This window comes from Talpa occidentalis, unplaced genomic scaffold, assembly GCF_014898055.3.
Source record: "Talpa occidentalis isolate TD23 unplaced genomic scaffold, MPIMG_talOcc4v2.1 talOcc4.17, whole genome shotgun sequence".
NCBI classification, from domain to species: domain Eukaryota; kingdom Metazoa; phylum Chordata; class Mammalia; order Eulipotyphla; family Talpidae; genus Talpa; species Talpa occidentalis.
Genome location: NW_023601754.1, coordinates 42271242 through 42342060, shown reverse-complemented (window position 1 = coordinate 42342060; position 70819 = coordinate 42271242). Strand labels below are relative to the sequence as shown.

The 70819-nt window shown below is 51.3% G+C and overlaps 2 protein-coding genes across 2 annotated transcripts; both read left to right on the top strand.

Moving 5' to 3' along the window:
• Window positions 1–26574: 26574 nt before the first annotated feature.
• On the top strand, window positions 26575–31672 carry LOC119248646 (carcinoembryonic antigen-related cell adhesion molecule 21-like). The gene is made up of 5 exons (XM_037515520.1): window positions 26575–26638; window positions 27496–27855; window positions 30314–30592; window positions 31372–31559; window positions 31652–31672. The coding sequence occupies exons 1-5, from the start codon at window positions 26575–26577 to the stop codon at window positions 31670–31672; spliced, it is 912 nt and encodes a 303-aa protein (XP_037371417.1).
• Window positions 31673–34812: 3140 nt separating this feature from the next.
• LOC119249356 (carcinoembryonic antigen-related cell adhesion molecule 8-like) lies at window positions 34813–68863 on the top strand. The gene is made up of 15 exons (XM_054697205.1): window positions 34813–34876; window positions 35737–36096; window positions 38329–38607; window positions 38991–39245; window positions 51676–51954; window positions 52338–52592; window positions 55274–55385; window positions 56322–56374; window positions 56658–56689; window positions 57047–57088; window positions 58361–58836; window positions 63720–64756; window positions 65326–65716; window positions 66181–66298; window positions 67674–68863. The coding sequence occupies exons 1-11, from the start codon at window positions 34813–34815 to the stop codon at window positions 58661–58663; spliced, it is 2034 nt and encodes a 677-aa protein (XP_054553180.1). The 3' UTR covers window positions 58664–58836; window positions 63720–64756; window positions 65326–65716; window positions 66181–66298; window positions 67674–68863.
• The last annotated feature ends 1956 nt before the right edge of the window (window positions 68864–70819 follow it).

The window sequence follows — 70819 nt, the reverse complement described above, 5'->3', positions numbered from 1 at the left end:
TACAATCATCCAAAGTTAAATAGAAGAAGAAGTAGAACACCTAAACAGACCAATTACAAGCAGTGAAATTGAAATGGTAATCAAAACCCACCCAAAAAACAAAAGCCCAGGACCAGATGGATTTACAAATGAATTATACCAAACATTCAGAAATGGATTAGTGCCTATCCTTCACAAACTCTTTCAAAAAATTGAGAAGGAAGGGATAATACCAAACACATTCTATAAAGCCACCATTACACTATACCCAAACCAAACAAGGACAATACAAAAAAAAAAAAAAACTACAGGCCAATCTCTCTAATGAACACTGATACAAAAATCCTCAACGAAATTTTAGCTATCAGAATCTAGCAATGTATCCATAAAATAATTCACCATGACCAAGTAGGATTCATTCCAGGGACACAAGGATGGTTCAACATCTGAAAATAAATCAGTGTTATCCAACACATCAACAAAAAGAAATATAAAAACTATATGATAATATCAATAGATGCTGAGAAAGCTTTCGACAAAGTACAACAACCATTTATGATAAAGGCCCTTGAAATTCTCAGGATGCAAGGAACATACCTCAACATTATAAAGGCCTCATAGCCAATATCATTCTCAATGGTGAAAAGTTAAAAGCATTTCCATTAAGATCTGGAATACAACAAGGATGTCCACTCTCACCACTGCTTTCAGTATAATACTGGAAGTCCTAGCCAGAGCAATAAGACAAGAGAAAGACATACAAGGAATCCAAATAGGGAAGAAAGAAGTGAAACTATCACTATTTGCAGATGACATGACAGTATACATAGAGAACCCCAAAAACTCTATAGAAAAACTAATCAAACTAATCAATCAGATTAGTAAAGTAGCAGGATACAAGATCAACATGCAAAAATCAGTAGGCTTCCTATACACAAACAATAAATCTGAAGAAGAAATCAAGAAAACCATCCCTTTTATTATTGAAACAAAAAAAAATCAAATATGTGGGAATGAACCTAACAAAAGAGGTAAAGGACCTATACAAAGAAAACTATAAAACACTGTTAAAAGAAATAGAAGAAGACACAAAGAAATGGAAAGACATCCCCTGCTCATGGATTGGAAGAATTAACATTATCAAAATGGCCATCGTACCAAAAGCTATTTACAGATTCAATAAAAATTTCAATGACATTCTTCAAAGAAATAGAACAATTATTGATGAAATTCATATGGAGCCACCAAAAACCCCAAATAGCCAAAGCTCTCCTGAAAAAAAAAAGGGGGAATGGAGGTATCACACTCTCGGACTTCAAACTATACTACAAAGCCATAATAACCAAAACTGCATGGTATCAGAACAAGACCAGACACACAGATCAATGGAACTGATTAGAAAATCCAGAAATAAACCCACAGATTTACAGTCAACTAATCTTTGACAAAGGAGCAAAGACTATGCAATGGAGCAAAGAAAGTTTGTTAAATAAATGGTGCTGGGAAAACTGGGTCACTACATGCAAAAGAATGAAGCTTGATTACTACCTCACACCATGCACAAACACCCATTCAAAGTGGATTAAAGAACTAGACATAAGACCTGAAACCATAAAATATACAGAAGGAAATATAGGCGAAACACTACATGACATACACCTCAGAATATCTTTAAAGACACATTACTCAAAGCAGTGATAACAAAGGCAAAGATAAACATCTGGGACTACATCAAATGAAAGAGCTTCTGTACAGCAAGAGACAGTAACCAAAACAAAGAGACACAGCACCAACTGGGAGAAAATTTTTGCACACAACACTAATGATAAAGGACTGATCACAAAAATCTACAAAGTGCTGATGAGACTCAACAAAAACAAAGTAAATAATCCAGTCAAAAAATGGGAAAAAGAGCTAATAAGGAACTTCTCCAAAGAGGAAATGCAAATGGCCAACAGGCATATGAAAAAATGTTCAGCATCACTTGTAATCAGGAAAATGCAAATCAAAACTACAGTGAGATACCATCTTACACCATTGAGAATGTCATATATTTAAAAAAAAAAAACTAGCAACAACAAATGTTGGTGAGGATGTGGAGAAAAAGGAACTCTCCTGTACTGCTTTGGGAGTGCAGACTGGTCCGAACACTGTGGAAAGCTGTGTGGAGATTCCTCAACCTGCTAAAGACAGAGCTTCCATATGATCCAGCAATTCCACTCCTAGGTATTTACCCAAAGGACACAGAAACATTAATTCAAAAGGGCACTATATGTTTATATGCTATATGTTTATAGCAGCACTATGTTTATAGCAGCACTATTTACAATAGCTAAGCTATGTAAACAACCCAAATGCCCAAAGATAGATGACTGGATCAAGAAGATGTGGTACATATACAGAATGGAATATTATTCAGCAATCAAAAAAGATAAACTCGTGCCATTTGCAGCAACATGGATGGAGCTGGAAGGGATCATGCTCAGCAAAATAAGCAAAAAAGAAAAAGAAAAATACTGGATGGGCTCACTCATAGCACGAATTGAGAAAAACTAAATAAGGGACCAGGAAAAAGACTAATTATAATAAAGTAAAAATCAAAATCAACAAGCAACTATAAACCAGAGACACAATATGGGAAGGAGGAAGAGGTATTAGGGTCAAAATAAGGGAGGTGGGAATTGTATGGGGACTATAACCAAGATGAAAATGCATACACTGTGCAAAAATGAAAAATGATGTAAAAAATATATGAAATTTTTTAAAAATTAAAAAAATAAAAAGTTTCTTCGAAGATAAAAAAAAAATATTCAGGGGCCTCCCCGGTGGCACAGCGGTTGAGCGCTGTGTTGCGAAGCTGCCCGCAGCCTCTGCAGTGGCGGTTGTATCCTCCAGGCAAGGGTCCGACATGGCGTGCAGACCTCTCCTGCCGCCCACTGCTCCCCTCAGCAGTGTACTTCATTGGTCTGCCTGTTCTGTTCCCCGCACTGTTTCTGGTGAATTCTCTCACCCTCCCACGCTTCTGACTATACCCAGTGCTTGTATAAAATAAATAAATAAATAAATCTTTTAGAAATAATATTCAACTCATAAAAATGCCATTGTGTCCTTTTGGCTCAAAGGAAAAGAAACATTTCACAGTTTATTTCCAGTTGGGAGGAGTTAAGAAAAGGTGTTTTGCAGACTGTTTATTTCAAACTTCAGAAATAAATGAAAGCAGGGATTTTTTTTTTAAATTGAGGGGCCATTTAGCTAATCCTCAGCTTCTCCCAGGTCTTGGCCATGGGCACAGTGCCTGGTCAGCCTGCTGAGCTGGGCTAGACTCCAGAGAGGGAAACAGCCACCACTCCTAGTTATAAGCAGTAAAAATATCACAGTGACAGCAAATAATAACTTCATAATGTTTCAATTGACAAATATACTCATCAAAAATACTCAAACCCTGAATATTGAGATTTGTGTGAACATACTGTGAATCCTTCTAGGAAGCACAGAACCTTCAAAAGAACAGGGGGGGCTGGTGGTGCAAGGGGTTAAATACTGGACTGTGAAGCTATCTGCAGCCACTACAGCATGAGTTCAATCCCCTGCCAGGGAGGTGAACCACATGGTGCAGCAGACCTCTCTTGGCTCACCCGCTGCTCCCCTCAGCTGAGTATTTCATTCAGTCTGCCTGTTCTGTTCCCCACTCTGTCTCTGGTGAATCCTCTTACCACCACCTCCCCAACCCCACACCTCTGGCCTGTACCCCAGCTCTTGTATGCATAAATAAGTAAATCTTAAAAAGAGAGAGAGAGAGAGACAAAAGAAAAAAGCTATCTCTTAGACTTGAAGTCTGAAACAGCTATGCCCAATCATGTGTCTGTGGGTAAAACCAGTCTTTTCACCTCCATCAATAACCAGGAGCCACATAAAGATTTAGCAGTGGGTATCCAGCCTTTGCCCCTCCTTCTAAAGTGCCATCTTTAAAAAGGAAGAGATTCTATGCACATAGAAAACACTATGTGTTTTCAACATATCCTAAAATCAAAACAACTAATAACCAGAAGGCTCTTGTTGAGAATAATTCCATTTTAATGGCAATGACTCACCATTCCCAACTATATAAACTCAACTGAAACTTGTGTTTACTGGAACAACTTTCACAGAGTAAAATCTGTTGGTCTGCTTCCAGGATTTGAATCCTCATTCTGATTTACCTAATGTTGGGAGAGACCTCGCACAGTGAGCAGAAGGGCCTTGACCTGAGTCCCTAAGGCATGTGAAAACACATGCATCTTGGAGGAAAACCTCTGAGTGACAGGACCTGGTGTTGAGTGCCTGGAAAGTGACCTGCGTGGAGTCAGGCCTCTACATCTCCACAGTCTTAGAGTAACAAAAATTATGAGCGAACTTCCCAAGCTCTAGCTAGGGGGTAATAAGAGTATGTGCATGAGAACTAACCACCTGCCACTTTACTAAACTGATTGATGAGTTGAATTAGTTTTTCTGTGGAGTTTTTGGGGTTCTCTATGTATATTATCATATCATCTGCAAATAGTGATAGTTTGACTTCTTCTTTTCCTATTTTGATTCCTTATATGTCTTTCTCTTGTCTTATTGCTCTGGCTAGGATTTCCAGTATTATATTGAAAAGCAGTGGTGAAAGTGGACATCCTTGTCTTGTTCCAGATCTTAATGGAATTGCTTTCAGCTTTTCGCCATTGAGAATGATACTGGCTGTTGGCTTGTCATATATGGCCTTTATGATGTTGAGGTATGTTCCTTGTATCCCAAGAATTTCAAAGGCTTTTATCATGAATGGGTGTTGTACTTTGTCAAAAGCTTTCTCAGCATCTATTGATATTATCATATGGTTTTTATATTTCTTTTTGTTGATGTGTTGGATAACGTTGATTGATTTTCGGATGTTAAACCATCCTTGTGTCCCTGGAATGAATCCTACTTGGTCGTGGTGAAGTATCTTATGCATACATTGTTGGATTCTGATAGCTAAAATTTTATTGAGGATTTTTGCATCAGTGTTCATTAGGGAGATTGGCCTGTAGTTTTCCTTTTTTGTGTTGTCCTTGTTCGGTTTTGGTATTAGTGTAATGTTGGCTTCATAGAACGTGTTTGGTATTGTCCCTTCCTTCTCAATTTTTTGGAAGAGTTTGTGAAGGATAGGCACTAATTCGTCTCTGAATGTTTGGTAGAATTCATTTGTAAATCCATCAGGTCCTGGGCTTTTGTTTTTGGGGAGGTTTTTGATTACCATTTCAATTTCGCTGCTTGTAATTGGTCTGTTTAGGTGTTCTATTTCTTCTTTATGTAGCTTTGGGTGATTGTAGAGTTGTAGGAATTTGCCAGTCCCAGCAACACAGTGTCACAATGCATATGACAAATTAGAAAACAGACAGTAGGGAGTAGAAGAACCACACGCAACCTAACAACTCCTCAGGAAAAAAGCACACCACAAAAAGAAAACCACCCCCCAGATTGCAACGACAGTAACTTGGAAGAACTTCTGAGCCTTCCAGAAAGAGAATTTAAAATTGCCATGATTAAAAAAAATGACAGAACTTATAAAGGAAAACAATGATCAGAAGAAGGAAATTGAGTCCCTAAAGAGGGAAAACAATGGTCAGAAGAATGAAATTGAGTCCCTAAAGAGGGAAGTAACAGAAACGCAGGAGATCAAAGAATTAATGGAAGAACTAAAGAACTCTGGGAAAAGCAATGAAAGCAGAATAGATGAAATGGAAGAACGAATAAGTACTCTTGAAGACACAGAAATAAAAAGAACCAAAACAGAAAAGGAAAGAGAAGTACGAAGGAAAAAGAATGAAGAAAGACTTCGGGAACTATCTGACTCCATGAGGAGAGGAAATATAAGAGTTATAGGAATTCCAGAAGGAGAGGAGAGAGATGTAGGAACAGAGAAAATATTCCAGGAGATAACTGAAGAGAACTTCCCAAATGTGAAGAAGGAGCTGAAAATTGATATACAAGAAGCAAGAAGAACACCAAACTTCCATGACGAAAGGAAAAATACAGCAAGACACATAATAGTAAAGCTCCCAAGAATCCAGGACAAGGAAAAAATAATGAAGCTGACAAGAGGGAAGAAACAGATAACATTCAAAGGAAAACCAATCAGGCTGACATCAGACTTCTCCGAAGAAACACTACGGGCAAGGAGAGAGTGGAGGGACATAGTCAACAGACTCCAAGAAAACAGATGCCAACCAAGAATACTCTATCAGTTTCTTTTTAAATTTAGAATTAATCTAGCTATTTTTAAAAGATTTATTTATTTATTTATACAAGCACTGGGTACAGTCAGAAGTGCGGGAGCATGAGAGAATTCACCAGAGACAGAGAGGGGAACAGAACAGGCAGACTGACGAAATACACTGCTGAGGGGAGCAGCGGGCAGCAGGAGTGGTCTGCACATCATGTGAGACCCTCACCCGGCGGCCCGATATCGAACCAGCGCTGCAGAGGCTGCAGGCAGCTTCACAACCCAGCGCTCAACCACTGCACCACTGAGGAGGCCCTAATCTAGCTATTTAAAAGACATCCACTGGCATACTCAGTGCGCAAGTGAAAAAGATACTTTTTTTGGTTGTTTTTTTTTTTAATTTTTAAATTTTTTAAATTAGTTTTTAAAAAATTTTTACATCATTGTTCATTTTTAAACATTTGCTTCTCCCCCCTTCAGGTGTAATCCCCAGACTTTCCTTCACCAATGCACTCGTGCACCATCACCTCAGTCCCCTGTGCTCCTTCCTCCCTCCCTCTGATCCTTCTCCCTCCTCCTCCCCTGCAGTATGTCTCTGATTTATAATTGTATGTTTTTGCTTTGTTGTGTTTTGTTCTGTTATTATTTGTGCACACTGAATGTCTTATTTTGTTCCCCTATATTCCTGCTATAAGTGAAATCACAAGGGAGATTTGTGTTAGCTCTTTCAATTTCTATGATAGTACTTGGCTTAGTCAAGTCTTGGTCTTGGTAAACTATATTCTAAAAATGTGCCAATATCTTCAAGGTTATCCGATCTATTGGCATATAGTTGTTCACAGTTCACATTGCTAACTTAAAATCCTGTTCTCTCTCACAGAGATTGGATAACCTTGAAGAAATTGACACATTTTTAGAATATAGTTTACGAAGACAAAGACTTGACAAAGCCAAGCACTATCATAGAAATTGAAACAGCTAACACAAATCTCCCTTGAAGCAAAAGCCAGACAGCTTTACAAATGAATTCTATCAAACCTCTAGAGAAAATGCATGGCCATCTTGCTCAAATTATTTCTGAAACTCCTGGGGAAAAAAAAGATGTAGCACATCTTATGAGGACAAAATTACCCTAATGTTAAAACCATACAAAGATAGTACAATAACAATGAACACCAATGTGCCCGACAGATATTAGTGCAAATTTTTTTGACAAAATACTAGCGAATCAAATTCAAATATACACTCAAGGACTCCATGTCATGATACAATGGGATTTACCCAAGGGATCAAGAATGATTTAATGTACAACGATGGTGTAATAAATCAATGTAACACATGACACCAACTAAGGAAAAGATTAAAATGATGTAATCATAATAGAGCAGAGAAAGAATTTGATGACATTCTGCAACCGTTTGTTATAAAAACTCCAAAAAAGATGAGAGCAGAAGAAACTTACTTCAGTATAATAATGGCCAGATTATACAACCTTATAGTCAATACAATACTGGGTAATGAAAAACTGAAAGCTTCCATTTAAGGTCAAGAACAAAGCAAGGATGCCCACTATCACCACTTGTATTCATTGTAGTATTAGAAGTTTGAGCTAGAGAGCAATCTCACATCAACAAGAAATTAAAGGAATCCACATTGGAAAAAAAGTGAAACATCATTATTTACAGATGATACGACACTATCTGAGAACACTCAAGACTCCACCAAAAGATACTAGAAGCAAGAAGTGAATTCATTCGAGTGGCAGGTTACAAATTACACTCAAATATCTCTTATATTCTTTTTTTTTTAGAAATTTATTTATTTATTTTATTTATTTAATAGAGGCATGTTTTATTATTTATTTGTTTGTTTTTTTGTTTATACATGCACTGGGTACAGTCAGAACCGCGGGAGGGTGAGAGAATTCACCAGAGCCATAGCGGGGAGCAGAGCAGGCAGAAGGACCGAAGTACACTGCTGAGGGGAGCAGCGGGCGGCAGGAGAGGTCTGCGCGCCATGCGGGACCCTCCTCTGGTGGCCGGGGAGCAGCCGGGGATCGAACCGGCACTGCAGAGGCTGCGGGCAGCTTCGCAACCCAGCGCTCAACCGCTGCGCCACTGGGGAGGCCCATCTCTTATATTCTTGAATGTTGTTGGTATTGGCAGTGGGAATGAAAGCTGATGCAGCCATTTGAAAAGGCTGGTGGACTAATCTTTAAAAAAAAAATTGAAATGGGAATACAAGCTGATCCAGAAAGCCCACCTTTGGGTGATCTATCCAAAGAGCACAAAATCATCAACTCAAAAATTGGATGCTCCACAACATTTTGTGCAGTGTTACTGACAACCACTAGGATTTGGAAACGACCTAACTGCCAATGGACAGAAAGGAAAGTTGAAATATTACCATTTACAGCAAAATGGAAGGCACTCGAAGGGATTATGTGAAGCAAAGTAAATGAGAAAGATAAAAACAAATATTGGATGACTTCACATATATGAGTAACATAAAGAAGGGGTTGCACGACCAGTCTAGGAGCTCGCAATGGCCCACACACAAATGTTGGAGGTTGACAACCCCCTGCACAACCTCACCCACCCAGCCCTGCACCATGAGTGAAACCAGGAAGACAAAGGGTGGGCTCAGCAGCCAAGGATGTAGATGCACAAACAGGAGAAGAAACCAGCAGCAAACAGAGATACTGCAATCTCCAAGGCTAGTGATCACCAGCCCATCCACAGCGTAATGGTCCTTGAGAAGCATGCCCATCAGCACCAACCCCACCAGACCGCCAGTCCCTGACCACCAGTAGGAGCACACTGAAGAGATGCCCACCATAACAGTGGCCCTGTGACCCTGCACATAGAACAAATTCAGAAGCAAAAGCAAACAAGGGAAATTCTCCAAAGAGGAAATGCAAATGGCTAACAGGCATATGAAAAAATGCTCAGCATCACTTGTAATCAGGGATGTGCAAATCAAAACTACAATGAGATTCCATCTTACACCATTGAGAATGGCACATATTAAAAAAAAACTAGCAACAACAAATGTTGGCGAGGATGTGGAGAAAAAGGAACTCTCCTGCACTGCTGGTGGGAGTGCAAACTGGTCCAACCACTATGGAGAGCTGTGTGGAGATTTCTGGACCTACTAAACATAGAGCTTCCATATGATCCAGCAATTCCACTCCTAGGTATTTACCCAAAGGACAAAGAAACATTAATTCCAAAGGGCACCTGCACCCCTATGTTTATAGCAGCACCATTTACAATAGCTAAGCTTTGGAAACAACCCAAATGCCCAAAGATAGATGACTGGATCAAGAAGATGTGGTACATATACACAAAGGAATATTACTCAGCAATCAAAAAGATAAACTTGTGCCATTTGCAGCAACATGGATGGAGCTGGAAGGGATCATGCTCAGCAAAACAAGCCAGAAAGAAAAAGAAAAATACCAGATTGTCTCGTTCATAGCAGGAATTAAGAAAACCTAAATAAGGGACCAGGAAAAAGACTAATTATAATAAAGTAAAAATCGAAGTCAACAAGCAAGTATAAACCAGAGACACAATACAGGAGGGGAGGGAAGGAGGGATTGGGGTCAAAATAAGAGGGGTGGGAATTGTATGGGGAATATAACTAAGATAAAAATGCATACATTGTGCAAAAATGAAAAATGATATAAAAATATATTAAATACATAAGCAAACAATAGGTAGAAGGAAAAATACAGCCAAGCAAGACCTGTGAGGAATGACACACCCCCAAAAAGAAAATCAGCCCAGACTCAAAAACATCGACATGGAAGAACATCTTTGCCTCACAGAAAAGAATTCAGAACACCATTATTAAGAAACATAAAGAAGCAGCAAAGGAAAAGAATGATATGAGAAATATAATGAACTGACTCAAGAAACAAACAGCCGATAAATCAAGAATCAAATAACTATAAACTAGCCGGCACTGATAGCAAAGTAGGTTTCTGATTGAGAGGGAGGAGGCAGCAGGAGAAAGTGTCAGAGGGGTGTAAGGATGGTGGTTCAAAATGAAACAACACACATTTAATCTCTAACAATCAGCAATACTGAAATCTCCACTCGGTCTCACAGAGTGAAAATCAGAGCATGAGCAGGGTCCTGCTCCCTCCTCAGGCTCTTGGAGACCATTGGATTCCTTGCTTTTCCAGTTCTTAGAGACTAACTACATTCCTTGGTTCCAAATCCCTCATCACTAAGCCCTTTCTCTCCAGCCCATCCTCTCATCCTTCTTCCACTTCTTTGTCAGATCTCTCAGTCCACTGCCTTTACAGGGACACTGATTCTATGTGGATCCTACCTGGAATCTGGACTCATCTTTCCACACCAGGATCCTTAACTTTCTAGCAGGTGCAAAGACCCCTTGGTCATAAGAAGTAACTCTCACAGGTTACAGGGAATGGGCAGGGGATAACACTAGAAATCCTTTCTCATCCCATCACAGTATCAAAACGACTTGCCGTTTTTTCAAGCTTCATATTTAAAACCTTTGGCAAACACCATTCCTCTCCTGTGTACAGGACAGTGGTTAAGTGTTGCCCGTTGTGACTGGGCCACTGTAATCTTCACTTCCCCACTGTTAGATGGTGCCTCTCATTTGCATTTCTGTTGTCATCATAACTGAGGATCCTATTGGCTGGAAGTTGGCCATAGGACTATCATGACCACACTCAACCTCGCGATAATTCTGAAGCTTCAAAAGACACTCGTCTGTGATTGCTTATTTCATTCCACCATTTAGCAAGTGCAGCCACACTTCTGTCTTTCCATCGACTGCCTTCTTCTAACATGGATCAGGCCATGGATTTTACAAAAGTCGTCGTGGCTACATTCTTGCGGAAAAAGATAAAGGGCCTCCTAGCATCTCTACTGAAGACCTGTGGAATAGAAACATCGTTTCTCAAGAACCCAATATGTGATTATCTTATCAAGACGATGGTGAAATTTGTACTGAACAAGGTACAGTCAATTGCAAGCAACCTGTTGAAACGTTTAGTGAACACCTTTGTACCATTTAAGAAGAAGCGACCTAGCCAATCAGCAACAGTGACTATGGTTTAATAGACTTATAAATCCAGCTGCAAATCTGCATTCACCACGGTAAAATTATTCTTATTATTATTAATTGAAGGAGCTTTGGTTTACTTTGTTGTTTTTAGACCGCTTCACAATTTTTTTATAAGACTACGTGATTTGGACAACAGAGACTGAAGCTTTAGTACTAATTATAAATATCGGAACCTTAAAACAGATTCAGGAGGTCGCATAGACTCCTGTCTGTTTTCTGGGCTGAGGACTCTTCTGTGATTTCATCAAGCACTGGTTCAAAATTTCGACTCTCAGCTGTAGCTTTCATCATCTCCCAAGCCACAACCCTGACAGAGAACATGAACCCACGGAACAAATGGTTCACAGCAGTTCTGTGATGTCTTCCTTTTTAGAGGTGAGTCTCCGGCCTGGGCCCTGCATTGGGACTGGGGGGGTCTGCAGCAAACCTATGACTAGTGCGAGGGCATCTCCATGGGGCAGGAGGGCCGAGGAGCAGTACCGGGTGGAGTTCAGGGGGTGGGAAGGTTTCAGAGGAGAAATTCTGGAGTTGAGTTCTGAGGAGGCTTGAAAACATCCTGCTTGGAGTGAGAGAACAGCAGGGCCGAAAAGAACAAAGGTGGATGCCTGAACAGGATGTGAAATACTGGACGGACAATGTCCGGAGGAGTGAAAAAGACAAGAGGAGTTAAAATGGTGGCAGGTGAAGTAAAAAAGTCATGAGGAGTTAAAATGGCAGGCAGAAGGAGTAAAAGGGGCGGGTGTAAAAAAGAAGAAGTAGAGGGCCTCCCTGGTGGCGCAGCGGTTGAGCATTGGGCTGTAAAGCTGCCTGCAGCCTCTGCTGCACCAGTTCGATCCCCGGCCACCAGTGAGGGTCCCACATGGCACACAGACATCTTCTGGAGCACCTGCTGCTCCCCTCAGCAGTGTATTTCATCAGTTCTGCTCTGCTCCTCGCTCTGGCTCTGGTGAATTCTCTCACCCTCCTGCGCTTCTGCCTGTACCCAGTGCTTGCATACATAGATAGATAGATAGATAGATAGATAGATAGATAGATAGATAGATAGATAGATAGATAGATAGATAGATAGATAGATCTTTTTTTAAAAAAAAAAAGCAGAAGTAGAAAGGACAGCAGGCGCTAAACTGGTGGCTTAGGAGAAAGAGGTGCCTTTTAAGGTTGAGAAAGAATGAGTGGGCCAGGTGTGGTCGCTTGGAGGATGAAGTGTCCAAAGACAAACAATGGTGGACACAGGGGAGGTGAAACTCTGGGCCACCAGGAACCCCTGAACTGTAGGACAGAATTACACAGGAAAGGGTGTGGTCTTGAATCAGCCTCTGTGCTGCCCTGAAGGCACTCTTAGGCTACTGTTTAAACAGCCAAAGATATGATTGAGGCCCCTTCCACAGAGAGAAAAGGATCTCAGCAAGCAGCTCCGGCCCTGACAGAGAGATCCCTTGCCTCACTTCATGCCATGAGCCCCCACTCATCCAGGGCAGGGCCCTGCTCTCACCAGCCTGCCATTAACTTCCCACCTTCCACCCTAGGACAGCTTTCACCACCTTGCAAACAACCCCCACCCCTGTGTCTAGATTCTTCCCACCTCCCCACACTCAGTTTTCTCCCTGGCAACCCATCGCGTTTTCCAGATTGTTCTGGGTGTCACACGCTCCAATGGCTTCCTGGTCTTTATTTTCCCCAGTTCCTCTCTATCCCTCCAGTAGACCTGACTCCTTTTCAGCCTTCTCTGGTTCCTATTTATTAATAGTTTCACCTACCCTGGAATCCCAGCGTCTTGCTCATTGGCCGCTCACCGAAGGAGGTCTCGGATCGCAGACATCAACACCCGCTGCAGCACAAAGGGAAATGCTCAATGCCACACCCAGCATCCACATATGCCTTTGAGAGCTAACAAAATGTCTGATCGTTTCTGAAGAGGAGACTGGCTGTTATCGTCTCATCGTGTTTCACAAGTTCAACGCTACTTGCTCTCATTGGCCACCGTTCCCTATTTTCGGTGAAATAACCGTCCCATGGTCACTTCCTTTCCTTAGGTTTCCAAACATCGTTTGTTCCTCATTAGAACTTGTCATGTGCTCAGTCAAGTGGCCGCTTCCATGGGATCCTAACAACCTCCTCCACTCTCTGCTTTTCTAGCCCCGTTGGGATTTTAATCTCCACCATATTCATTGTGCTTTGTTCCAGGCACCCCTGATACTGCTGCGGCCTAGAGATTGATGTCTCTGTGTCCCTCAACCTAATTCCCTTAACACACTGTAAGGAAAATGAGTCCATTATGCAATGATAAAAATGCCAACAAAGGCATGTAGGAAAGCATCTTAAGGTCAGCGAGCCTCTTAAAGTCACCTGTGCCTGAATGTGGGTGCTTTACTGAGAGGATATAGGTCGTGCCAAAATAGATGCTCGGCCCAACACGTATTTTTTAGAGCTACGGAGACAACTGGAAGAGGGCAGCAATTCACTCCCATAAGAAGTCGGGCTGCCTTGAAGGGAAAACCTGGGGATTCTGGGCCCAAGGCATGTGCCCTGCCCGTGGAGAACATTTGCTGCCTGCTCTGGGCAAGAGGGAGGCCCTCTTCACTTTCCAATAGAAGAGGGAATGTCCACAGGCCCAGGTGAGGACCAGAGTGTGGACTCCCAGTCCCCTTGTTCTTGGGATATTGTCTTCGTGCCCAGAGTTCCTGCTGGTGAAGCTAAAACAGAGTCAGGCAGAGTCATACCAGGACAAAAGTCTTGGTGTGAGGAACATACTGAAAAACCAGTATCTGCTGAAAACAGCAGGCAGACATTATGGCCAGATTAGCGTAGCCAGCTAGACTACCTTGACAGTTAAGTGTAAACAGGAACTAGAGATAGGATGCGTTGATCATTGGGAACAATGGAGCCCCCCAGGCAACAGCCCCTATTCACTCGACCCTAGGACATTTATGCACCCGAATCCATATCCCCATCACACACATTCTTCCACACAACTGCCCATTTTTCCTGAACCTGATTCCCAATACCTGTGAGACTGCCCTGGGAACAGGGCTGCACTCCCTGAGGAGCAGCCCCTCTAGGTGTCCCGCTCTTGCTCACTTGCACTCTCGCTCCGCCCCCTCTCTCTCTCCTCGGACTTTGATTATCGTTCCTGTGTCCCATGACACTCCAAACACTGCCGCCTCACAGGCCGCCTGCTCTCCACTGGCCCCCAAACAACATTTAAAGGGTTTGGCCTTAGTCCATTTGGGGCAGAGTGTACTCTGTTGTACGAGGAGCCAGAGACGTATCAGGGGTCTGCTTGTTACATTGACGGCTGTGGAGGCCAGAGTGTCAAAGTGACAGCAGTGAGAGCACCCCTGGGTATTAGGGGATAACCCTCAAAGGGATATAAATTGAACGTATCGCCAATCCAGGAGTATATCCTGGAGGTGGATCTACTACGTGGCTTGTGGCTGGCGACCATAGCCAGAGAATTTAGCCTTACGGGACATGTGGTGATGAAAGTGGTGGGCAGACATGCTGACCATTCTCCCACACAACTGCCAGTCCCGAGACGAGTGACCAATATACTACACAGTATCAGCTGGCAGCTGACCACAGAGATTACGGGCACGGCAGCAGAGCCGGGGAAAATGGGCATTGTGGGTGCTGCCCAGAGTCCCTATGATTTGTCCGTGTGGCCAGTGAAGGAGTCTGAGGGCTCTGGCGTGTGATGGTGGATGACCCGGAGCTGAATAAAGCGCATCCCCCTGATACCGGAATTGTCAGGCCTAGCCTCTCAGCCAGGAACGGATCCCAGGCTGCAGGGCAGCGCTGAGCCCCAGCCATTAGACCCCCACGGGTTGGTGTCTCACGAAGCCGCAGCAGGAACTTCGCAGACGCTCAGGCAAGCAAGCGAGAAGAGGCAGTTTGTTTAGAGAAAGAAAAAGTTTATTGAGGAGAAAAAGAACAGAAATAAAGTGGGACTCCCAGGCCAGGGAACCAGGCCTGGGAGGGGCAAGAAAACCAAAGTGGAGTCGTGTCTCAGGGAATATAGACCTTTTTTCCCTCATTATTCTAAAGCTCCACCAGTCTCTTTGTGATTGGTTAGTTCTCGGCTGTCTCACTTAATTTGCTACTGAGTGGGGGATCTTCACATTCCTTATCTAACAGCTTTGTCTTTCCCCATTTGTTGCATCTTTAAAGTTTGGCCCAGTCCTCTGGATGGACATCCCTGCATTGAGTTAAACAGCTGCCCTTCTAATGTGCCCATAAATTAAACCACTCTCCATTTCTCCAATCTCCGCCTCCCTTTACCACCTGAAGGAAACCAGGACTAGCATTAACAATGTTGTCCTGGGTCCTGGGATGTTTGTTTTTCCTAGTGGAATGGGTTACTTTCCCTTGGTTGTCCTTATCTCTGAAGCCTCCCTAAATTCTTCAGAGGTCCCCTCCTGCACTGTCCCTAAAACTGCATAATTTCTAGCTTGCCCTGTGTCTCACCCCCTTACATGCAGCAGTGCCTCGGTGGCAGACCTGATGGATCATCTCAGACACGAGCTGGGCACATTTCACTTTGCCACTGATCGCGCTGACACTTTCTTCCATTGTTACAGCAGCAGAGTCAAGACCAGTTTGCCTCATGTGGGAAGGCCACAGTGGACACTCCCTGTGCTTCCCCAGGGACACCTGCACGGCCCTACTCCATGTCATGGGCCAGTGGCAGCAATGTGGCCTGTTGGGAGAAGCCATCCTTGATCTCTTGCACCAGTACTTGATGAAGTTTTGTGAACCAGTGAATGCAGATTTGGAAAGAGCTGCCCCTCTCCACTGGACACACCTGAGAACACGTGGGCGGGGCTTAGGTGCATCCTGTTAGAGTTTGTATGGCTTTTGCGGGTTATGGGGACAGTGTCCTACACTCCTCGCCTAGGGAACTTGCGGAAGATTGACGCGTAGATTGTACGGCGAAAACACCCTGATGGGGTGGAGTGTAAGGAAAATGAGATAATCAGCTTCTTTTCACCTTCCACACAGCAGAAAGCCCATACCTTGAAATGCCATGTTTCCCACCATTCCCACTTAGCAAACAACTGTGGGCCTGGCATTGGCAACCATGTGTCGGGCATGTGGCCATGGGCACTTGACAGTGCAAAGAGGGACAGACAGGGAGTTCTGCTTTGCCTCTCTCCATGTTGGAGTCTCTCTTGCTCTGCCTGCCTGTGTATACAGTCCCCTGCATCAGCATTAAAGACTGTAAAATCACCCAAAGGCTCCAAATTCTCTTATTATCTACAATACCGAGAATGAACCTACCCGGCCTGGGGCAGTTGCATGACACATGGGGGAGAGGATGTCCTGAGCAACTCCATACAGGCTTCGTGGACTCCACCCCCACGGCACTGGGAACTACAAATCCCATGATCACCAAAGGGAAGGTTGCGAGGACCTGAGGGTGGAGTTAAGCTGTCGGTTTGAGTATTTAACTGGCCATCTGGCCGGGGGTTGTCCTCTTGGCCACGCGGCGTGCTAGGTTTTTCGCAACTTGGCGGGTCATTGGGATTCCAGGTCAGCAGAACGAGTAGGACGCATTTACAAACTTATCTTCCTCTTTTTCTCCCTAAGTTATTCATTTCCCCATTCCCCCTTCCCTTGTAAATGAACCTTTTATCAACCTCTTGTGTGTGTCTGCAGTTTAGCATAAGTCCCCTTGAAGTGCGCGGGTGAGGACCCACAGTCAGGCAACCCATTTTACATTGGGGTTGCTCTGCAACAATACACAACATGTGTATATGTATACACTTAGGCAATATACTTGCCTGTACATGAGGGTGAATACGTGTGTTCACATGCAAATATGCACATGCATATATGTGTAAAATAATAATGCTGCATATATACACACGTGCACACATACACTCACACCAATATGCAAGTCACGCAGATACACACACCAGTTTATACACACACAGACACCCCCACCCACAGATAACATATACACACAAACACATATTGGGGCAGACAGACATGCGCACACACTCAGCCCAAAGGTCTGCATCCCAAGCCTTGGTTTCTGGGCTCTGACATTGCCCACAAGTGGCCCTTCCTGTAGCGCTTCCATCTGGGAGGGCCAGAGGCTCCTCCTTCCCTTGGTGGCCGTGCGCACCAGCCTTTACAGCCTCCAGTCTCACCTCTGCCTAGACCCTCACTCACACTTCACTTCAACCTTTACTTTGCAAAGTGTTTGAGCTCATTTCCCACAGTAGCTGATGTTTTGGGGGGTGCTTTTTGTTAACTCCTACAATCGTGTCCCACAAGTGGCTCTTTCACCAGCAGATGCCCTAAATTGAGCCTTAATCCTTCCCCAGGTGCTACCCCGGGCCCCAGAGCAGGCAGCAGCAGGGACAGCCTGGCCCTCTGGAGGCCAAAGCGAGGCTGATTGGAGTGGCAGTGTGAGCCCCAGACCAGGGTCAGGCAGCAGTAGGTCCAGCCTTGTAGCTCCCTTGTTCTCAGTGCCAGATACACCCCCACGTCCATAAGAGCACCTCGAGTCCTTTCTTGTGCTCTGCTTCTAGGAAGCTGACTTGAGACTGTCCACACCAGCAGGTCTAGGAAGCGAGTCTCAAGGTAACTTCTGGCCTAGACGGGTCAGCACAGAGTGACAGTTAGCATCTCACACAGCTCAAACCTGTCACTTTTTTCTCCTGTGCTGACTGGAATGGACTCGGGTGCAGAGCTGGGGCACTCTCCCTGATTGTGAAATGTGGGGAGGTTGATGTGTTGACATCGTAGTGTCCATGGCTGGGCCTGAGCTGCACCAGACAAGGGACGGGCATTGTGTGAAACAGGCCGTCTTCTCTCTGCCCAGGGCCACAGCCTCTCCTCCCTGCACACAGGCGGCACGTGGAAGTCCAGGGATGGGGAAATCCTTCCCTGACCTGCTCTCCTGGCCCTGCCTTGTGGATCCAGAGTCAGCAGGACCAGAATCCTCTGACATGTGGGGGCCATCCCCATGCCACATGTTGCCTTGTGGATGAAGTGTGCCTCACCTGGGCCTATGGAGAGGACCCGGTCATTCTTTAAGTGCTGTAGAGTAAGGTAAAAAGTATCAGGCTTTTCTGCCCTCCTGCCATCAGGATAGATGATGGAACCCTGCGGTCCTGAATGCATGCCTGATGGCGGGCACCTGGAGTAGGGTGTGGGCGTAGGTAGATGGGATTCACCTGGGCTAAGACTGGGCTTTTAAGGGTGGCGTCACGGGGATGCCAGCAGAAGAGAAGCAGGAGAAGCAGAGAAGCAGAGAAGCAGAGAAACAGAACACGAGAGCCCAGGAAGAGTGAAGACTTGCTGGGAGTTAGGAGGCCTGCCAGCCTCCCGGCCCCCCAGCACCCCTGCCTGCCTTGTACCTGGTAAATCCCAATAAAAGCCTGCAAAAGCCACCGAGGGCTCCAGGACTCTGACTCCTCCCTTACCCTGTCTGCTGGGATCATAGAAAACCAGCTCAGTGGCCTTCCTGCACTACAAATGCCTAGGACTGCCTGGTGGCACTGGTCCTGTCCCATGGCCTGTTTCACACAACCCAACCCTGTTGGGTTGCTGCCCTAGTGCTCAGAGCTTTGGATGGGTTGAGTTCAGGAAGAGAGGAAGGCCCTCCTCTTTGTGGGGCAGATGCCCCATAGGCCTGATGCTGGTCATGTGGGGCTGACAGATGGCAGCTTCCTGCTACCTCTGCAGGGCTACGCTAGAGCTTGTAGTGATCATGATGGCTTTAGGCATGGTCCTATTTTTAGCCATGGACAATGCTGGGGGTGCTCTGCCAGCCCTCCCATGGTCAACAGAGTTTGTACTCAGGTTGTCCTTATGCCTTACCCACACCAGAAACCAAGTGGCCACCATGAGGTTTCTTGTGGTGGGGCCACCCCACCCTTGGTGAGAAAGTCGTCTTGACTGATCTTGAGAGCAGGCCTCTGGGGTTGAGAATCCCACAGCCAGTGCTCCTTCACTGCGTTTAACAGCTACCAGTAACAGAGGCACCCACACCGTCCTTGCAGTGAGGGTTCTGCCAGCACACAGCAGCCCCAAGATGATCCAGGACCCATGAGTGGTCTCATCAGCATGGCTGGCCCTGGGCCACAAGGTCTGAACAGGTCCCAGCCCCTTCCTGTGTGTCCACAGCTGACCCTTCTTCCAGATCCGAAAGCCTCCCACCTAACTGGGCAGATGACATTTGTTTTCTATTGTGCTTAAATAAAATCACAGTGGAGAGTTTCTGTCCCAAATGATCCTTTTGTCCTTTTTAATAACTTATTGGAAAATTTTGATACCGTGAAGCCATCATGCAGATTAAAGAAAAAAGCAATAAAAATAAACGAGGTCCAGAGTCTAAAAAAAGTTCTCCCACTCAGGGACAATACAGACCCACCTAAGTGACAACTCTCTTGCTTTTTTTCTCAAATGATGTTGATTGAGGGAAAGTAGGTTTCATCTTTCATTCTTCCACACCAGGATCTTTCACTTTCTAGCATGTGTAGAAACCCCTTGATCATAAGAAGTAACTCTCACAGGTCACAGGCATTGGGCTGTGGGTAGCACTAGGAATCCTTTCTCATCCCATCTCAGTATCAAAACAACTTGCAATTTGTTCAAGCTTCATATCTAAAATATTTGGCAAACACTATTCCTCTCCCGCGTACAGGACGTGGTTAAGTGTTGCCCTTTGTGACTGGGCCATGTATGCTTCACTCCCTACTGTAAGTTGGTGCCTCCCATTTGCATTTGTGTTTTCCTCATGACTGAGTATCTTATTGGCTGGAAGTTGGTGATAGGACTACTGCTACCACCCTCAAAATTGTGAGAATTCTTAAGTTAAAAATGCACTCTCCGTCAATGTTGTCAGAACTCAGAGAACGGCTGAGCTAAAAGCAACATAATCCATGATTCCATCCTTCCACTGACTCCCTTCTCTATTTAGCATGGAGCAGGCCAATGAAATTGCAAAAGATTTTGTGGCTGAACTCCTGTCTAATACAATCATGGGTTCCTAGCAAAGACATTGGAGACCTATGGCATGGAATCTACATTTCTCGAGAACACAATATGTGCACGTCTTATCAAGATGATGGTGACATTGCTACTTGACATGATAGTGCGATTTGCACCCAGTTGTATATGAACTTCTTTTCAGAAGATGCTACCTAGCCAACAAGCACAGGAGAGTGTGGCTTAATGGACTTATAAATCCAGCTCCACAATGCATTCGCCCAGGTAAAATCTTTTTATTATTATTAATTGAGGGAAAACTGATTTACACTGTTGTAATTTTTTTTAGATGTCAAAAAATATTTTCATAAGACTATGTGACTTGGACAACAAATACTGAAGCTTTATTACTACTAATAAATATCCTGCACCTTAAAACAGCTTCAGGAGGCTGCATAAAAACCTCCCTGCTTTCTGGACTGCAGATTCTTCTGTGGTTTCATCAAGCACTGGTCCAAATTTTGTAGCTTCCATCATCTATCAAGCCCACAATCCTGACAAAGAAGAGGAGACATGAACCCACGGGGCAAGTGGTCTCACTGCAATTCTGGAATGACTTCCTTTGTTGGGGTGAGTGTCTGGCCTGGGCTCTGAGTGGGGATAGGTGGGGTCTGCCGCAAACCTATGACCAGTGCAAGAGCATGTCCATGGGGCAGGAGGGCCGAGGAGTGGTCGTGGATGGAGTTCAGGGGATGGGAAGGCTTCGGAGGAGAAATTTGGAGTTGAGCACTGAAGAGGCTTGAAAACATCCTCCTCGGTGTCAGGGAACAAAGGCAGGGCCAAGCAGTACAGATGTGGGTGGCTGAACAGGATGTGAAATCATGGAATGAAAATGGCTGGAGAGTGAAAAAGGCAGGAGTCGTCAAATGGCGGATGGGGAAGTAAAAAAGTCACGAGGAGTTAAAATGGCAGGCGGGGGCACTAAAAGGGGCCAGAGTAAAAAGGCGGAAGTAAAAAGGGCAGCAGGCGTTAAGCCGCTGGTTTAGGAGAAAGGGCGCCTTTTAAGGTGGAGAAAGAATGAGTGGGCCTGCAGGGTCGATGAAAGAAGGCACCAAAACACGAACTATAGTGGACATGGGGGAGGGGAAAATGGGGGCCACTAGGAACCCCTGGACTATAGGACGGACTTACACAGGAAAGGGTGTGGACTTGAATCAGCCTCTGTACTGTCCTAAAGGGAAGTTAGGTTTATTGTTTAAACAGCCAAAGACATGATTGAGGCCTCTTACTGCAGAAAGAAGTGGAACTGAGCAAGCAGCTCCGGCCCCTGCAGGGAGATCCCTCACCTAGCCTCCCCATGAGCCTCCACTCCTCCAGGGCAGGGCCTTGCTAACTCCAGACTGCCATTAACTTCCCACCTCCCACCCTAGGACAGCTTTCACCACCTTGCAAGCAACCCCCACCCGTGTCTAGATTCTTCCCACTTCCCCACAGTCAGCATTCTTCCTGGCAGCCCATCTCCTTTCCTGGCCACTAGTTGTGTTCCAGATTGTTCTGGGCGTCACACGCTCCAATGGCTTCCTGGCCCTTAATTTCCCCAATTGCTCTTCATCCCTCCAGACCTGGCTCTTTTTCAGCCTTCTCTGGCCCCCATTTATTGTTTCACCTGTCCTCAAACCCCAGCATCTTGCTGATTTGCAGCACAGCTGAAGGAGGCCTTAGATCTCAGAGATCAAAACCCCTACAGCACAAAGTGAAATGCTCAGTGCCAGACCCGGCACACCTATGTGCATCTGAGAGCTAACAAAATGTCTGATCTGGGCCTCCCCGGTGGCGCAGCGGGTTGAGCACCGCTCTGTGAAGTAGTCCTCAGCCTCTGCAGCACGGGTTTGATTCCTGACCAGCCAGGGAGAAACCCACACGGCATGGGAGCCCTCTCCTGCCTCACCCGCTGCTCCCCTCAGCAGTGTCTTCCATCTGTCTGACTGTTCTGCTCCCCGCTCTCTCTCTCTGGTGAATTCTCTCACCCTCCCATGCCTCTGACTGTACCCCAGTACTTGTATAAATAAAAATAAATCTTTAAAAAAAAAAAAAAAGCCTGATCTGAAGCATGTACTGGAAATCCTGGCCTCTTCTGAGTTTCAAAAGCTGTTAAGCAATGAAAAGTTTGCCCAGCTTACTCTCAATGGCCACCCTCCCCCAATTTGGGGTGCAATAACCACCCATTAGTCACTTCCTTTCCTTATGTTCCCTCTTACAACATCTTCTGTGCGTCATTATAATTTGTCACATGCTCAGTCAAGTGACCTGCCTCCATGGGGTCCTGACAACCTCCTCTACTCTCTGCTTTTCTAGCCCCATTGGGATTTTAATCTCCACCATATTCATTGTGCTTTGTTCCAGGCACCCCTGATACTGCTGCGGCCTAGAGATTGATGTCTGTGTGTCCCTCAGCCGAAGTCCCTTAACACACTGTAAAGAAAATGAGTCCATGAGGCAGGGTCACCCCACTCCTATGGCATGGTTAATAGCTGTCGTACAGACAGTATGGGCCAAACAGAAGGTGTGCCAGAAACGTGAATAAATGGCAACGTGTGCTGAGCTTGAGCAGGAACTTTGTCAACTGTGGAGGCAAATGCCACATTTAATGTAAACACTTATGGCCCTGATAATGAGTGTTTTACTGCTGGGATGAAGGAGCTGGTATTGCAGAATGCCCCTACATCCTCATTTGGCCCCTCATGACCATACTGGCACCCTGTGTGGGACGCCGGAAATAATGAGGTCACCAGAACGGTAGCCAGCTTGGGGGAGGCTGAGAGCCTGTGCTTTCAGAAGGGAATTTGGGCAGCTGTTAAGCAATGAAAAGGTTGCCAGCAAAGGCAGGTAGGTAAGCCTCTTAAGGTCAGTGAGCCTGTTGAAGTCACCCGTGCCCGAATGTGGGTGCCTTAGTGACAGGAGGTGTAGATTGCCCCAGATAGATGGTTGCCCCAATGCATATTTGTTAAAGATACGGAGACAACTGGGAGAGGACAGCAATTCACTCCCATAAGAAGACAATCAGGAAATTAAAATAATTATAATAAAATCAGGGCCTCCCTGGTGGCGCAAGGGGTTAAGCACTGCATTATGAAGCAATCTGCAGCCTCTGCAGCACAAGTTCGATCCCTTGCCTGCCAGGGAGCAACCCACATGGCATAGCAGACCTCTCCTGTCTCCCCGCTCCTCCCCTAAGCAGTGTATTTCAGTTGATCTGCCTGTTCTGTTCCCCACTCTGTCTCTGGTGAATCTGCTCACCCCCCCCCACCCCGCCTGCATCTCTGGCCTATACCCCAGCTCTTGTATGCATAAATAAATAAATCTTAAAAAAAAAGTTTAAGAAAAAAACTAAATAAAATAAATAAATTAAAAACATTAACAGGCAACTATGAATCAGAGACACTCTGCAGGGGACGCTGCTACTGTGGCACCTAGACCTGGGGCCGCTGATTTATACTGACAGCTTCTGGTGCTCTGGTCCCTCTGCTGCTGACTCCATCACTGGGCTCCCGCACAAGGTCGCGTCCACCTTTGGGACACAAAGCATCCCTTAGGCTCCTCCCTATCCTCCTCCCCTCATCTTTCCTCCTGGTTCCCCTTCTTGGTGCTGCTGCAGGTGTAGAGCAGGGAATGAAAAGGCAAAGTCCTCTCCTTTATTCTCCAGTGGGAGTGACACCCACACATCACGACTTTAATAAGTGGTTTCCATCCAGTGCAGGGACATGTGGATGGGCCCCAGAGGTGGCGGCCTGGGCCCCCAGCACTGACTGTTCATGCAGGTCATTTACTTCTAGAGTCAACAGGGATTCATCCTCCGTTTGCCTTCACTCCCCAGACCAGATAGTCTCCCTCTGAGCCATGGATCCTGAGAGGAAAGGATCTGAACCAATGGCTGCTATTGGGGCCCAAGGGTCCAAGAAAGCCCTGGGGGAGGAGAGGATGTCTGTGAGTGCAGAGAGAACTCAGTACTGATTGGCCACTCACAGTCTGTGTGATCCAGATTCAATGACTGTATCTCCCTGTGTCTCAGTTTCCCTGAACACAACCAGGTAAGTGGAAATGGCATCTGACTCACCGTGCGGTCTGTGAACTAACCCAGACAGCCTCAAGTAGCAGATCTACCCTGTGGACAGGGGAACTGCCCCAAAAAGGCATCTGTTGTCATTTGCACTCACAGGGGACACTCCCCAAGCTGATCCCTGCTAGAATGGGGAACTATAAGAGTATAGTGTGAGCCTGTCCTCCCTGGGACCCTGCCCGTCCTCTGGAGTCTTCTAAGTCCCCAGGCAATCAGCACCCAGCTGGGAGTCCCCAGAAGACACCTGTCCCCTTCCGGGGCTCCCTCTGCATGGGATGCAGTTGGAAGCCTGGGCGCTACAGTGACCAGAGCCCTGATGTTTCCTCAGGGTAGAGGTCAGACCCATCTCTGCCCAGAATTCAGGGCCAACTCCACTCTTTGGTGCCTGGTCAGCAGCCCTGCTAGCCCTGACCTTAGGTACATTTTGTCTTGTGCCCTCCAGGGGGCGACATGGAGACAAACATGCAGGTCTCCTCATGGCCTCCAGGGGGCGACATGGAGATGCGCGCACGCTTGTGTGCACCCCCCCCACACACACACACTCACAGACACACACACTCGCAGTGTTAGCACAGGAGCTGGCTCTGAGAAGGTGGAGAAAAAGCCTGATTTCTTGTCAGCTCTTCCAGACCCTCAGGGACCCCCATCTCCCACGTACATACTCTGGCTCCCACTCCCATCCCCCTAGGGAACGAGAAGCGCCGTGAACTATAAGGGGTCCCCACCCTGTCAGTCACCACCCATGGGGAATGCAGGTGACCACAGGCAGAGCACAGAGGCCCCCAGGACAGCGGGGAGAACATGGACAGGCTCCAAGTCACAGCTCAGCCATTGGACACGGAGAGGGAGGGTCTCCCTGAGACCTTCCCCAGGACCAGGGAGCCAGGCCCTGGCCTCTCCTCCTCTCTGTCCTTTCTTCCCAGGACATGAGGAAACCTCCCCCTTCGCACCAGGAGCTGCAGCTCCTGAGACCCCCAGTCCTGGGTCTCCGTGCCTGGGAGCGGAGACCAGGCTGGTGACGCTGGAGCTAGAGGGGCCCCTCCCCAGGCCTCACTCAGCCACGTGGTTCTCACCCCAGGGCCTTCTCTGTCACCCTCCTGCCTGGAGAGAATCCAGCCTTCCCAGAGCTCTGAGAAACTGGGGAGACCCTGTGCCCAGGCAGGCTCTTGTGTCACAAAGGGAAATCTCCCCTGGGTTTCGGGATTCCAGGTCTCTATGTGTCCCCAAACAGGATACAGCACAGACCTACAATGGGGCAGGAAGTCTCTCTCAGGCACGGGGTCCTCATCAGTCTCGCTCTGGAAAGTGGGCGCCACAGGCCAGGATGACAGCATCACCTGACAGCTGGGGAGATGCAGACTCTTGGGTTTCCCCCCTCACCTGCTGGGTCAGGAGCTGCATGTTCCCAGGACCTGCAGCCCCTCCCAGTGCACAGACAGGCACAGGCTCCCAAACCAATCATGGGGTCACCTGGTGGGGCACCCCGTTCCCTGAGCAGCTGCTGAAACAGCCTGTGTAAGGTGTCACCTGGGCATTCACCATCTTTAGGAGTTCCCCAGGTGATTCTGTACACAGAGGGGACAGCCTGTGACAGGAGCTGCTGAGGAGGCCCCCAGGGTCAGCTCTGACAGGAAAAGTCCAAGGGAGGAGAGAGGGCTTTGGGCTGCTCTGACCTGGACACAGAGCTTGGGGGAGCCCTGCACATGCTTGTCCAATAGCATGTCTGTGTGTGTGTGTGTATGTGTGAGTGTGCGTGTGTGAATGTGTGTGTCTTTCTATGTTTGTCAGTTGAGCAGTCACAGTTGAAACAGGGAGAGGCAGCAGTCTCCTGCCCGCCTTGACCATGTGGGGACTATTCCCTTCTCCTCTCCTCATAAACCTGTTTTTGAAAAGGTAAAAGAAAAGGGCGGAGGCTACAGTAGTCTGGTGGGGGGGAGGGAGCCCTAAATGTAGACACTGGAAATAGGAAGAAGGGAAGAGGGAGGAGAATGAGAGGAGAGGAAAGGGAGCACCTAGGGCAGACACACCCACCCACAGGCCCCGTGACCAGCAAAGTGCTCCTGAGTGGGGAGGAGGCTCAGCTCTCAGGACCGGGTGTCCCTGAAGAAACAGGAACTCAGCGCTGACACTCAGGGGCAGCCCTGCTTGGGAGCCTCTCTGGAGCCCAAGCTCCTCTCAGAGGGAGCACAGAGCAGGCAGGGACCCCATGGAGGCCCCCTCAGCCCATGGACACAGAGACCGAGGCCCCTGGCAGGGGCTCCTGCTGGCAGGTGAGAGGGGCCATTCCTGGGGGTGGGAGGAGGAGACCAGATACTCTGAGGTTTCCAGGGAGAACAGGGTCTTAGAGGAGGCGGACGGCTTCTGTGTGTACCTGGGGCGAGGGGACAGGAGAGCAGCGATATGGCGACAGCTTCTCAGCATGAAGTTGTCATGATTTGAAGTGTGAGGCCAGGAGACCTCAACTGTTTTCTGAGTGATTTATCACCAAAAAAAATTTTTGGGAAATGATGAGAATAATAACAATTTATATCAAGAGTTTGTGTCATAAAAAATGTACAAACTGAACATTAACCCCCCCTTAGACACCGCCCTTAGAACTGGGCAAATCATCCACACAGGACATAGAGGTCCTGGGGACGCTCACTCATCCACAGGGATGGCGCCCATCCCGCCACGGCGGGACCGGAGTAGTCCCTGCCCTCAGGGAGCGCAGGTCCTCGGCTGGTGAGAGAGATAACTAAGATCTAACATTAGAACGTGCTGTCAGGTGCTGACAAGTGTTCTGAAGGGCACAGAGCAGGGAAAGGTCGCACAGTGAGGACAGCGGGTCTTCAGAGCAGGGGGTCAGGGAAGCATCTCCCAAGGATGCTCTCAGGGTGAGCAGGGGCTTTAGGGGGCTTGGGGGATGAGGAGAACACTCTGGGGAGTGTGTTCAAAGAGAGGGAAGAAAAAGGAAAAGGGTCTGGAGGGTGGAGGGCATGCTGCTGACCGTGAACATGTGGGACACACACACACCCCAAAAAATGATTCATAAAGGGATTGATAAAGTGCTCAGGCTCCAGGTCGCCCCTTCCCATGCCAATACTTTGGTCCAAACGTTGATCAGTTTCTCTCACTTCCCTCCTAGCTTCACTCTCAACCTTCTGGATCCTGCCAGCCACTGCCCAGCTGACTGTTGAACCAGAGCCTGCTAATGTTGCTGAAGGGAACGATGTTCTTCTGCGTGTCTCCAATTTGTCAAGGGAACCTCTGAAATATAGCTGGTATAAAGGAAGAGGTGTGGACAGCAGTCAACTTATTATATCCTACAGAGTAGACACTCAAAATACCACCCCCGGGCCCATGTACAGCAGTCGAGAGACTATATACCCCAGTGGATCCCTGCTCATCTGGAAGGTTACCAAGGCAGACACAGGAGACTACAATGTATTAGTTTTATATGATGACTTCTCCAATGGAGGAGGAACAGGAAGTTTCCAAGTACTTGGTGAGTAATTCTTCTCTGGGTCTGCGTTTGGGGGATAAATCTGCTTCACACACACGGGACTCAGAGGTCTGGCTCGGCCTCATCCCCCAACTGTGTGTCATGTTGGGGTTGAGCATTTAGTGCAGGAAACAGAGTGGAAAAGGCGCATAAGACTGAAGTCCCTACTGAATCCAGTCCTGCCTCATTCCCTGCAGAAGAGAGACCAGTTGCCAAATAATGCAGCAATGGGGAATGGGGGGTCATCCTCAGACCCCTGGAACCCTACCTGTAAGCACGACCCAGGAAACACCCTGAAAGTCTGGTCAGGGCCTGACCTGGGCAGCCTGGATCCTCACAGAGAAGCTCCATCCCAGGAAGCCCCTGACCAGACCCTGTCCCGGGCTCCCAACCCCAGTGACCCCAAGATGGCCCTGTCAGGGGTGGGATCTGTCCTCGTAGATGGAGCTGCAGCAATTTCCTGTAAACCTGAGTCCTGAGGCTCCCAAGTGGGTCAGCAGCCAGAGCCCAGCCCCAAGAGCCCCCTCTGTGCAGGGGAGAGCCTGGTCCTTCGCCTGAGACTTGGTGTGGAGATCACAGGTCCCCGGTCATTAGCTGACAGCTCTGGGGACACAGGAGACTCCAAAGGAAGGTCAGGTCACCAAGGGAGGAGAGACAGAGATTTTCTGGAAGCTGCACATACACCCAGGATCAGCCCAGGGAGCCCTCCCATATGGAGACAAACAATACCAGCTGCCTCTTTGGGCAGCTCCTCTGCACAAGCCTCAGGTCAGGTAATGGTGAAAGACTGAAGGTTCATTCACAGACACAGGAGGCCTGAGACTATTTACCAGTTACTCTATTTTATTGAGAGGAATTAAGTTACAGGAGACACTAAATAAGGGTCACTCAGACCAAGACCCACATCAGAGTGAGCCCATGACCTGTCTGCAGTCACAGCCCACTCTCTCCTAATTCTGGGGAGCAATATTATGTATCTGGAGCCCCTGGAACCATTGCTGGTTCACATCCTTTCTTCCTGGGCCTCTCCAGCTCAGACACAGAGATTCTGGTCTGGAGAGTGAGAGCAAATGGAAATGCCCCCTGTTGACTCTAGAACTCAATGACCCACATCCTCCAGCAGAGTCAGTGCTAGGGGCCCAGGCCTCCCCCTCTGGGCCCATCCACACCTCCATGCACTGAATGAGAAATCATTCATTGTCCTTCCTGATGTGTTAGGGTCACTCCCACTGGAAAGAAGACATTTTCCTCTGTTTTCTTCTAGAACATTGACATCTGACTCTATGTAGATCTTTTCCATTTGAAGTTAATTTCATGGTGTGTAACAAGGGTCAAAATTCATGGAGTTTTTGGAATTTTTTTTTTTTTGGCAAAATACATTGTGTTCCATTACTTTATCTCTTTTAAGTCCTCTCAGCAATGCTTTCCATCTCTCCATGGACGAGTCGATCATTCTTTGCTTAGGTTTATCACTTAGCATCTGATTTCTGATATTAATGTAAGTGGAACTGTTTATTGATTTGTGTCAGAGAGTTCATAGTTAGTATATTGATCTTGTACATTGTAACCTTCCTAATTTGTTTTTTGATTCTCTTCATTTTTGTAAACCTTGAGGGATTTCTATATTTAAGTTCACACTACCTGCAGACAGACCTGACTGCACTTCTCCTGTCCGGGGCATGTCTGCTTCTTTTTCCTGCCTGATAGTACAGGTATGGACATTGGACATCAGTCCTGTGCTGATGGAGGAGGGGAAGTGCATCCTGCCTTCCTCTCCATCTTAGGAGTTAAACCTCAATGTTTCATCAAGAAGTTGCTGCCAAGGGCCTTTTTTATGCATGCAATAGTTTCCTTCTGTTCTCAGATGGCAGCCTTGTGAAATCATAAAACCTTCTCTAGATTGTTCCTATGCAAATGAGGAAGCAAACATGTTGTTAGGATGAGACAGCCCTTAGACTGGTAACTCCCCAGGTTGTAAGGTCGTGAAGACTGGGAGGGGCATCCTCACCCCTGATCTGACAAGGAGTAAAGTCCTTTCCTGCTTTATGTGGGGCTGCCCTGGGACCAGGATAAACAAGTCAGGCATCCATCTTCCAACATACAGTTTAGAACAGGAAGGGTACCTCACCTTTCAAGGTTACTAAATATCTAGGAAGTTGCACAGAGTCCACGGAAGAAGTTCTTCTGGATGAAGAATTGAGCTGAGAAGGGGTTCCTGCCAATACTGTTGATATGCCCAGGGGTACAAATCTGAAATCACCCTGGGGTCAACTGGGGTCAGAGGGCAGGTGCCACCTTCTCCTTACATGTCATCACCTGAACAAGACACTGAAACCTGCAGAGGATCCAGCCTCTGGAAATTTGCACCCACTCGGTGGCCTGTGAGGGGCTGAGAGCTGAAGCGGACTGTGGCCCAGGCCCACTCTCACTCACCTCACTCACCTGCACTCTTTCTCCACAGAGCCAGTGGCCCCGCCCTCCATCCAAGCCAGCAACACCATTGTCACTGAACACGAGGACACTGTGGTCCTGACCTGCCTCACAAGAGACACTGGGATCTCCATCCTGTGGCTCCTCAATAAACAGCGTCTCCGGCTCACAGACAGGATGACGCTGTCCCAGGACAGAAGCTCCCTCACCATCAGCCCTGTCAGGAGGGAGGATGCCGGGGAGTATCAGTGTGAGGTCTCCAACCTGGCCAGTTCCAGCAGAAGTGACCCCCTCACCCTCACTGTAAAGAGTGAGTGATCCTCGACATCTCCCACATCCCCCTCAGAAGGCTCAACCATCTGAGCCTCAGTTTCCCTATCTGCCAAACTGGAATTCAATAACTGGATCTCAGGCTGTCCTGAGGGTGTTGATTAGGAACCAGTGAGATAAAATCTCTTAGTCAAAATATCAAGGTTTTAGGGAGGGTGTCAATGAGTATGTGCACTAACTTTATTTTTATTCACTCATCTAACTGCAGAATTTGATTGCAGTTTGGTTTTATCTCTTCTGCTCTGTGACCCCAGAGCTATTTCAGCATCTACATCAGATTCTGATTATGCAAATTAGAGAACACATCCTCCCTCCAGGGAAGGAGGACCAGGTGAGGGAATGGAAAGTTCTTCCACGAGCCTGGCACAGGCCGAGCAGGACACATCGGCTCATATTATTATTCCTCGTCAGCGCTGAGGTGACGGTGGCCTCTGCCCTCAGAGACCGTGCACAGTGACGGGACAGGGAAGAGGGACGAGCAGAGTGTGAGAAGAGAGGCCTTGAGGAAAGTGGTGGGAAGCGGTACAGCTGTACCGCTTCCGTGTGGGAGAATGTGAGGGGTGCAGCAAGTGCAAGGTCTCGGCTGTGAGAGCGAAGGATGCAGCAGCCGGGAGGGGCGTCTGGAGACACTGAGGACGACACACAACCTCACACAGACCAGTGACCTTTCCTTCCCCTCGCCAGGCCCTTCCTGTCAGGCTCCTCGTGGTGCCCCCGGAATGGCCCTGGGCTCATGTCCCCTTTCTCTTCCCCTTTCAGCAGAAGGAGACACCACAGGCCTCTCTGAGGGGGTCATCGCTGTCATCTTAGTTGGGGCCCTATCAGTGGTGGCGCTGGCAGCCGCCCTGTGGTGTGTTTCAGTTTGCAGTTCTGGCAGGTATGAGGGCATTTCCCACATCCGATCCTGTCCCTGGCCAGGAGGAGGATACCCCGCCCCTGTTTTCTGGGCATGGCTCCCACAGCCTCCAGCACCCCATGGCTGTTCCCTCTCACCCCATCCCCTCCTCCCTCACCAGCTGCTGGCCTGGGGCCTTCTCAGAGCCTCCTCATCTATCCATGAGCTCAGGGAAGACCCCATCAGTGCTGTCCTTGTCGCTCACAAACCCCCATCTGGGAGTTAGGAAAGGACTCGGTAGCAGCACCCCCTGTTGTTGGCTAAATCCACCCTCCCCATGAGGAGCCTGTGCAGCCTCAGATCTGAGGATGTCCTGGCCAGTTCACATACAAGGTTTGGAAGAGCCTGGGCAGGCAGGGTGGGGTCAGATGCCCTCAGGTGGGAGAGGGTGAGCCCAGCCCCTGAGGTGTGAGGCAGGAGGACATGGGCCAGCAAGAGGACAGGGCCTGGGAAGTGTCCAGGCCGATGGAGAAGGGTGAGGCCTCTGTCACATTCAGCGTCTCCTGGACTATGGGGTTCGGCCCACAGCAGGGACACCTCATTCAGGGAGATCCATATACCTGTGAACCCTGAGTTTCCTGCATATTCTTGGTCCTCTGAAGCCCTGACCTTCTGCTCAGGAAAATCTCAGTCTGATTCCTCTCCTGAGTCCTGGACTTTCTGGGTAACTTCCTCCTGAACCCCCAGCAGATGCAGATCCTTCACCTCTCGGCCCATGACAGTATGTCTTCGTTAGCCTTCCTGTACCCCTATTATGGGCTCTCCTCTCTTAGAACAGGAGGAACATGTCCCCTAACCCTTTCTGGGAAGGGGGATCCTCCAAATCCCCTGTCCTGACACCAAAGCTGTGCCCTCCCCCACCTCCCCTCACTAATAATCTGGCCTTTCCTAGGACCAGCGACAAGCGATGCCTCCCAGAGCACCGGCCCCCAGAGTGCACCCCTGGTAAATGGGCTCCGCAGGCCAGGATGACAGCATCACCTGAGAGCTGGGGAGACGCAGATTCTCAGGTCGCCCCTCACTTGCCGGTTCAGGGGCTGCATGTTGCCAGGACTTGCAGCCCCTCACTGTGCACAGGACGGGCAGAGGCTCCCACACCGATCATGGGGTCACCTGGTGGGGCACATTGTTCCCTGGACAGCTGCTGAATAAACCCGTGTAGGTGTCACCTGGGCATTCACCATCTGTAGCGAGTTCCCCAGGTGATTCTGTGCACAGAGGGGACAGCCTGTGACAGGAGCTACTGAGGAGGCCAGGGGTCAGCTCTGACAAGAAAAAGTAGAGGGAGAAGAGAGGGCTTGGCCATAATCATCAAAACTGCATGGTATTGGAACAAGAACAGACATACAGACCAATGGAATCGAATAGAAAATCCAGAAATAAACCCACAGATTTATGGTCAACTAATCTTTGACAAAGGAGCAAAGACTATGCATTGGAGCAAAGAAAGTTTGTTCAATAAATGGTGCTGGGAAAACTGGGTTGCTACGTGCAAAAGAATGAAGTTTGACCACTACCTCACACCATACATAAAAATCAACTCAAAATGGATTAAAGAACTAGACATAAGACCTGAAACCATAAAATACATAGAAGGAAATATAGGCGAAACACTACGTGATCTGCATATCAAAGACATCTTTACAGACACATCACCCAAAGCAGTTATAGTGAAGGCAAAGATAAACAGCTGGGACTACATCAAATTAAAGAGCTTCTGCACAGCAAAAGAGACAATAACAAAAACAAAGAGAAACCCCACCAAATGGGAGAACATTTTTGCACCCAACACTAATGATAAAGGACTGATCACAAAAATCTGCAAAGAGCTGATGAGACTCAACAACAACAAAGAAAATAACCCAGTCAAAAAATGGGCAGAAGAGCTAAAAAGAAACTTCTCTGAAGAGGAAATGCAAATGGCCAACAGGCATATGAAAAAATGTTCAACATCACTTGTCATCAGGGAAATGCAAATCAAAACTACCATGAGATACCATCTTACACCAGTGAGAATGGCACATATTAAAAAAAACTAGCAACAACAAATGTTGGCGAGGGTGTGGAGAAAAAGGAACTCTCCTGCACTGTTGGTGGGAGTGCAAACTGGTCCAACCACTATGGAGAGCTGTGTGGAGATTTCTTGACCTACTAAACATAGAGCTTCCATATGATCCAGCAATTCCACTCCTAGGTATTTACCCAAAGGACACAGAAACATCTATTCCAAAGAGCACCTGCACCCCTATGTTTATAGCAGCACTGTTTACAATAGCTAAGCTTTGGAAACAACCCAAATGCCCAAAAATAGATGACTGGATCAAGAAGATGTGGTACATATACACCATGGAATATTACTCAGCATTCAAAAAAGATAAACACATGCCATTTGCAGCAACATGGATGGAGCTAGAAGGGACCATGCTCAGCGAAATAAGCCAGAAAGAAAAAGAAAAATACCGGATGGTCTCACTCATAGCAGGAATCTAGAAAACTTAAATAAGGGACCAGGAAAATGAATAACTATAAAAAAGTGAAAATCAAAATCAACAAAAAACTATGAACCAGAGACACTTTTTGGGGGGTGGGGGCCGGGAGGGGAAGGATTGGGGTCAGAATGGGGCATGTGCAGTTGTATGGGGGAATATAAAAATAAAAGTTATTATTTAAAAAAAAAAAAAAGAAGAGAGGGCTTGGGGGTGCCCTGCACCAGAACACAAAGCTGTGGGGGAGCCCTGGACATGGACACTCCAGGCTTATGCTTATCCAATAGTGTGTCTGTGTAAGCGTGTCTGTGTGAGTGTGAGTGTGTGTCAGAGTGCATGTGTGTGAATGTGTGTGTGAGAGTGTGCGTGTGTGAGTGTGAGTGTGTTTCTATGTTTGTCAGTTGAGCAGTCACAGTTGAAACAGGGAGAGGCAGCAGTCTCCTGCCCGCCTTGACCATGTGGGGACTATTCCCTTCTCCTCTCCTCATAAACCTGTTTTTGAAAAGGTAAAAGAAAAGGGCGGAGGCTACAGTAGTCTGGTGGGGGGGAGGGAGCCCTAAATGTAGACACTGGAAATAGGAAGAAGGGAAGAGGGAGGAGAATGAGAGGAGAGGAAAGGAAGCACCTAGGGCAGACACACCCACCCACAGGCCCCGTGACCAGCAAAGTGCTCCTGAGTGGGGAGGAGGCTCAGCTCTCAGGACCGGGTGTCCCTGAAGAAACAGGAACTCAGCGCTGACACTCAGGGGCAGCCCTGCTTGGGAGCCTCTCTGGAGCCCAAGCTCCTCTCAGAGGGAGCACAGAGCAGGCAGGGACCCCATGGAGGCCCCCTCAGCCCATGGACACAGAGACCGAGTCCCCTGGCAGGGGCTCCTGCTGGCAGGTGAGAGGGGCCATTCCTGGGGGTGGGAGGAGGAGACCAGAGACTCTGAGGTTTCCAGGGACAACAGGGTCTTAGAGGAGGTGGACGGCTTCTGTGTGTACCTGGGGTGAGGGGACAGGAGAGCAGGGACATGGTGACAGCTTCTCAGCAACATGAAGTTGTCATGATTTGAGGTGTGAGGCCAGGAGACCTCAACTGTTTTCTAAGTGATTTATCACTAGACAAAATTTTTGGGAAATGATGAGAATAATAACAATTTGTATCAAGAGTTCATGTCATAAAAAATGTACAAAGTGAACATTAACCACCCTTAGACCCCGCCCTTAGAACTGGGCAAATCATCCACACAGGACACAGAGGCCCTGGGGACGCTCACTCATCCACAAGGATGGGGCCCGTCCTGCCACTGAAGGGCAACAAGACCAGAGAAGTCCCTGCCCTCAGGGAGCGCAGGTCCTCGCTTGGTGAGAGAGATAACTAAGATCTAACATTAGAACGTGCTGTCAGGTGCTGACAAGTGTTCTGTAGGACACAGAGCAGGGAAAGATCGCACAGGGAGGACAGCGGGTCTTCAGAGCAGGGGGTCAGGGAAGCATCTCCCAAGGATGCTCTTAGGGTGAGCAGGGGCTTTAGGGGGCTTGGGGGGTGAGGAGAACACTCTGGGGAGAGTGTTCAAAGAGCGACAAAAAAGGAAAAGGGGCTGGAGGGTGGAGGGCATGCTGCTGACCGTGAACATGTGGGACACACACACCCCAAAAATGATCATAAAGGGATTGATAAAGTGCTCAGGCCCCAGGCCTCCCCTTCCCATGCCAATACTTTGGCCAAACTTTGATCAGTTTCTCTCACTTCCCTCCTAGCTTCACTCTCTACCTTCTGGATCCCGCCAGTCACTGCCCAGGTGACTGTTGAACCAGAGCCTGCTAACGTTGCTGAAGGGAAAGATGTTCTTCTGCGTGTCTACAATTTGTCAATGGAACCTCTAAAATATGACTGGTATAAAGGAAGAGGTGTGGACAGCAGTCAACATATTATATCCTATAGAGTAGACACTCAAAATACCACCCCCGGGCCTATGTACAGCAGTCGAGAGACTATATACCCCAATGGATCCCTGCTCATCCGGAACGTTACCAAGAAGGACACAGGAGACTACAACGTATTAGTTTTATATGATGACTTCACCAGTGTGAGAGATATGGGAGGGTTCCAAGTACTTGGTGAGTAATTCTCTGGCCTCTGGGTTTGGGAGGTAAATTCTGCTTCACACACATGGGGACTCACAGGCCTGGCTCTGCCTCACCCCCCAACTGTGTGTCATGTTGGGGTTGAGCATTTAGTGCAGGAAACAGAGAGTGGGGAAGGCTCATAAGATGAAGTCCCTACTGAATCCAGTCCTGCCTCATTCCCTGCGGAAGAAGGACCAATTGCTAAATAATGCAGCAGCTCAGGGTGAGGTGTCATTCTCAGGCCCCTGGGACCCTACGTATAAGCATGACTCAGGAAACACCCTGAAAGTCTAGTCAGGGCCTGACCTGGGGAGCCTGGATCCTCACATCCCAGAAAGGCCCTGACCAGACCCTGTCCCAGGGCTCCCGACCCCAGTGACCCCGAGGAGGCCCTATCAGGGGTGGGATCTGTCCTCGTAGACGGGGCTGCAGCAATTTCCTGAAAACCTGAGTCCTAAGGCTCCCGAGAGGGTAACCAGCCAGGGCATAGCCTCAAGAGCCCCCTCTGGGCAGGGACAGAACCTGGTCCTTCACTTGAGACTTGGCGAGCAGATTGTAGGTCCCTGGTCATTACATGGCATGTCTGAGCCATAGGAGTTGCCAATGGAAGGTCAGGTGACCAAGGGAGGAGAGACAGAGATTTTCTGGAAGCTGTACATACACCCGGGATCAGCCCAGGGAGCCCTCCCACATGGAGACAAACAATGCCAGGTGCCTCGTCTTTGGGCAGCTCCTCTACACAAGCCTCAGGTCAGGTAATGGTAAAGACTGAAGGTTCATTCACAGACACAGGAGGCCTGAGACTATTTACCACTTACCCTATTTCATTGAGAGGAATTAAGTTACAGGAGACACTGAAGAGTCATCAGACCAAGACCTGCATCAGAGTGAGCCCATGACCTGTCGGCAGTCACAGCCCACCCTCTCCTAATTCTGGGGAGCATTATTATGTATCTGGGGCCCCTGATTCACATCCTTTCTGGTTCACTTCCTTTCTGCTGGTTCACGTCCTTTCTTCCTGGGCCTCCCCAGCTCAGATACAGATTCTGGCCTGGGGAGTGAGAGCAAATGGAAATGCCTCTTGTTGACTCTAGAACTAAATGACCCACATCTTCCAGATCAGTGCTGGGGGCCCAGCCCTCCTCCTCTAGGCCCATCCACACCTCTCTGCACTGGATAAAAAATCATTCATTGTCCTTCCTGATGTGTTGGGATAAAATGGAAAAGACTTTCTTTTCTATAATCTATAACTACAACCAGTAACAGGCCAATGTGGAATAAACCCTCAGTCTTTCTAGCTGATGGACTGAATGATGATGATAGAGTGAATGACTCATATGTTCTTTAGACATTGGAGTTCGGTGGGTCCCTGTGTCTTCAGAAAATGGGACCAAACTCCATCCTCTAAACACTTGCCTGTTTTACCAGTTACCTGCTCTCACTGCCCACAAGTCACTCCTCTGAGTCATTGTTGTCCGGAGGATTTCAGGAGAGACCAGCAGGGCCCTCAGCTGCCCTCAGAGAGGAGACATGAAAGACCAAGGACAGGGGAACTGGCTCTGCTGCCAACCAGCTCCCACGGTCCCCTCGCTCTGTTCTAGAACCTTCCTTGGATTGTGCTCTCCCTTCTCAGGTCACTGTCCGTCAGTCACACCATCACCTGGGCAGGATTGCCCACCTAATGGTCCTGCAGCCTGAGGCTGACCTGGCCACCAGGCTGGCCCCTGGTCCCTGTGTCATTTCTGCTCCAACACCCATGTCCAGGCCCTGCTGCCCCCATACTCAGGGATTCAGGGCTGTGGGTGGTGCCACCTCACCCAGCTCTAGGAATCCCTGGGAGAGAGGCCTCAGTGAAAACACATTTCAACCCAGCAGTGCAGGTCTGTGCGGCTGGAGGGACCCAGAACCCCCGTCCCAGGTGAGCACAGCAGGTCCAGGCATCACTGCTCAGTGACGAACAGCAGGAACAGGGGCTGTGACTCCCGACCTGGGACCTGTTAAGCCCTGAGTCTGACATGTCGCCGAGAAGGTCTATCCTTGTCAGACATGGAAAAGGCAGCCTCATGCTCTGAGCTCACACCCTCCTGCCTTTGTCTGGAGTCATACGCCTGCCTTGTGCTTAAGGACTCAGGTGGCAGAGAGGTGAGAGATGCCAACTATAGGTAGACACCTTTGCAGGAGTCAATGGACCTCAGGACAATGTTCTCTCTGTTCCCTGCACAGCGGTGTTACCCAAACCCCACATCACAAGCAACAACTCGGACCCTGTGGAGCACGAGGACACCGTGGTGTTAACATGTGGACCTGAGACTCCGGACACAACCTACCTATGGTCCAACAACAGCCAGAGCCTCCTGGACAGAGACAGGCTGCAGCTGTCCAAGGACAACCAGACCCTCACGCTACTCCGTGTCACCAGGACTGACACGGGGCCCTATGTGTGTGAGACCCGGAACCCAGTGAGTGCCCGCCACAGCGACCCATTCACCCTGAATGTTCTCTGTGAGTAACTCCTGTCCCGATGCGGCCGGGGCTGCCCCACACCCACACAGTCAGAGCCCAGGCCCGATCGTCCCCCTCAGGTCCAAGTGCACGGCCCTCCCCGGGACACCCGGGCTGGTCATGACTGCCCGTCCCAGGCAAAGCCAGGCAGGCCCAGCCTGAGCCAGGACTAGGAGGGGGGCTGCTCCTGGGCTGGGGGCTCGGGGTCCACAACCTGTGATAAAGGAGCAGGGGAACGTCTCAGACTCAGGAGCCGACCTCAGTGTGGTGGTGTGATCATTTCAAACAAGGGGAGACCCACTCAGAGGGACACTGTGGCCCTTGAACAGCCCAGGAGCCTCCTCTCTCTGATGACATCACGTGTCACTTTGTTCTCTGCCCAGATGGCCCGGACACCCCCACCATCTTCCCCTCAGACCCTTACTACCGTGCAGGGGCAAACCTCCACCTTTCCTGCCACGCAGCCTCTAACCCGCCTGCACACTATTCCTGGCTGATCAGTGGGAGGCCCCAGCAATCCACACAGGTGCTCTTTATGCCCAACATCACTGAGCAGAACAGTGGATCCTACACCTGCCTTGCCCACAACAAGGCCACTGGCCTCAATATGACCACATTCAAGATCATCACAGTCCTTGGTAAGTGATTGCCTGGACCATCTGCGGACTGAGCCCCACCCTTGCTCTCCGATTTGTCATTTGGAAGATGTGGGTCCATCCTGGAGTGGGAAAGGCTTAGCTCAACCCCAGAGCCCCATGAATAGGACAGGGCTTTGCAGATGACACAGGAGGAAGTGTCCCCTCGGTCAATTTTCTATTTGTTGTTGAATTACAGGAGTTTTTGTATATTCTGATTCTTAGTCTGAATTTTTTCATCATATGTAACAAACCATTGGTAAATCTAATAGAAGACATTTTCCTCTGTTTTCTTCTAGATCATTGACAATTTTGACCCTATGTAGCTCTTTCATCCATATGAAGTTAATTTCATGGTGTGAAACAAGGGTCAAAATTTATTACCATTTTTGGAAATTTTATTTCTGCAAAATACATTACAAGGATTGTACAGGAACTGCTCTGAATGTGGGGTCTCTCTGCATTGTATTGTCATCGTCACGATATTAAGTCTCCTGACACATCAACAAAGATGCCCTTTCCATTACTTTGTCTGCTTTAAGTCCTCTCAGCTTGCCTGTTTGACCAATTACCTGCTTTCACTGCTTTTCATACCTCTATGGAAGAGTCTGTCACTCATTGCTTAGGTTTATCCCTTAGTATTTGATCTCTGATATTAATGTAAGTGGAACTGTTCTATTGATTTCCGTGTCAGAGAGTTCATTGCTAGTATGCTGATTTTGTACACTGTAACCCTCCTAATTTGATTTTTAGTTCTCATTATTTTTGTAAAACCTTTAAGTATTTCTATATTTAAGTTCACACCATCTGCAAACAAACCGAACTGCACTTCTCCTGTCCAGGGACATGTCTGTTGTTCTTTTTCCTGCCTGATGGTCCAGGCATGGACATTGCACATCAGTCCTGTGCTGATGGGGTTGGGGAAGTACAACTTGCCCTCTTCCTCATCTTAGGGGCTAAACTTAGAGTATCAGCATGAAGGTGATGTCGAGGGCCTTTCCTCTAGGTCTTTCTTATGTTGTAATAATTTCCTTCTGTTCTCAGAGTGCAGCCTTGTGAAATCTGTAACCCCTTCTCTAGATTGTTCCTATGCAAATGAGGAAGTAAAAGTCAGGCATCCATCCTCCAACATACAGTTTATAAGAGGAAGGGGACCTCACCTTTCAAGGTTATTAAATTTCTGGAAGTTACACAGAGTCCAGGAGAAAAAGTTCTTCTGAATGAAGAATTTGAGCTCAGAAGGAATTCCTTCTGCCAATAATGCGGAGATGCCCAAGGGTACAAGTCTGAAATCACCCTGGCGTCAACTGGGGTCAGACAGCAGGTGTCACCTTCACCTTACACGTCATCACCTGAACACAGACACTGGATCTTGCAGAGGCCAGGTCCAGTCTCTGGAAATATGCAGCTGCTCTGTGGCCTGTGAGGAGCTGAGATCTGAGGAGGGAGTGTTGCCCAGGCCCCAAACCCACTCTCAGTCACCTCCGCTGCTTCTCCACAGAGCCAGTGGCCCCGCCCTCCATCCAAGCCAGCAACACCACAGTCACTGAACACAAGGACCTCGTGGTCCTGACAAGCCTCACAAGAGACACTGAGATCTCTACCCTGTGGCTGCTCAATAACCAATGTCTGTGGCTCACAGACAGGATGATGCTGTCCCAGGACAGGAGCTCCCTCCCCATCAGCCCTGTCAGGAGGGAGGATACCGGGGAGTATCAGTGTGAGGTCTCCAACCTGGTCAGTTCAGCAGAAGTGACCCCCTCACCCTCACTGTGAAGGGGGAGTGACCCTCAACTCTCCTACTTCATCCTTATATGTCTCATTAATGGGGGGAAGGGGTGTGAAATGGAGGAGCCTTGAGTGGATGCCTCCTCAGAGCCTGTGGGGCAACATGGAGAAGCACCAGAATTAGGCCAGTCTTGCTGGTCTGATGACCCAGCTGTCTGACCTCGGGCAAGGCTCAACCTCCTGAGCCTCAGTTTCCCTATCTGCCAAACTGAAATACAAGAACTGGATCTCAGGCTGTCTTGAGAGTGTTGATTAGGAGCCAGTGAAATAAATCTCTTAGTCAAAATATCAAGGATTTAGGGAGGGTGTCAATGAGGATTTATGTTCATTAACTTTATTTTTTTCACTGATCTACCAGCAGAATGTGGTTGTAGTTTGGTTTTATCTCTTCTGCTCTGTGACCCCTGTACTATTTCAGCATTTCTGTCAGGTTCTGATTATGCAGCGTGGGGATGACACCCTCTCCCTCCTGGAAGGAGGGCCAGGTGAAGGAATGGAAAGTTCTTCCATGAGCCTGGCACAGGCCGACCAGGACACATCAGCTCATATTACTATTCCTCGTCAGTGCTGAGGTGACGGTGGGCTCTGCCCTCAGAGACCACCCACAGTGACGGGACAGGGAAGAGGGATGAGCAGAGTGTGAAGAGAGGCCTTGAGGAAAATGGCGGGAAGCAGTACGGCTGCGTGTGGGAGAATGTGAGGGGTGCAGCAAGTGCAAGGTCTCGGCTGTGAGAGCAGAAGGATGCAGCAGCCGGGAGGGGCGTCTGGAGACACACAACCTCACACAGACCAGTGACCTTTCCTTCCCCTCGCCAGGCCCATTTGTCAGGCACCTCATGGTGCCCCTGGAATGGCCCTGGGCTCATGTCCCCTTTCTCTTCTCCTTTCAGCGGAAGAAGACACCACAGGCCTCTCTGCGGGGGCCATTGCAGCCATCGTCATCGGGGTCCTGGCAGGGGTGGTGCTGGCAGCCGCCCTGGCTATTGTCTTGGTTTGCAAAAGGTCTGGGAAGTACGAGGGTATATCCCACATCTGATCCTGTCTCAGGCCAGGAGGAGGAAACCTCGTCCTTGATTTCTCGGCGTGGCTCCCACGGCCTCCACCTCTCCATGGCTGTTCCCTCTCACCCCATCCACATCCTCCCTCAGCAGCTGCTGGCCTGGGGCCTCCTCACAGCCTCCTCAGCTATCCATGAGCTCAGGGAAGGCCCCCTCAGTGCTGTCCTTGTCCCTCACAAACCCCCAGCAGGGAGGTAGGAAGGACTCAGTAGCACCACCCACTGTTGTTCGCTAAATTACTCTCCCTAGGAGGGGCCTGTGCAGCCTCAAATCTGAGGGTGTCTTATACCAGGTCAAACACATGAGGCAGAAGAGCTTAGACAGGCAGGGTCAAGTCAGATGCCCGCAGGTGGGAGAGGGGTGAGCCCAGTCCCTGAGGTGTGAGGGAGGAGGAGGTGGGGCGGCCAGGAGGGCAGGCCTGGGGTGAGCTTGTGCCTCTTGTCCAGGCAGATGGACAGGGTGAGGCCACTGTCACATTCAGCCTCTCCCGGACTGTGAGGATCGGCCCACAGCAAGGGGACCTCATTCAGGGAGACCCACATACCTGGGGACCCTGAATTTCCTGCACACACTTGACCCTGCTGTCCCTCTGAGGCACTGACCTTCCACTCAGGCAAACCTCAGTCTGATTCCTCTCTTGAGTCCCTCTCTTTCTGGGGTAACTTCCTCCTGAACCCCCATTAGTTGCAGGTCCTTGCCTGTGGGCCAGGACAGATAAGTGTTCTTAGCCTTCCTGTACCCTTATTATGGGCCCTCCTCTCTTAGAACAGGAGGAACATGTCCCCAAACCCTTTCTGGGAAGGGGGACCCTCCAAATCCCCTGTCCTGACACCAAAGCTGTGCCCTCCCCCACCTCCCCTCACTAATAATCTGGCCTTTCCTAGGACCAGCGACAAGCGAGGCCTCCCAGAGCGCCGGACCCCAGCACCCACCCCTGGTGAGTGTCACACAGACTCAAGACCCTGGAGAGCCCCTGTCCTGTGTCTGCTCCTGCCTGTCACTCCTGCTCCCTGACTGTTTCCTCCTGAGGCTCAGAAATGTTTTCATAAAACACTCAGCACTTGTGATGTGTGGGTTGTGGGTCTCCACCTGGGTCTCAAGGGACCCTAAATGGTAGAGTCTCTCTCCTACCTATTATTGGGGGTCCAGGACACCAGCCTTGCTCCTGGACAGGCCCAGGCTCCTCCCCTACTCGTGCTAACTCCTGTCTCTGCTCCCAGGCTCTGCCCGCTCAGGCCACACCGCCTCCTCGGTAAGCCCACCCATCCCTTCTGCCCAGGGTCCTGCTGCCCGGGCTCAGGGTGGGGCTCAGCCCTGCTGCAGGCAGACTCCCCACACCCATTGGCTGGGACCAGCGCCTGGGCTGCGCTGAACCCATCTTCAGAGAAGAATGACTCCTCTCTGCTCCCCTTATTCAGCCTAATGGGACCCTGGAGTCCAATCAGCAGCGAGTAGGGGCTGGGACTAACTCGTCAGGGTACTGGGTAACACAATGTGGGGGGTACAATCAGGATGAGCACTGGGGTTCAGGGTTGCCTAGTAAAGTCACTCTATGGCAAGTGACCCTCCCTCGCCATGCCCTAACACCTGCTCTCTCCCCCTGCCCAGGTCCCCCTGCCTGACACAGAGCCAGCTATTCCCATCTACCAGGTGAGTGTGGGCGATGCGCGTCCTGTCCCCCAGGCCCAGGGGAGCCCAGCTTCTGCCCACAACTGGCCTGGCTATGCTTTGATATGAGGAACAAGCAGGGAAAATGTACAAGAGGGTGCTTGGAGATGTAGGGGCCTGGTAGCAGAGCCCTCCAGGAACAGCCAGCCCCACATAAGACGAGGTTACCCAGGTTCTCAAAGATGCAGCACAGGTTCTGAGGTTTTGGAGGCTCAGAGACCTTTTCCTTCTCTTACAGGAGTTACTACAGCCCGACACAAACATCTACTGCCGGTTGAACCCCTTGACAAAAATGGCTTCTTAGTTCCTTCTGAGAACTTCACCTTCAGGTCTTGCTAGACGATCTGAGACCCAAGACTTTGGGGGTGTCAAGAGCTAGAACTGGCAGCATCCCACTGCCCACCTGCGACTATGAAGGTGCCTCTTTCCACCAACTCTCTCCCTCTGCAAGGCAGCAGCCTTACTACCTGCCCATGACCTGTCAAGGCCACCTGCCTGCAACCATGCAGGCCTCTCTTAGCAAAACTATGCTTTCTTGGGGGGCTCTTCCTGCCCACTTGTGTCTATGCTTTCAGGGTTGGGGCTCCTCTGTTTTCTGGAGACCCCAGTACATTGTTCTGAGCCCTGAATGAACCAGAGCAAAGGCCATTTAGCACCAGGGGGTGGGAAGATTATGGGAAGTTACCTGCCCTGTGACCCACTGGGGACCACCCCACGAGGCTGAATAAAGGGATCCTCCCCCATTTGCTCTGCCTCCACATAGGATTTCTCTGCACATATTCACCCACATTTGGTCCGTCTCTCCTAGGCCTCTCAAAGAAATTAATATCTCCAAAGTATTGCCAAATACATGTCTGTTCCCCAGAAATAGATGGGGTGACAGAGTGTTGATGAGAAGGGACGATGCTCACAGAAGCTGAGCTCACACAGTACTGTCCCCACAGAGGCTGTCGACTACCCAGGGTCAAGGCCCAGGACCCCACTCCATGAGGACTCCCTGGCCCAGTGCACAAGTGGCCCCTGCATTAGGTGATGGAAAATGTATCTCTGAGCTCATGAAGGGTAAGAGACCCCCCCGTACTCTTCCTGCAGGATGAAGAGCTGAAGGGACAGGAAAGGAGAGGTGAGGGTGGACCTTGTAGAAGATCAAGATCAAGCTCACCAGGGCTGGAAGAGAGAAGCAGGAGCAGGAGGGACTGGTGGAGGAAAGTTCTACAGAGACAGGAAGCAGCAGCTGCGGGGGCCCCTCCTGGGGAGCTGGGGGAGGGCGCCGCTGGACTCTCAACCTCCTCACCACTGACACGGGTCTGCTCCTCCTGGCTGGGGGCATCTGCACAATGCAGGCTGTTAGCACCATGGGGACCTGACCCCCTAACTGCCAGGAGGATGCCTGCCCCCAACTGTGACAACCAGAAATGACACCAGACAGTCAACTGCATCCTAGTGGGCAAAGCCCCCTCATCACACTCCCTGACCTGCACTAATCTCCAAGTGAAACTCTTCAACTCGAGAGAGGAGTGTGCGTGTCAAATCACAACAACATCCGAGGCCCAGGAGAGCTGCCCCAGGTTGGGGACAGGTGTGTGGTGTGAGTGTCCCCAAACAGACCAGGCGAGGGGAGTGAGGGTGCCCTTTGCATTGTCAGTGCTCCCCTCTGCTCCCTGAAATACACACCATCCCCTCCGGTCACAGTAACTTACTGGGCACGCTCGGACACATATTCCTGCAGATCTGAGGCTGGATCACTCACTGAGGGAGACAGGGATGACTGGGGGGTCGCAGGGACTCCTGAGCTGGGACAGGGTGGAGCTTCTGCAGGAGGTGTGACGCCTGGGAAATTGCCCAGAGTGTGTTGAACAAAGAGAAGGGGCAGCAATGTGCTGTGACTGTGCAGGGGCAACTCTTCTGCTTTCTCCTTTTCCTAATAAGCCTGTCCTTGCCACAAGTGAGAGGCCGAACACAACTGCTGCACTACCCCCTGTGGCCACAAGATGGCGACAGAGCCCTGCGCTCCTGCCGCCTCCCAGGAGGGCTGACACTTGTCTGCCTTGTCCATGTTTCCAGGTCCAACCCTCATGACACCTCAGCCACAGCCCTCCTTGCTCTCCTCTCCCCACACAGGACTCTCGGCCCTCATGCAGTCAGGCGTCTGCCCGTGAGTGTCCATGGTCTCCTCCCTCACGCCCTCCTCCATCTGTAACTGACCCACTCTGCTCTACACACAGTCCTGGAGATCAGAACACGTCCCTGGGGGCTCCACTATGAGCTACAACCACACGGGGGCCCTTCCCTCACCCCCTCCACCATCACTGACTAGTTGCTCTGTAACCATGACTCAGTGCTGGCTCCTCCCAAGAGCAGGGACACATCAGGCCTGTTTTCTGTAGGGACCCAGGGCTGTCCCTAGGGCTAACCCAAGAGAAATATTCCAGGAGCCTCCTCATGACAGATGGACCTCAATGAAGCAGACATGCCTTATAGCCTGGACCCCAGATCAGAACCAGTGTGTGAGACGCCTGGACTCGGCACCTCCACGGTGGTACCAATGTCCAGTGGTCTCCCCAGACTTAGGGCCTGAGTAAATTCATTAGGTAGGACACAGCTCTACAGGGTGCACAGGGCCGAGGGTGAGCTCCTGAGCTGTGGACACTGGCCCCCACCTGTCAGCAGGGAGAACTTACACCCAGGAGGCTCTGCTGACACGGCCTGTCCTGTCTCCTTTCTCAGAGGGCTCTAGCCAGCCCTAAAAGCTCGACACAGATCCAGGTGATGTCAGCTCTGGGAGGGCTGGGCCAGTCCCTCCACTTAGTAAGTCAGGGTGAGTCTGCAGGCCTGAGCACCACACTCCATCGAAATCACCCCTCCTGGGCTCTGAGAGCTGGCCCTGGTCTACCTGTGTAGCTCCCACTCCCTGCCTACACCACCATGGGGGAGGCGAGTGACCCCAGGAGAGTGAGATGGTGGGGGACAGAGCCCCAGGACAGTCAGGGAGAAGGTGGACAATCCTCTGGGACACAGCTTATACGTCAGACTCCAGGGACAGGAGTCTAGACTGTCCCTGCAGACCATGAGGGCCCAGGCCCCACTGACCATCCACCACAGGACACGTGAGATGCAGTTACCCCCTGCAGGAGCTGCTGCTCCTTCTGGAACACCCAGCTTCAGAGTTTCTGACCTGAGCTTGTCCTCATGGGGGTGAGAATGGCCCCTCACCAGGTGGTTCACTCATACCCCTTTCTAGCTCCTCAACTCTTTTCAGGACCCCCCTAGTGAGAATGAAATGCCACAACCCAGAGCACTTGAGGCACCGGGAAAACTCATCCCCACCTGGGCACATTGTGACCAAGGACAGTCACCCAAGGTCATGACCCCGATCTAAGCCTGGTGTTTGTAGACCCCAGGACAGGACACAGCACAGGCACAACGGGGCAGGAGGTCTCTCTCAGGCACAGGGGTCCCCATCAGTCTCGCTCTGGAAAGTGGGCTCTGCAGGCCAGGATGACAGCATCACCTGAGAGCTGGGGAGATGCAGATTCTCAGGTCGCCCCTCACTTGCCGGTTCAGGGGCTGCATGTTCCCAGGATCTGCAGCCCCTCCCTGTGCACAGGGCAGGCAGAGGCTCCCACACCGATCATGGGGTCACCTGGTCGGCACATTGTTCCCTGGGCAGCTGCTGAATAAGCCCGTGTAGGTGTCACCTGGGCATTCACCATCTTTAGCGAGTTCCCCAGGTGATTCTGTGCACAGAAGGGACAGCCTGTGACAGGAGCTGCTGAGGAGGCCAGGGGTCAGCTCTGACAGGAAAAAGTAGAGGGAGGAGAGAGGCCTTGGGGGTGCCCTGCACCAGAACACAAAGCTGTGGGGGAGCCCTGGACATGGACACTCCAGGCTTATGCTTATCCAATAGTGTGTCTGTGTAAGCGTGTCTGTGTGAGTGTGAGTGTGTCAGAGTGCAAGTGTGTGAATGTGTGTATGTGAGAGTGTGCGTGTGTGAGTGTGTGTTTCTATGTTTGTCAGTTGAACTGTCACAGTTGAAACAGGCAGAGGCAGCAGTCTCCTGCCCGCCTTGACCATGTGGGGACTATTCCCTTCTCCTCTCCTCATAAACCTGTTTTTGAAAAGGAAAAAGGGCAGAGGCTACATAATCTGGGAGCCCTAAATGTAGACACTGGAAATAGGAAGAAGGGAAGAGGGCGGAGAATGAGGGGAGGGGAGAGGGAGCCCCCAGGGCAGACACACCCACCCACAGGCCCCGTGACCAGCAAAGTGCTCCTGAGTGGGGAGGAGGCTCAGCTCTCAGGACCGGGTGTCCCTGAAGAAACAGGAACTCAGCGCTGACACTCAGGGGCAGCCCTGCTTGGGAGCCTCTCTGGAGCCCAAGCTCCTCTCAGAGGGAGCACAGAGCAGGCAGGGACCCCATGGAGGCCCCCTCAGCCCATGGACACAGAGGCCGAGGCCCCTGGCAGGGGCTCCTGCTGGCAGGTGAGAGGGGCCATTCCTGGGGGTGGGAGGAGGAGACCAGATACACTGAGGTTTCCAGGGAGAACAGGGTCTTAGAGGAGACGGACGGCTTCTGTGTGTACCTGGGGCGAGGGGACAGGAGAGCAGGGACAAGACGACAGCTTCTCAGCATGAAGTTGTCATCATTTGAAGTGTGAGGCCAGGAGACCTCAGTTGTTTTCTAAGTGATTTATCACTAGACAAAATTTTTGGGAAATGATGAGAATAATAACAATTTATATCAAGAGTTTGTGTCATAAAAAATGTACAAACTGAACATTAACCCCCCTTAGACCCCGCCCTTAGAACTGGGCAAATCATCCAGGCAAAACATAGAGGCCCTGGGGACGCTCACTCATCCACAGGGATGGCGCCCATCCTGTCACGGGACCGGAGTAGTCCCTGCCCTCAGGGAGCGCAGGTCCTCGGCTGGTGAGAGAGATAACTAAGATCTAACATTAGAACGAGCTGTCAGGTGCTGACAAGTGTTCTGAAGGGCACAGAGCAGGGAAAGGTCACACAGTGAGGACAGCGGGTCTTCAGAGCAGGGGGTCAGGGAGGCATCTCCCAAGGATGCTCTCAGGGTGAGCAGGGGCTTTAGGGGGCTTGGGGGATGAGGAGAACACTCTGGGAAGTGTGTTCAAAGAGAGGGAAGAAAAAGGAAAAGGGTCTGGAGGGTGGAGGGCATGCTGCTGACCGTGAACATGTGGGACACACACACACCCCAAAAATGATCATAAAGGGATTGATAAAGTGCTCAGGCCCCAGGTCACCCCTTCCCATGCCAATACTTTGGCCAAACGTTGATCAGTTTCTCTCACTTCCCTCCTAGCTTCACTCTCAACCTTCTGGATCCCGCTTGTCACTGCCCACCTGACTGTTAAACCAGAGCCTGCTAATGTTGCAGAAGGGAAAGATGTTCTTCTGCGTGTCTCCAATTTGTCAAGGGAACCTCTGAAATATAGCTGGTATAAAGGAGGAGGTGTGGACAGCAATCAACTTATTATATCCTATAGAGTAGACACTCAAAATACCTCCACCGGGCCTATGTACAGCAGTCGAGAGACTATATACCCCAGTGGATCCCTGCTCATCCGGAACGTTACCAAGGCAGACACAGGAGACTACTATGTATTAGTTCTATATGATGACCTCACCGACGGAGGAGGCATAGGACGTTTCCAAGTACTTGGTGAGTAATTCTTCTCTGGCCTCTGGGTTTGGAGGGTCAATCTGCTTCACACACACGGGACTCACAGGCCTGGCTCGGCCTCATCCCCCAACTGTGTGTCATGTTGGGGTTGATCATTTAGTGCAGGAAACAGAGTGGAAAAGGCGCATAAGACTGAAGTCCCTACTGAATCTAGTCCTGCCTCATTCCCTGCAGAAGAGAGACCAGTTGCCAAATAATGCAGCAGCTGGGGATGGGGAGTCATTCTCAGACCCCTGGAGCCCTACCTGTAAGCACGACCCAGGAAGCACCCTGAAAGTCTGGTCAGGGCCTGACATGGGCAGCCTGAATCCTCACAGAGAAGTTCTATCCCAGGAAGCCCCTGACCAGGTCCTGTCCCAGGGCTCCCGACCCCAGTGACCCTGAGGAGGCCCTGTCAGTGGTGGGATCTCTTCTCGTAGACAGAGCTGTAGCAATTTCCTGAAAACCTGAGTCCTGAGGCTCCCGAGCGGGTCACTAGCCAAGGCCCAGCCCCAAGAGCCTCCTCTGGGCAAGAACAGAGCCTGGTCTTTCGCCTGAGACTTGGCGAGCAGATCGCAGGTCCCTGGTCAATACATAGCATGTCTGAGCACATAGGAGATGCCAAAGTAAGGTCAGGTCACCAAGGGAGGAGAGACAGAGATTTTCTGGAAGCTGCACGTACACCCAGGATCAGCCCAGCGAGCCCTCCCACATGGAGACAAACAATACCAGGCGCCTCGTCTTTGGGCGGCTCCTTTGCACAAACCTCAGATCAGGTAATGGTGAAAGACTGAAGGTTCATTCACAGACACGGGAGGCCTGAGACTATTTACCACTTACCCTATTTTATTGAGAGGAATTAAGTTACAGGAGACACTGAATAAGGGTCATCAGACCAAGACCCACATCAGAGTGAGCCCATGACCTGTCTGCAGTCACAGCCCACTCTCTCCTAATTCTGGGGAGCAGTATTCATCTGGGGCCCCTGAAACCAGCTGCTGGTTCACTTCCTCTCCTCCTGGGCCTCCCCAGCTGAGACACAGAGATTCTGGTCTGGAGAGTGAGAGCAAATGGAAATGCCCCCTGCTGACTCTAGAACTCAATGACCCGCATCCTCCAGCAGAGTCAGTGCTGGGGGCCCAGGCCTCCCCCTCTGGGCTGATCCACACCTCCATGCACTGGATGAGAAATTCATTGCCCTTCCTGATGTGTTGGGATAAAATGGGAAAGATTTTCCTTTCTATAATCTACAACCACAACAAGTAATATGCCAACGTGGAACAAACTCTCCATCTTTCTTACTGACGGATTGAATGATGATGATAGAGTGAAGGATTCATACATTCTTTAGACATTGGAGTGCGGGTGGGTCCCTGTGTCTTCAGGAACTGGGACCAAACCCCATCCTCTAAACACTTGCCTGTTTCACCAGCTACCTGCTCTCACTGTCCAAAAGTCACTCCTCTGAGTCATTGTTGTCCAGGAGGATGTCAAAAGAGACCAGCAGGGCCCTCAGCTGCCCTCAGAGAGGAGACATGAAAGACCAAGGACAGAGGACCTGGCTCTGCTGCCAGCCAGCTCCATGGTCCCTTCACTCTGTCCTAGAACCTTCCTTGGACTCTGCTCTCCCTTCTCAGGTCACTATCCATCAGTCACACCATCACCTGGGCAGTACTGCCCACCTCACAGCCCTGCAGCCTAAGGCTGACCTGACCACCAGGCTGGCCCCTGGTCCCTGTGTCATTTCTGCTCCAACACCCATGTCCAGGCCCTGCTGCCTCCACACTTGGGTTCTCAGGACTGTGGGTGGCACATCCTCTCCCAGCTCTAGGAAACCCTGGGAGAGAGGCCTCAGGGAAAACACTTCTCAACCCAGCAGTGCACACCTGTGCAACTGGAGGGACCCAGCACCCCCATCCCAGGTGAGCACAGCAGGTCAGGCATCACTGCTCAGTGATGAAATGCAGGAGCTGGTGCTCTGACTCCTGACCTGGGTTCCATGTTAAGCCCTGACACTGACCTGACGCAGAGAAGGTCTGTCTTTGTCATCATGGAGCAGGCAGCCTCACGCTCTGAGCTCACACCCTCCTGCATTTGTCTGGAGACACACACCCGCCTTGTGCCTAAGGACTCGGGTGGCCGAGAGGTGAGAGATGCCAACTATATGCAGACACTTTTGCAGGAGTCAGGGGACCTCAGGGCAATGTTCTCTCTGTTCCCTGCTCAGAGGAGCTACCCAAACCCCACATCACAAGCAACAACTCGGACCCCGTGGAGGACAAGGACACTGTGGTGCTAACATGTGGACTTGAGACTCTGGACACAACCCACCTGTGGTCCTTCCGCATCCAGAGCCTCCTGGACAGAGACAGGCTGCAGTTGTCCAAGGACAACAGGACCCTCACGCTACTCCGTGTCACCAGGACTGAAAGGGGACCCTATGTGTGTGAGACCCGGAACCCAGTGAGTGCCCGCTGCAGCGACCCACTCAGCCTGAATGTTCTCTGTGAGTAACTCCTGTCCCAACGCGGGCCGGGCTGCCCCACACACACACAGTCAAAGCCCAGGCCCCATCGTCCCCCTCAGGTCCAAGTGCACGACCCTCCCCTGGACACCCGGGCTGGGCATGACTGCCCATTCCAGGCAAAGCCAGGCAGGCCCAGCCTGATCCAGGACTAGGAGGGGGGCTGCTCCTGGGCTGGGGGCTCGGGTCCACAACCTGAGATGGAGGAGCAGGGGAGCATCTCAGACACAGGAGCAGTAGTCGGGGGTGGTGGTGGGGCCATTTCAAACAAGGAGAGTCCCGTTCAGAGGGACACTGTGGCCCTTGAACAGCCCAGGCGCCTCCTCCCTCTGATGCCATCACGTGTCACTTTGTTCTCTGCCCAGATGGCCCGGACACCCCGACCATCTTCCCCTCAGACCCTTACTACCGTGCAGGGGCAAACCTCAACCTTTCCTGCCACGCAGCCTCTAACCCGCCTGCACACTATTCCTGGCTGATCAATGGGAGGCCCCAGCAATCCACACAGGTGCTCTTTATGCCCAACATCACTCAGCGTAACAATGGATCCTACACCTGCCTGGCCCACAACAAGGCCACTGGCCTCAATATGACCACATTCAAGATCATCACAGTCCTTGGTAAGTGATTGCCTGGACCATCTGCGGACTGAGCCCCACCCTTGCTCTCCGATTTGTCATTTGGCAGATGAAGGTCCATCCTGGAGTGGGAAAGGCTTAGCTCAACCCCAGAGCCCCATGAATAGGACAGGGCTTTGCAGATGACACAGGAGGAAGTGTCCCCTCGGTCAATTTTCTATTTGTTGTTGAATTACAGGAGTTTTTGTGTATTCTGATTCTTAGTCTGAATTTTTTTATCATATGTAACAAACCATTGGTAAATCTAATATAAGACATTTTCCTCTCTTTTCTTCTAGAACATTGACAATTTTGACACTATGTAGCTCTTTAATCCATATGAAGTTAATTTCATGGTGTGAAACAAGGGTCAAAATTTATTACCATTTTTGGAAATTTTATTTCTGCAAAATACATCACAAGGATTGTACAGGAACTGCTCTGAATGTGGGGTCTCTCTGCATTGTATTGTCATCTTCACGATGTTAAGTCTCCTGACACATCAACAAAGATGCCCTTTCCATTACTTTGTCTGCTTTAAGTCCTCTCAGCTTGCCTGTTTGACCAATTACCTGCTTTCACTGCTTTTCATACCTCTATGGAAGAGTCTGTCACTCATTGCTTAGGTTAATCCCTTAGTATTTGATCTCTGATATTAATGTAAGTGGAACTGTTCTATTGATTTCCGTGTCAGAGAGTTCATTACTAGTATGCTGATTTTGTACACTGTAACCCTCCTAATTTGATTTTTAGTTCTCATCATTTTTGTACAACCTTTAAGTATTTCTATATTTAAGTTCACACCATCTGCAAACAAACCGAACTGCACTTCTCCTGCCCAGGGCAATGTCTGTTGTTCTTTTTCCTGCCTGATGGTCCAGGCATGGACATTACACATCAGTCCTGTGCTGATGGGGGTGGGGAAGTGCACCCTGCCTTCTTCCTCATCTTAGGGGCTAAACTTAGAGTATCAGCATGAAGGTGATGTCGAGGGCCTTTCCTCTAGGTCTTTCTTATGTTGTAATAGTTTCCTTCTGTTCTCAGGGTGCAGCCTTGTGAAATCTGTAACCCCTTCTCTAGATTGTTCCTATGCAAATGAGGAAGCAAAAGTCAGGCATCCATCCTCCAACATACAGTTTATAAGAGGAAGGGGACCTCACCTTTCAAGGTTATTAAATTTCTGGAAGTTACACAGAGTCCAGGAGAAAAAGTTCTTCTGAATGAAGAATTTGAGCTCAGAAGGAATTCCTTCTGCCAATAATGCAGAGATGCCCAAGGGTACAAGTCTGATATCACCCTGGGGTCAACTGGGGTCAGAGGGCAGGTGTCACCTTCACCTTAGATGTCATCACTTGAACACAGACACTGGATCTTGCAGAGGCCAGGTCCAGTCTCTGGAATTATGCAGGTGCTCTGTGGCCTGTGAAGGGCTGAGATCTGAGGAGGGAGTATAGCCCAGGCCCCAAACCCACTCGCACTCAGTCACCTCTGCTGCTTCTCTACAGAGCCAGTGGCCCTGCCCTCCATCCAAGCCAGCAACACCACAGTCACTGAACACAAGGACCTCGTGGTCCTCACCAGCCTCACAAGAGACACTGAGATCTCTACCCTGTGGCTGCTCAATAACAATGTCTGTGGCTCACAGACAGGATGATGCTGTCCCAGGACAGGAGCTCCTTCACCATCAGCCCTGTCAGGAGGGAGGATGCCGGGGAGTATCAGTGTGAGGTCTCCAACCTGGTCAGTTCATCAGAAGTGACCCCCTCACCCTCACTGTGAAGGGGGAGTGACCCTCCACATCTCCTACTTCATCCTTATATGTCTCATTAATGGGGGGAAGGGGTGTGAAATGGAGGAGCCTTGAGTGGATGCCTCCTCAGAGCCTGTGGGGCAACATGGGGAAGCACCAGAATTAGGCCAGTCTTGCTGGTCTGATGACCCAGCTGTCTGACCTCGGGCAAGGCTCAACCTCCTGAGCCTCAGTTTCCCCATCTGCCAAACTGAAATACAAGAACTGGATCTCAGGCTGTCTTGAGAGTGGTGATTAGGAGTCAGTGAAATAAATGTCTTACTCAAAATATCAAGGTTTTAGGGAGGGTGTCAATGAGGATTTATGTTCATTAACTTTATTTTTATTCACTGATGTACCAGCAGAATTTGGTTGCAGTTTGGTTTTATCTCTTCTGCTCTGTGACCCCTGTACTATTTCAGCATTTCTCTCAGGTTCTGATTATGCAGCGTGGGGATGACACCCTCTCCCTCCTGGAAGGAGGGCCAGGTGAAGGAATGGAAAGTTCTTCCATGAGCCTGGCACAGGCCGACCAGGACACATCAGCTCATATTACTATTCCTCGTCAGTGCTGAGGTGACGGTGGGCTCTGCCCTCAGAGACCACCCACAGTGACGGGACAGGGAAGAGGGAAGAGCAGAGTGTGAGAAGAGAGGCCTTGAGGAAAATGGCGGGAAGCAGTACAGCTGCGTGTGGGAGAATGTGAGGGGTGCAGCAAGTGCAAGGTCTCGGCTGTGAGAGCAGAAGGATGCAGCAGCCGGGAGGGGCGTCTGGAGACACAACCTCACACAGACCAGTGACCTTTCCTTCCCCTCGCCAGGCCCTTCCTGTCAGGCTCCTCATGGTGCCACTAGAATGGCCCTGGGCTCATGTCCCCTTTCTCTTCTCCTTTCAGCGGAAGAAGACACCACAGGCCTCTCTGCGGGGGCCATTGCAGCCATCGTCATCGGGGTCCTGGCAGGGGTGGTGCTGGCAGCCGCCCTGGCTATTGTCTTGGTTTGCAAAAGGTCTGGGAAGTACGAGGACATTTCCCACATCTGATCCTGTCTCAGGCCAGGAGGAGGACACCTCGTCCTTGATTTCTCGGCATGGCTCCCAGGGCCTCCACCTGTCCATGGCTGTTCCCTCTCACCCCATCCAGATCCTCCCTCACCAGCTGCTGGCCTGGGGCCTCCTCACAGCCTCCTCAGCTATCCATGAGCTCAGGGAAGGCCCCCTCAGTGCTGTCCTTGTCCCTCACAAACCCCCAGCAGGGAGGTAGGAAGGACTCAGTAGCACCACCCACTGTTGTTCGCTAAATTACTCTCCCTAGGAGGGGCCTGTGCAGCCTCAAATCTATGGGTGTCTTATACCAGGTCAAACACATGAGGCAGAAGAGCTTAGACAGGCAGGGTCAAGTCAGATGCCCACAGGTGGGAGAGGGGTGAGCCCAGTCCCTGAGGTGTGAGAGAGGAGGTGGTGAGGCGGCCAGGAGGGCAGGCCTGGGGTGAGCTTGTGCCTCTTGTCCAGGCAGATGGACAGGGTGAGGCCACTGTTACATTCAGCCTCTCCCGGACTGTGAGGATCGGCCCACAGCAAGGGGACCTCATTCAGGGAGACCCACATACCTGGGGACCCTGAATTTCCTGCACACACTGGCCCTGCTGTCCCTCTGAGGCACTGACCCGCTCAGGCAAACCTCAGTCTGATTCCTCTCCTGAGTCCCTCCTCTTTCTGGGGTAACTTACTCCTGAACCCCCATTAGCTGCAGGTCCTTGCCTCTGGGCCAGGACAGATAAGTGTTCTTAGCCTTCCTGTACCCTTATTATGGCCCTCCTCTCTTAGAACAGGAGGAACATATCCCCAAACCCTTTCTGGGAAGGGGGACCCTCCAAATCCCCTGTCCTGACACCAAAGCTGTGCCCTCCCCCACCTCCCCTCACTAATAATCTGGCCTTTCCTAGGACCAGCGACAAGCGAGGCCTCCCAGAGCGCCGGACCCCAGCACCCACCCCTGGTGAGTGTCACACAGACTCAAGACCCTGGAGAGCCCCTGTCCTGTGTCTGCTCCTGCCTGTCACTCCTGCTCCCTGACTGTTTCCTCCTGAGGCTCAGAAATGTTTTCATAAAACACTCAGCACTTGTGATGTGTGGGTTGTGGGTCTCCACCTGGGTCTCAAGGGACCCTAAATGGTAGAGTCTCTCTCCTACCTATTATTGGGGGTCCAGGACACCAGCCTTGCTCCTGGACAGGCCCAGGCTCCTCCCCTACTCGTGCTAACTCCTGTCTCTGCTCCCAGGCTCTGCCCGCTCAGGCCACTCCGCCTCCTCGGTAAGCCCACCCATCCCTTCTGCCCAGGGTCCTGCTGCCCGGGCTCAGGGTAGGGCTCAGCCCTGCTGCAGGAAGATTCCCTACACCCATTGGCTGGGGCCAGCACCTGGGCTGCACTGAACCCATCTTCAGAGAAGAGTGACTCCTCTCTGCTCCCCTTATTCAGCCTAATGGGACCCTGGAGTCCAATCAGCAGCAAGTGGGGGCTGGGACTAACTCATCAGGGTCCTGGGTAACACAAGTGTGGGGGGTACAATCAGGACGAGCACTGGGGTTCAGGGTTGCCTAGTAAAGTCACTCTATGGCAAGTGACCCTCCCTCGCCATGCCCTAACACCTGCTCTCTCCCCCTGCCCAGGTCCCCCTGCCTGACACAGAGCCAGCTGTTCCCATCTACCAGGTGAGTGTGGGCGATGCGCATCCTGTCCCCCAGGCCCAGGGGAGCCCAGCTTCTGCCCACAACTGGCCTGGCTATGCTTTGACATGAGGAACAAGCAGGGAAAATGTACAAGAGGGTGCTTGGAGATGTAGGGGCCTGGTAGCAGAGCCCTCCAGGAACAGCCAGCCCCACATAAGATGAGGTTACCCGGGTTCTGGAAGATGCAACACAGGTTCTGAGGTTTTGGAGGCTCAGAGGCCTTTTCCTTCTCTTACGGGAGTTACTACAGCCCGACACAAACATCTACTGCCGGTTGAACCCCTTGACAGAAGTGGCTTCTTAGTTCCTTCTGAGAACCTCGCCTTCAGGTCTTGCTAGAGGCTCTGAGACCTGAGACTTTGGAGGTGTCAAGAGCTAGAACTGGCAGCATCCCACTGCCCACCTGTGACTATGAAGGTGCCTCTTTCCACCAACTCTCTCCCTCTGCAGGGCAGCAGCCTTACTACCTGCCCGTGACCAGTCAAGGCCACCTGCCTGCAACCATGCAGGCCTCTCTTAGCAAACCTATGCTTTCTGGGGGGGCTCTTCCTGCCCACTTGTGTCTATGCAAGTATACTTTACTTTTTTAACCCTTTTTGTAATAAACCTGCTTTTTAAATATATATATATATATATATATATATATATATATATATATATATATATGCTAAAACTGACCCAGATCTGAGCTCTGGGATCTTCTGAAAACTGGATCAGGTTTGGGGCTCCTCTGTTTTCTGGAGACCCCAGTACATTGTTTTGAGCCCTGAATGAACCAGAGCAAAGGCCATTTAGCACCAGGGGGTGGGAAGTTTCTGGGAAGTGACCAGGCCTGTGACCCACTGGGGACCACCCCACGAGGCTGGGCTCCCACGAGGGAGCCTCCCCCATTTGCTCTGCCTCCACATAGGATTTCTCTGCACATATTCACCCACACTTGGTCCATCTCTCCTGGGCCTCACAGGGAAAAAGTAATATCTCCGAAGTATTGCCAAATGTATGTCTGTTCCCCAGAAATAGATGGGGTGACAGGGAGTGTTGATGAGAAGGGACGATGCTCATGAAGCTGAGCTCACACAGTACTGTCCCCATGGAGGGCACCGGCTGTCCTACTGCCCAGGGCCAAGGCCAGGGCCCCCACCTCCATGAGGACTCCTTGGCCCAGTGCACAAGTGGCCCCTGCATTAGGTGATGGAAAATGTATCTCGACCTCATGAGGGGGTAAGAGCCCCCCACCCCATACTCTTCCCGCAGGATGAAGAGCTGAAGGGACAGGAGAGGAGAGGTGAGGGCGGATCTGGTAGAAGATCAAGCTCACCAGGGTTGGAAGAGAGAAGCAGGAGCAGGAGGGACTGGCGGAGGAAAGGTCTGCAGAGACAGGGAGCAGCGGCTGCGGGGGCCCCTCCTGAGAAGCTGGGGGAGGGCGAAGCTGGACTCAACCTCCTTACCACTGACATGGGTCTGCTCCTCCTGGCTGGGGCATCTGCACAATGCAGGCTGTTAGCACCATGGGGACCTGAACCCCTAACTGCCAGGAGGATGCCCCCCCAACTGTGACAACCAGAAATGACACCAGACAGTCAACTGCATCCTAGTGGGCAAAGCCCCCTCATCACACTTCCTGACCTGCACTAATCTCCAAGTGAAACTCTTCACTTCGAGAGAGGAGTGTGAGTGTGAAGTCACATCAACATCTGAGGCCCAGGAGAGCCGCCCCTGGTTGGGGACAGGTGTGTGCTGTGAGTGTCCCCAAACAGACCAGGCGAGGGGAATGAGGGTGCACTTTGCATTGTCAGTGCTCCGCTCTGCTCCCTGAAATACACACCATCCCCTCCGGTCACAGTAACTTACTGGGCACACTCGGACACATATTCCTGCAGATCTGAGGCTGGATCACTCACTGAGGGAGACGGGGATGACTGGGGGGTCACAGGGACTCCTGAGCTGGGACAGGGCGGAGCTTCTGCAGGAGGTGTGATGCTTGGGAAATTGCCCAGAGTGTGTTGAACAAAGAGACGGGGCAGCAATGTGCTGTGACTGTGCAGGGGCAACTCTTCTGCTTTCTCCTTTTCCTAATAAGCCTGTCCTTGCCACAAGTGAGAAGCCGAACACAACTGCTGCACTACCCCCTGTGGCCACAAGATGGCGAAAGAGCCCTGCGCTCCTGCAGCCTCCCAGGAGGGCTGGCACTTGTCTGCCTTACCCACGTTTCCAGGTCCGACCCTCAGCATTCAGCCACAGACCTCCTTGCTCTCCACTCCCCACACAGGACTCTCAGTTCCTCATGCAGTCAGGCATCTTCCCGTGAGTGTCCATGGTCTCCTCCCTCACGCCCTCCTCCATCTGTAACTGACCCACTCTGCTCTACACACAGTCCTGGAGATCAGAACACGTCGCTGGGGGCTCCACTATGAGCTACAACCACACGGGGCCCTTCCTTCACCCCCTCCACCATCACTGACTAGTTGCTCTGTAACCATGACTCAGTGCTGGCTCCTTCTCAAGTGCAGGGACACATCAGCCTGTTCTCCGTGGGGACCCAGGGCTGAGCCATGGGGTGACCAGGGGCAATGTTCCAGGACCCTACTCTTGATAGATAGACCTGGTGGAGCAGACACCCCTGACACCTGACCCCAGATATCAGAGCCAGTGTGTGAGACACCTGGACCCGGCACCTCCAGGGGTAGCCCCGGGTCCAATGGTCTCCCCAGACTTGGGACCTGAGTCAAGTCATCAGGTAGGGACAGAGCTCTACAGAGTGCACTGGGCCAATGGTGAGCTCCTGAGATGTGGACACTGGTCCCCACCTGTCAGCAGGGAGAACTTACACCCTGCTCACACGGCCTCTCCTGTCTCCTTTCTCAGAGGACTCTAACCAGCCCTAAAAGCTTGACACAGATCCAGGTGATGTCAGCTCTGGGAGGGCTGGGCCAGTCCCTCCACTGAGTAAGTCAGGGTGAGTCCCCTGGCCTGAGCACCATGCTCCATCCAAATCACCCCTCCTGGGCTCTGAGAGCTGGCCTTGGGGTCCCTGTATAGCTCCCACTCCCTCCCTGCACCACTACAGGAGAGGCGGGTGACCCCAGGAGAGTGAGATGGTGGAGGACAGAGCCCCAGGACAGTCAGGGAGAAGGTGGACAATCCTCTGGGACACAGCTTATATGTCAGACTCTGGGGACAGGAGTCTAGACTGTCCCTGCAGACCATGAGGGCCCAGGCCCCACTGACCATCCACCACAGGTCGCTCCTCGCAGGACACGTGAGATGCAGTTACCCCCTCCAGGAGCTGCTGCTCCTTCTGGAACACCCAGGTTCAGAGTTTCTGACCTGAGCTCATCCTCATGGGGGTGAGGATGGCTCCTCGCCAGGTGGTTCACTTGTACCCCTTTCTAGCTCCTCAACTCTTTTCAGGACCCCCCTACTGAGAATGAAATGCCACAACCCAGAGCACTTGAGGCACCGGGAAGACTCATCCCCACCTGGGCATGCTGTGACCAAGGACTGTCACCCAAGGTCATGACCCCGATCTAAGCCTGGTGTTGTAGACCCCAGGACAGGACACAGCACAGGCACAATGGGGCAGGAGTCTCTCAGGCACGGGGTCCCCATCAGCCTTGCTCTGGAAAGTGGGCTCTGCAAGCCAGGATGACCAGCATCACCTGAGAGCTGGGGAGACACAGATGCTCAGGTTCCCCCCTCACTTGCTGGGTCAGGGGCTGCATGTTCCCAGAATCTGCAGCCCCTTCCTATAAACAAGACAGGCAGAGGCTCCCACAGCCATCATAGGGAACCTGGTGGGGCACCCCATTCCCTGGGCAGCTGCTGAATCAGCCTGTATAGGTGTCACCTGGGCATTCACCATCTTTAGTGAGTTCCTCAGGTGATTCTGTACACAGAGGGGACAGCCTGTGACAGGAGCTGCTGAGGAGGCCCCTAGCATCAGCTCTGACAGGAAAAAGCAGAGGGAGAAGAGAGGGTTTTGAGGTGCTCCGAACCTGGACACAGAGCTGTGGGGGAGCCCTGGACATATACACTCCAGGCTTATGCTTGTCCAACAGTGTGTCTATGTAAGTGCGTCTGTGTGAGTGTGAGAGTGTGGGTGTGTTTGTGAGTGTGTGTCAGAGTGTGGTTCAGAGTGTGTGTGTGTGAGTGTGTGTGTGTTTCTATGTTCAGAGTGTGTGTGTGTGAGTGTGTGTGTCTTTCTATGTTTGTCAGTTGAGCAGTCACAGCTGAAACAGGGAGAGGCAGCAGTCTCCTGCCCGCCTTGACCATGTGGGGACTATTCCCTTCTCCTCTCCTCATAAACCTGTTTTTGAAAAGGTAAAAGAAAAGGGCGGAGGCTACAGTAGTTTGAGGCGGAGCCAAATGTAGACATTGGAAATAGGAGGAAGGGAAGAGGGAGGAGAATGAGGAGAGGGGAAAGGGAGCGCCCAGGGCAGACACACACACACACGCATACCCCCCCACACACACACACACGCACACACACATGCATGCAGGCTCCGTGACCAGGAAAGTGCTCCTGAGCAGGGAGGAGACTCAGCTCTCAGGACCGGGTGTCCCTGAATGAAGAGGAATTCAGCCCTGACACTCAGGAGCAGCCTCTCTGGAGCCCAGCTCCGCTCTCAGAGGGAGCACAGAGCAGGCAGTAGACACCACGGAGGGCGAATGCCCTGGTTTTGTGAGTGTGGCTCCCACGGCCTCCACCTCCCCATGGCTGTTCCCTCTCGCATCACCCCCTCCTCGCTCACCAGGTGCTGGCCTGGGGCCTCCTCAGAGCCGCCTCATCTATCCACAAGCTCAGGAAAGGCCCCCTCAGTGCTGTCCTTGTCCTTCCAGCAGGGAGGCAGGAAAGGGCTCAGTAGCAGCACCCCTATTTTGCTTAATCCACCCTCCCTTTGAGGGGCCTGTGCAGCCTCAGATCTGAGTGTCCTGGCCCAAGTCACATATGGGGTTGGAAGAGCCTGGACAGGTGGCGCGGGGTCAGATGCCCTCAGGTGGGAGAGGGATGAGCCCAGCCCCTGAGGTGTGAGGCAGGAGGAGGTGGGCCAGCCAAGAGGACAGGGCCTGGGAAGTCTTGTGCCTCTTGTCCAGGCAGATGGAGAAGGGTGAGGCCACTGGCACATTCAGCCTCTCGTGGCCCAGTGGGACATGGTTTTCCACAGCTCTCATTCCTGGACTCCCACACTCCTGGGCTCTCTGAATGTCCAGCACACACTGGTCCTGCTGTCCCTTTGAGGCCCTGACCTTCTGCTCAGCCAAACCCTCAAGTCAGATTCCTCTCCTGGGTCCCAGGTCCTTCTGGGGTAACTTCCTCCTGAACCTCCATCACCTGCGTGTCCTTCCCCTCAGGCCCAGGACAGATGTGGCTTCCTCAGGCCTTTCCTGCTCCCCTCTCATGAGCCTTCCCTTTCTAAGCAGTGCTTAAGAGGATGAGGGTCTCCATAGCTGGGAAGGGGGACCCTCCTTGTCCCCAGTCCTGACACCAAAGCTGTGCCCTCTCCTCACCTCCCCTCACTAATAATCCGGCCTTTCCTCCAACCAGCGACAAGCACAGCCTCCCAGAGCACTATCCCCCAGCGCCCACCCCTGGTGAGTGTCACACAGACTTGAGACCCTGGAGCAACCCCTGTCCTGTGTCCACTCCTGCCTGTCACCCCTGCTCTCTGACTTTCTCCTCCTGGGGTTTAGAAAAGTTTTCTTAAACCACTCAGTCAGCCTGACTTGTGATGTCTGGGTCCAGGGTCTCCACCTGGCTCTCACTGGACCCTAAATGGGTAGAGGGTCTCTCAGGTAGAGTCTCCTTTGCCCCTAGTTTTGGGGGTCCAGGACACCAGCCCCCCTGTTGGACGGGCCCAGGTTCCCCACACACACTAGTGCTAACTCCTGTCTTTGCTCCCAGGCTCTGTTCCCTCAGGCTACTCTGCCTCCTCAGTAAGCCCACCCACCCATTCTGCCCGGGGACCTTCTGCACAGGCTCAGGGTGGGGCTCAACCCTGCTGCCCAGCAGACTCCCCGCCCCTAATCACCCAGGAACAGGTGCCGTGTGTTAGAGGGACCCTTCTTCAGGGAAGAATTACCCCCCCGCACCCCTCCTTCTGCCTGAGAGGACTCTGGTGTCCAGTCAGCAGTAGGGTGGGTACTGGGTTCTGGGGTAACATGGTGCAGCTGTGGGGGTGCAGCCAGGACCAGCTCTGCATCATGGTTTCCTGGTGAAGTCAGCTGCTCTGGAGGCAGAGCCATTCACACTATGGGAAGTGACCCTCCCTGTTCCCTGACTCCTGCTCTCCCAGGCCCCCCAAACCAACACCAAGCCAGCTGCCCCTATCTACCAGGTGAGTGTGGATAATGAGTGTCCTGTCCCCTAGATCCAGGGGACCCCAGCTTCTGCCCCCCTGCCCCTGCCACTCCTCTGCCTGTGCTTGATGCCAGGAAATAGCAGGAAGTTTGGAACCTGAGTTGTTTGAGGAGGGTGTGACCTGGGGGCAGGAACACCCTTCACAGCATATCCAGGCACCCGCTGAGCAGCCCAGGGTGAGCTCAAAGCCTGGGAGATCTGGCACATGTTCAGGTAAAGTTCCAGGGGATCAGAGGCCTCTTCCTTCTCTTACAGGAGTCACAACACCCTGACACAAACATTTACTGCCAGATCAACCCCAGGACAGAAGTGGCTTCAGATACCCACCTCCAGGTTTTCCTAGTGACATTGAGAGCCCAGACCTGGGGGACTGTCAAGACAACAATTGACCCAGATCTGAGCTCTGGAATGTTCCAAAAACTGGATCCAGGGTTACGGTCCATCTTGGTTTTCTAGATATCCTGTTCTGAGCCCTGAATGAGCCTGGACAAAGCCCATGGAGCACCAAGATGTGGGTGCTCCCGGGGGAGTGACCAGGCCTGTGACCCACAAAATGGCGACAGAGCCACTATGCCCCTGCAGCCCGCCCAGGGAGGCTGACCCATCTCAGTTCTGGTCCCTAAACCAAAAGGGACCTCACCTTTTTTGTCAACTGCCCGGCTCCATCAGGCTGCAGTGGCCACAGATATTCTCTATATGCAGCTGAAAGAAAGTGCCTCAGCCGTGTACAAGTTCACACAGGCCTTAGACCCCAAACAGCTACCCCAGAGCTTAAGCTGGCCCACAAGTACAGACCAGAGACGAAGCAAGAGCAGAAGCAGGGGTTGCTGGATGGGCCTGAGAGAAAAGCTGCTGGCAAAGGAGATGGCCCCCCAAAGCATCCACCTGTCCTGTTGGGGGAATAGTATGTCCTGAATGAACTCCACCCACACCGTGAGTGATACCACTCACTCGGTGAATGATTTCAGATTTTCAGGAATATGTGTCCTAGTGTGTCTCCAGTAAGTTACTATGTCCGGAGGGGAAGGTGTGTGTTCTACGAGCAGAAGGGTTCATTGACAATGCAACTCCACCGACACCTCCCTGCCAAAGAGAGTCCAGGCGCCAAGGACTACAACTCCCAGCATGCCATGGCCCTGCCTTGACGCCGACGTCCTGAAAGGGGCATGCTGGGAACTAAGGGCGGGGTGAAGCATCCCTGCTTTCTGGAACACCCTACTGAGGGGCCTGCGCCCGCTTTGTTTCGCCTGCCTACAGCGCGCACCTGGGGTGTCGGCTCAGACAAGTTGCCGGTAGGACGTATCTCTTTTTCTCTCCTTTCCTCTCCTCCCCATCACCTCACTTCCCTTGTGAATAAACCTTTTAACCTTCCTCTGTGTGCCTGCCCCTGGGTCTTGTCCCGAGTTTTTTTCAGCACACAGGTGAGGACTCACATTCAGGCCACCCCGTTTGTTCCCTGGGGCGTTGCAAGCAGCGTTATTACTGTCACCGCTGGGCTGGAGAACAGGCTGGCCGAGCGGCCGGTGATCGCACGTGAGCTGGACCCCACGGAGCCGTCGTCTTCCGGCTGCCTTGTGTCGGGGTATTAGGGTTCGCGGAGGCGTGATCAAGGGGAGGTCCACAGGGAGACTTGTGCCAGCGTCACCTTAGCGGAGGTTCACTCGGAAGACAAGGGAGCCCTGGCTAAGCTGGTGGAGCAATCAGGACCAATTACAGTGACAAATACAATGAGATCCGGCCTCACTCGGGAGGCAACTACCAGGGTCCAGATTCTGTGGCTCGCATCGCCACGCTGGAAAAGGCAAAGACTAGAGAATTCACCGCCTGTCTGGGCTGAATGTGTGCTCATTTTTTTCTGTAGGAAAAAATGATAAATTTCCTCCTTCAAAGAAGAAAAAGGGCAAGTTGAAGAAGGAAGAAGTACAGGAGTTTCTGAAGCAGCCAAATGTAGGCCAAAAGGAAATGGGAAGGAGGGGTATAGGGAGGAAAATCAGAGGAAAGGGAAGGTCCAGGCAGAGACTCACCCCCCAGGTCACTTGATCAATCTAAGAGATCCAGCCCCAGGGGACGAGCTTAGCCCAGAGGAGGAAGCACCTCAGCAATGACACTCAGGAGCAGCCGTTCTTGGGAGCCTTTCTGGAGCCCCAGCTCTTCTCTCAGAGGGAGCTCAGAGCCGGCGGCACACGCCATGGAGGCTCCCTCAGCCCATGGACACAGACGGCGAGTCCCCTGGCAGGGACTCCTGCTGGCAGGTGAGAGGGGGTCATTCCTGATGTGGATGGGAGAACAGAGACTGTCTGGGCCCCTTGGAAGGACAGGGCCTGAGAGGAGACAGAGGGCTTCTGTCTGGACCTGGGGCCGGGGGGGAGGACAGCACCGAGGTGACGGTGGGCTCTGCCCTCAGAGACCGTGCACAGTGACAGGACAGGGAAGTGGGACAAGCAGAGTGTGAGAGGAGAGGCTTTAAGGGAAAATGGCGGGAAGCTGTACGGCTGCGTGTGGGAGAATGTGAGGGGTGCAGCAAGTGCAAGGTCTCGGCTGTGAGAGCAGAAGGATGCAGCAGCCGGGAGGGGCGTCTGGACACTCTGAGGACGACACACAACCTCACACAGACCAGTGACCTTTCCTTCCCCTCACCAGGCCCTTTCCCTACATGTCTCTCCTCGTCTCCCCACAAAATGACCTTCATCTCCCCTTTCTCTTCTCCTTTCATCAGGAGGAGACACCACAGGCCTCTCTGCATGGGTCATCGCAGCCATCGTAATTGGGATTGAGGTCAGGATGGCGCCGGCAGCCTCCCTGGGGTGTGTCCTGGTTTTCAGAAGGTCTGGCAGGTATGAGGGCATTTCCCACATCTGATCCTGTCCCTGGCCAGGAGGAGGACACCCCATCCTTGTTTTCTGGACATGGCTCCCTGGCCTCCCACCTCCCATGGCTGTTCCCTCTCACCCCATCCCTTCCTCCCTCACTAGCTGCTGGCCTGGGGCCTCCTCAGAGCCTCCTCATCTATCCATGAGCTCAGGAAAGGCCCCCTCAGTGCTGTCCTTGTCCTTCAGCAAACCCCTAGAAGGGAAACAGGAAAGGGCTAAATAGCAGCCCCCCTGTTGTTGGCTAAATCCACCCTCCCCTTGAGGGGCCTTTGCAGCCTCATATCTGAGGGTGTCCTGGCCCAGGTCACACACCAGGGTTGGAAGAGCCTGGACAGGTGGCGTGGGGTCAGATGCCCTCAGGTGGGAGAGGGGTGAGCCCAGCCCCTGAGATGTGAGGCAGGAGGAGGTGGGCCGGCCAGGAGGACAGGGCCTGGGAAGTGCTTGTGCCTCTTGTCCAGGCAGATGGAGAAGGGTGAGGCCACTGACACATTCAGCAGCTCCTGGCCTGAGGGGGGTGGTCAGCCCACAGCAGGGGCACCTCATTCAGGGACACTCAGGGATACCTGGGCCCTCTGCTCAGGCAAACCTCAGTCAGATTCATCTAGATCCCTCCTCCTTCAGGAGTAACTTCCTCCTGAACCCCCATCAGCTGTGGGTCCTTCCCCTTTAGGCCCAGAACAGATGTGGCTTCTTCAGACCATCCCCGAGCCCCCTCTGTGGGCCCTCCTCTCCTAAACAGCACTGGGGGAGGAAGGGAGTTTCCACATCCTTCTGGGAAGGGCGACCCTCCAAGTCCCCTGTCCTTAAATCAAAGCTGTGCCCTCTCCTCACCTCCCCATAAATGACTACCCAGGTCAGAGTGGCAGGGCTCCCCACCTAACCCTCACCCAGACTCTCATGGTGACAGCAATACCGCTCCCTCCACCCGGCCCCTGTGCCTCTGCCCCATCTCCCCGGCAGCCCCTCCACACACCTGTCTGCAGTTCTTATCCTTCCCCAAGGGCCCCTAGGTGGTCCCAGCAGAATCACTTGGATCAGGGAGCCCACATTCCACAGACACGCTGGTCTGAGCACCAAGGCACAGGACCCCAGTGTGCGAGGATGTGCTGGCACCCTGAGTGGTATGATGAGTGAAAGAGACCTTTGAGTTTTCAGATCACAGTTTAGTTCTAATTTGCTCTTTATCCCACATGAACACGATGGGATCAGACAAAATTCTCTCATCGCTTTCCAATTACTGTTTAGCAAATGATCAAATGGTGGAGCAAATCACACGTCAAGGTGTCAACACGACTCTTTTCTGGGGCCCTAGGAGAGAGCTGTCTCCTTGTCTTTTCAGGCTGTGGGGCGCTGCCTGCTTTCCTACGCTCGGGCCCCTCTTCCTTCTTCACAGCCATGGCGTAGCACCATGACGTCTCTGCTCTGTCTCCACCAGCACATCTCCTCCTTGGCCCTGCCCTCCTGCTCCCTCTGTCATGTATGAGAAAGGGCCTTTGTGATTCTGTTGGGCCCAGTCAATAAAACACCATTATCTCCCATCACATGATCATAAGGACATCAGTAAATTCCCTTTATCACACAAAACTTAGTCACAGATTCCAAGGATTACCATGTGAAATATTTGAGGGGCCCTTGTTCTGTTACACACCTCTCCAGGCCATGTTCTTCATCTTTGTTCACGACCAACGGCTGTGGGCAGCCTGAATTCACCATCGTGAGTGTGGGGCAAGTTCCTGCACTGATGTCCACCGCACCTCACTCCCCCATGTGATGGGGACCAAGAGCAGTCCACACCCCGCCCCTCCACTCCTTTCTTGATTGCGGTAACTGATCCCCTACTGTGACACAAAGCAACCTGTGTAAGCGCACTACTCTGAGGAAATGTCTTTGGGTAGATTGCAGGATATTGAAAATTCAAGAGTGGGGCAGGTTTAGAGTAAAATTACACGTCAACCCCTGAGATAATCTGAGGACAAACTACTTGGCAGTGACTCTTCCTTCTGCAATTCCCTCTGTGTCCACAAGAGGGCGACCGAGCCAATACGTACCTGCAGGCTCTCCAGGGCTGCTGACACCACTCAGCCTGGCCCACAAGTCGCGCCTGATGCTCATGTCATCTCTACGACATTCTCCTCTTCTCTACTCCCCACACTGGACTCTCAGCCCCTCATAGGGTCAGGCGTCTGCCCCTGATGGCCCTGCTTTGTCAGGGCCATCCTTATCACTCAGTGAATGCCATCGCTGATGCCATCGCATTCAGGAAGCTGGGGAAAGGGAAAGAACATACCCCAAAGGCCTAAATTGGCAAGTGAGAGTTATGTGAGAGTCCAGAACAAAAGTCTGAGCCATGATTTGGTTGGCTGGAAGTGATAAATAGGTAAATGGTAACCGGAGGATGTGTGAAGAAATCATACAAGGAAGGAGACACAATAGTTAGAGCTGGCTCGTGTGCTAGTGTGTCAGGCACACTCAGTCTGTAACCAGAAGACTGGAGTTCAGGCCACCTGTCACCGCCGAATGCCAGTGAAGTTGGGGGGTGGGGGAGGAGGGGACGGTTTTAAGCACCCTTACGAAACCACCTTCGCATTTCATTTCCAGCTGGCTTTTTAGAGTGGATTGAACAACGACAGTTCAACAGTAAGCAGGCTTCACTGCTGCCAGGAGCGGTGACGTCCAGCCCCTGAAGCTCCTCATTGCCTTCCTGGACACTTGGCCTCACGCTCACCCCAGCGTGCTGAGGCTGGTGTTCAGAGAGCACTGGCTCCCTGCACGCCTCCAGACGTGTCCTTGGGCTGGGAAATTATGTCTAGGCCATAGACAATGTGTGTGCAGATCTACTGTACATGAACAGTGTCTTACCCGATCACCTCCCCCTCCCTAGCCCCTATGAAGTCCACCAGAGATCTGGTGTTTCCTTGACATTTCGGCTCCATAACGACGATTCTATGGAGTATTTTCCAGGATTCCAGGAAACTTACTCCAGGTACTCAGGGTAGTTATCGAAACCTTTTCGCCCAGGGAGACGGACTGTTCTCACGGTTGCCCTGTGGCCCTGCAGAGAGGGTAGTCCGGGAGCCCCTTGTGGCCGCAAACACTTGCCCCACGAAGGGACCACAGACAGCGTCCTCCGGCCTCCCGGGCAGTGCTGCAGCTCAGAGAAGCCACATCCACCCAGAGGGGCCGGGGGCGGGGCCGCGGGGCCCTCCCCATGCATGCTGGGAAGTGTAGTCCAGGGGCGCCGCGCAGGCTCCGGCACTTCCGTTCCCGGCGGGCCCCGCGGGGGATTCTGGGAACGGCCGTCCGGGGCCTAGTAGCCGCTTCCGCCTCCGACGGGCGGCGCGCGTCTCCCCGCTTCCTTTCGGGGTGTCAGTGCCGCGCCCCGCCGCCCTCCCGCGCGTCCTCGCCTGCTCGCGAGTCAGCAGCGACGCGGCCGTGGCTGTGGGGCAGCAGGACGGGCGTGGGCGGGTGGGGCCGGCGGGGCAGCCCGTCCTCGCGCCGTGAGGAGATGCCCGCCCGCCCCGCCCGCCGCGCCCCACGGGTGAGTGGCCGGAGCGCGCGGGCCCGCGGTGTGCTCGGCGGAGGGGCGAGCGCACGGCCGCCTTCCTCCCCGGGCGGCTGCGGGCCCCGCGGCGGGGCTCGGCGGCTGCTCCTGGGAAGCTCCCCGCGCGCCGGGAGTGCGGCTGCGGGGCGGGCGGGGCAGTGTCCGCGCCAGGGCTTCCTGCGGGGACGCCCAGAGCGGGCCCGGGGAGTGCGCCTTTTTTTGCCGTCGCGAAATTAACACTTAAGGATTTACTTTAAATATATGTCTAAGCGCTGCCGCGGAGCTTGCCATGAAGGGATCTGGAAAGGAATGTTCTGGATAGCGGTGCCCGATGCGGTTCCAGAATCTCCCCGGGTGCAGGTCTTGGGCGCGGGCTTGCTCATCCCGGAGCGGCCACTCAGTACGTGCGCAGGTTCCCCAGGCCGGAGCAAGGGTGACCATTAACCAGACTTGCCTGCCCCACTCCACCACTGTTCTCTCCAGACCTCGGGGAAAAGAGCTTGGCCACCCAGTCAACTATTCTCTGGAATCCGGAGCTCGAGGAGACGTCGTGCGCACGTGCAGGAACTAAGTAGATAGTGGTTGAGGAGGTCCCCGATTTCCTAAGGGTGGGCTCTAACCAGAGCCCGCTGCTCTCCAGGCCTCGTTCTTTAAGATTTGAGTTCTGAGGTCTGACAGGGGACAGGCAGAAAGCCCTCCTTGGCTTCCCGCACCTGCAGCACAGAGGGTGGTTTATTCATCTACGGGTCTTAGGGCCTCAGAAGGCACAGGCAACTGGGAATTAGGAATAGAGAGAAAGGGAGGCCCACTTAGATCATCCTGGTCCATCCTCTGCCTTTCTGTTGGCTTTTGTCTTTACCTTTTGATCTGTAAATTTTTTGATCTGAATATAAGCCCTCTGTCAGATTATGTGTATTGCAAATATTGTCTCCAACTCTGATTTA

Coding starts and splice junctions, on each gene's coding strand:
- LOC119248646 (XM_037515520.1), top strand. CDS start 26,575: ATGGAGGCCCCCTCAGCCCATGGACACAGAGACCGAGGCCCCTGGCAG. Junction 26,639..27,495: donor GCAGGGGCTCCTGCTGGCAG/GTGAGAGGGGCC, acceptor CTTCCCTCCTAG/CTTCACTCTCAACCTTCTGG. Junction 31,560..31,651: donor ACCCCGCCCCTGTTTTCTGG/GCATGGCTCCCA, acceptor GGGCCTTCTCAG/AGCCTCCTCATCTATCCATG.
- LOC119249356 (XM_054697205.1), top strand. CDS start 34,813: ATGGAGGCCCCCTCAGCCCATGGACACAGAGACCGAGTCCCCTGGCAG. Junction 38,608..38,990: donor ATTCACCCTGAATGTTCTCT/GTGAGTAACTCC, acceptor TTCTCTGCCCAG/ATGGCCCGGACACCCCCACC. Junction 56,375..56,657: donor GACCCCAGCACCCACCCCTG/GTGAGTGTCACA, acceptor CTCTGCTCCCAG/GCTCTGCCCGCTCAGGCCAC.